Source organism: Mustela putorius, unplaced genomic scaffold (genome assembly GCF_011764305.1).
Source record: "Mustela putorius furo isolate JIRA1106 unplaced genomic scaffold, ASM1176430v1.1 tig00537341_pilon_pilon_pilon, whole genome shotgun sequence".
Classification (NCBI taxonomy): Eukaryota; Metazoa; Chordata; class Mammalia; order Carnivora; family Mustelidae; genus Mustela; species Mustela putorius.
The window spans coordinates 1-51,670 of NW_025422463.1; the positions used below are offsets into that span (position 1 = coordinate 1).

General features: G+C 37.8%; 1 protein-coding gene across 1 annotated transcript; it reads left to right on the plus strand.

The window, feature by feature from the left end:
• The first annotated feature begins 13,899 nt into the window (after positions 1-13,899).
• Positions 13,900-39,075, plus strand: LOC123390394 (gamma-taxilin-like). Its single transcript, XM_045074378.1, has 4 exons — positions 13,900-14,177; positions 24,754-25,057; positions 27,731-27,822; positions 39,043-39,075. Exons 2-4 carry the CDS (start codon positions 24,769-24,771, stop codon positions 39,073-39,075), a joined length of 414 nt encoding a protein of 137 aa, XP_044930313.1. The 5' UTR covers positions 13,900-14,177; positions 24,754-24,768.
• The last annotated feature ends 12,595 nt before the right edge of the window (positions 39,076-51,670 follow it).

Consider the following 51,670-nt stretch of genomic DNA (forward strand, 5'->3'; position numbering starts at 1 on the left):
TTCCCAGGTATCTTGTGGTTCTTGGTGCTAGAGTAAATGGAATCAATTCTCTAATTTCCCTTTCTTTATTTTCATTGTTAGTGTATAAGAAAGCCACTGATTTCTGTATATTTACTTTGTATCCTGCCACGTTGCTGAATTGCTGTATGAGTTCTAGTAGTTTGGGGGTGGAGTCTTTTGGGTTTTCCACATAAAGAATCATGTCATCTTTGAAGAGAGAGAGGTTGACTTCTTCCTTGCCAATTTGGATACGTTTTATTTCTCTTTGTTGTGTGATTGCTGTTGTTAGGACTTCTAATACTATGTTGAACAAGAGTGGTGAGAGTGGGCATCCTTGTCATGTTCCTGATCTCAATGGGAAGGCTGCAAGCTCTTTCACATTGAGGATGGTATTTGCTGTGGGTCTTTCATAGATAGATTTGATGAAGTTGAGGAATGTTCCCTCTATCCCTCTAGTTTGAAGCGTTTTAATCAGGAATGGATGCTGGATTTTGTCAAATGCTTTTTTTGCATCAATTGGGAGGACCATGTGGTTCTTCTCTCTTCTCATATTAATTTGTTCTATCACATTGATTGACTTGCGAATGTTGAACCATCCTTGTAGCCCAGGGATGAATCCCACCTGGTCATGGTGCATAATCTTTTTAATGTGCTGCTGGATCCTGTTTTCTAGGATCTTGTAGAGAATCTTAGTATCCATATTCATCAGTGATATTGGTCTGAAATTCTCCTTTTTGGTAGGGTCTTTGCCTTGTTTGGGGATTAGGGTAATTTTGGTTTCATAGAAAGAGTTTGGAAATTTTCCTTCTGCTTCAATGTTTTGAAACAGCTTCAGGAGAGTAGGTGTTATTTCTTTTTGAAAGTTTGGTAGAATTCCCCAGAGAACCCGTCAAATCCTGGGCTGTTGTTTTTTGGGAGGTTTTTGATCACTGCTTCAATCTCTTTACTAGATATTAGTTTATTCAGGTTGTCAATTTCTTCCTGGTTCAATTTTGGGAGTGTATAGTTTTCCAGGAATGCATCCATTTCATCTAGGTTGCTTAGCTTATTGGCATGTAACTATTGACAATAACTTTTGATGATTGTTTCTACCACCTTGGTGTTAGCTGTGATCTCTCCCTTCTCATTCATAATTTTATGAATTTGGGCTTTCTCTCTTTTCTTTTGGATTAGTGTGGTCAACGGTTTATCAACTGCATTCTTTCAAAAAAACACTTCTATTTTTATTGATATTTTCTACTGTATCTCTGGTTTCTACCTCATTGATCTCGGCTCTAATCTTGATTTTTTCCTTCTTATGTGTGGAGTTGGTTTGATTTGTTGTTGATTCTCAAGTTCTTTAAGGTGTAGAGACAGCTGGTGTGTTCTGGATTTTTCCATTTTTTTAAGGGAGGTGTGGATGGCTATGTATTTCTCTTTATGTACTTTTAAAATATGACTATGTCATTACTTAATACATATAAGAAGTCATACCTAATTTTATATTTGTGTAAAACACAATAAAAATATGTTAAGTCAAAACAAACCCCTGTAGAACAGTTATGACATAAATTGAATTGGACACAAGGAAATAGAAAAGCATTCCATGCTCATGGGATGGAAAAATAAACATTATTACAACCAAAGCATACACATTCAAATACCATCACTATACCATCAGCATTTTTCACAGAGTTAGAACAAATAATTCCAAGTTTTGCATGGAACCACAAAACACTCTGAAGAGCAAAGCAATTATCAGAAAGTAAAGAAAATCTTGAGTCATCATGATTCTGGACTTCAGGCTATCTTACTAATCTGTCAACATTAGTCAGTATAGTTAATTAATTAATTAATCAGTTGGTCCAGACACTCTAATGGGAAAAGTTCATAGGCCTGGCTTTGCCTCCACCTTTATTGTGAATATTATCATTACAAGGGAATAAGAAAAACATGAACATAAAAACATAAAAACAGAGACATAGAGCAATGGAACAGAATAGAGAACCCAGAAATGCACCCTCAACTATATGACCAAGTAATCTTTAACAAAGCAGGAAATAGTATCCAAAGTAGGGAGGAAAAAAAAAAAAAAACCAGTGTCTTCAACACAAGGTGTTTGGGAGAGCAACATGTGAAAGGATGACACTGGACCATACAGGAAAAAATAAATTGAAAATGGTTGAAATACCTTGATAGGAGACAGGAAACCATCAAAACCCTAGAGAAAAAACAAATGGAATTCTCTTTCACTTTGGCCACAGTAACTTCTTACTTGACATATCACCAGAGGCAAGGGAAATAAAAGCAAAAATAAAATACTTGAGACTTCAACAAGATAAAAACCTTCTGCACAGCAAAGGAAACAAGAACAAAACTAAAAGACAGCCTATGTAAGGGAGAAGATATTTCCAAACATATTTGATAGAGGGTTAGAATCCAAAATCTATAAGGAAGTTATCAAACTGAATACCTTCAAAGCAAACAATCTACTTAAGAAATGTGTAGAAAACATAGACACCTTTACAAAGAAGAAATCTAGATGGCTAGTAGACGCTTGAAGAAATGCTCAACATCACTCATCACCAGGAAAATACAAGTGAAAACCACTATTGGCTTTGGCCAGCAAACCCTGAGGTGACAAATGAAAAGATTACTCCATTCACCTTAGAAGAAGGGAGAGGGCCCAAGGACTACATACTCTAATGGCAAAAGTTCTAAGCCTGGCTTTGCCTCCACCTTTATTGTGAATGTTATCAATACAAGAGAATAAGAAAAACATGAAGGAATGTGAAGCTGTAATAAGACAATGGTATAGGGAGTATCGTGAATAGAACAAGCTGTGCTCGTGACGCATGTGCAGCAGGGAGTACATAGAGTGTGTGACCTCCAAAGATAAATGTTTCTCTTTATTCAAGCATTTACTCCCCAGATGAGTGTACTGAGCTGCAACAGGGATCTGGTTGTTACAGCCCAGAAAATCTAAAGGAGGCCTAGATTTCCAGACACTCCCTTTTTGCTTTTTAACTAGTCTCATCTAGGGAGGTATGTGTTTTTAAAATCAAACCCAGCCAGGCATTATGAATTACAATAACCACAATTAAATCCAACCTCATGCATATCAGAATAGCTCAAATTAACAACATGGAACAATAGGTTCTGGAGAGGATGTGGAGAAAGGGGGATCCTCTTACATTGTTTGAAGGCAAACTTGTGTGGCCACTGTGGAAAGCTGTATGGAGTTTCCTCTGAAAGTTAAAAATGGAACTACTCTAAGACCCAGCAATTGCATTACTACATAGTTACCCAAATTCACATTTGAAGAAGAACATACCCCAGTGTTTATATCAGTAGTAGCAGCAGTAGCAACATTAGCCAAACTATGGAAAGAGCCCAAATGTCCATTGACTGGTGAATGGATAAAGATGTGGTATACAGATATACAATAAAACACTACTCAGCCATAAAAAATAAAATCTTATGATGTGCAATGACATGGATGAAGCTAGAGTATGTAATACTAAGGGAAATAAGACAGAAAAAGAGAAAACCATATGATCTCAGTCATTTTTGGAATTTAAGAAAGAAAATACATAAACATATAGCAATGTGGAAAGGAAAAGAAAAGGGAAACAAACCACAAGGTACTCTAAACAATAGAGAACCTCCTAGCCCCCAGGAAGGGATAGGCTAGATCAGTGATGAGTATTAAAGAGGAAACTTGTGATAAGCATTGGGATGTTGTTTTACATAAGTGATGAATTACTGAATTCTATTCCCCACAATATTGAACTGTATGTTAAGTAACTAAAATTTAAATAAAGAAAAAATGCCTTAATATATAATTTCAGGTTGCTAGTCTATGAAGAAGGCAGGCATTAACTTTACCTGTGTTGTTTCTTAGGAGAGTGGCAAGTTGTTTCTCTTTGATGGTTTTCTAAAACTATCTGGAGAGGTAGGTTGCCTGGGTGGCTCAGTAGGTTAAGCCTCTGACTTCTGCTCAGATCATGGACTCAGGGTCCTGGTATCAAGCCCCATATTAGGCTCTCTGCTCAGCAGGCTGCCTACTTCACGTACCCCTCTCTGCGTGCCTCCCTGCTTACTTGTGATCTCTCTCTCTGTGTCAGAAAAAAAAACACACTTAAAAAATTAAAAAAAAAATAAAAGCTATTTGGAAACAAATGACTACAGGGTTTTGTCTGTGCCTCATCTACAGTTCTTCCCTTTTTCTCTGTTACTGATGTAGAAAGTGGCTGGGTTTGGCGCTGATGTTCAGGAAAGAATTCTTGAAATGTCTTTGGTGTAAAAGGTGATTTTATTAAAACTCAGTACATATAAGGGCTCTCTACTCTGTTACACTCGTCTATGTGTCTGTTTTTATGCCAGTACCATGCTGTCTTGGTGATAAAAGCTTTGTAGTAAAGCTTGAAATCAAGCAACGTGATGCCACCAGTTTTATTTTTGTTTTTCAACATTTCCTTAGCAATTTGTGGCCTCTTCTGATTTCACACAAATTTTAAAATCATTGCTCCAGCTCTTTGAAAAATACTGGTGGAATTTTGATTGGAATGGCATGAAAATTATAGATTTCTCTAAGAAGTATAGACATTTAAACAATGTTTATTCTTCTGATCTAAGAGCATGGAATGGTCTTCCATCTTTTTTGTGTCTTCTTCAATTTCTTTCATGAGTGTTCTGTGGTTCCTGAAGTACAGATCCTTTTCCCCTTTGGTTAGGTTTATTCCCAGGTATCTTATTGTTCTTGGTACTATAGTGAATGGAATCAATTCTTTAGTTTCCCTTTCTGTATTTTCATTGTTAGTGTATAAGAAAGCAACTGATTTCTGTACATTGACTTTGTATCCTCCCACGTTACTGAATTGCTGTGACTTCTAGTAGTTTGGGGTGGAGTCTTTTGGGTTTTCCATATAAAGTATCATGTCATCTGTGAAGAGGGAGAGTTTGACTTCTTCATTACCAATCTGAATATCTTTTAATTCTCTTTATTGTCTGATAACTGTTGCTAGGACTTCTAATACTATGTTGAACAAGAGTGGTGAGAGTGGGCATCCTTGTCATGTTCTTGATCTCAACAGGAAGGCTGTGAGCTTTTTACCATTAAGGATGACATTTGCTGTGGGTCTTTCATAGATAGATTTTATGAAGTTCAGGAATGTTCCCTCTATTCCTATACTTTGAAGTATTTTAATCAGAAACGGATGCTGGATTTTGTTCAATGCTTTTTCTTCATAAGTTGAGAGGACCATGTGGTTCTTCTCTCTTCTCTTATTGATTTGTTCTACCACATTGATTTGAGAATGTTGAACCATCCTTGTAACCCTGGGATGAATCCCATCTGGTTATGATGAATAATCTTTTTTTTCTTTCACTTTTTAAAAAAATTCTTTTCAGTGTAACAGTTTTCATTGTTATTGCACCACACCCAGTGCTCCATGCAATCCGTGCCCTCTCTAATACCCCCCACCTGGTTCCCCCAACCTCCCACCTCCCACCCTTCCAAACCCTCAGATTGTTTTTTAGAGTCCATAGACTCTCATGGTTCACTTCCCTTCCAATTACCCCCAACTCCGTTCCCTCTCCATCTTCCCTTGTCCTCCACTATTTGTTATGCTCCACAAATAAGTGAAAACCATATGATACTTGACTCTCTCTGATAGACTTATTTCACTCAGCATAATCTCTTCCAGTCCTGTCCATGTCCTACAAAAGTTGGGTATTCGTCCTTTTTGATGGAGGCATATTACTCTATCATGTATATGGACCACATCTTCCTTATTCATTTGTCTGTTGAAGGGTATCTTGGTTCTTTCCACAGTTTGGCGACCATGGCCATTGCTGCTATAAACATTGAGGTACAGATGGCCCTCTTTTCACTACATCTGTGTCTTTGGGGTAAATCCCCAGTCATGCAATTGCAGGGACATAGGGAAGCTCTATTTTTAATTTCTTGAGGAATCTCCACACTGTTTTCCAAAGTGGCTGCACAAACTTGCATCCCCACCAACTGTGTGAGAGGGTTCCCTTTTCTCCACATTCTCTCCAACACATGTTGTTTCCTGTCTTGCTAATTTTGGCCATTCTAACTGGTGTAAGGTGATATCTCAATGTGGTTTTAATTTAAATCTCCCTGATGGCTAATGATGATGAACATTTTTCCATGTGTCAGATATCTATTTATATGTCTTCATTGGAAAAGTTTCTGTTCATATCTTCTGCCCATTTTTTATATGATTACCTGTTTTGTGTGTGTTGAGTTTCAGGAGTTCTTTATAGATCCTGGATATCAACCTTTTGTCTGTCCTGTCATTTGCAAATACCTTCTCCCATTCCGTGGGTAGCCTCTTAGTTTGGTTGACTGTTCCTTTGCTGTGCAGAAGCTTTTGATCTTGATGAAGTACCAAAAGTTCATTTTCAGTTTTTTTTCTTTGCCTTTGGAGACCTATCTTGAAAGAAGTTGCTGTGGCTGATATCGAATAGGTTACTGCCTATGTTCTTCTCTAGGGTTCTGATGGATTCCTGTCTCATGTTGAGGTCTTTTATCCATTTTGAGTTTATCTTTTATACATTGTAAAAGAATGGTGGAGTTTCATTCTTCTACATATAGCTGGGTAGATAATCTTTTAAATGTGCTGAGTTTTCTAGGATCTTGTTGAGAATCTTAGCATCCATATTCATCAGTGATATTGGTCTGAAATTCTCTTTTTTGGTAGGGTCTTTGCCTGTTTGGGGGATCAAGGTAATGCTCTCTTCATAAAAAGTGTGGAAATTTCCCTTCTGCTCCTTTATTTGAATCAGCTTCAGGAGAATCAGTGTTAGTTCTCCTTCAAAGTTTGGTAGAACTCCCTAGGAATCCATCAGGTCCTGGGCTCTTGTTTTTTGGGAGGTTTTTGATCACTGCTTCAATTTCCTTACTAGATATTGGTCTATGCAGGTTGTCAATTTCTTCCTTGTTCAATTTTTGGAGCTAAACTCTATGGTCAAATAATCTTTGACAAAGCAGGAAAAACTATACAGTGGAAAAATGACAGTCTCTTCAATATATGGTGCTGGGAAAATTGGACAACTATATGTAGAGGAATGAACCTCGACTATTCTCTTACACCATACACAAAGATAAACTCAAATGGATAAAAGACCTCAACATGAGACAGGAAACCATCATAACTCTAGAGAAGAACATAGGCAGTAACCTATTCAATATCAGCCACAGCAACTTCTTTCAAGATAGGTCTCCAAAGGCAAAGAAAACAAAAGCGAAAATAAACTTTTGGGACTTCATCAAAATCAAAAGCTTCTACACAGCAAAAGAAACAAACTAAGAGTCAACCCATGGAACGGGAGAAGGTATTTGCAAATGACAGGACAGACAAAAGGTTGATATCCAGGATCTATAAAGAACTCCTGAAACTCAACACACACAAAACAGATAATCATATAAAAAAATGGGCAGAAGATATGAACAGAAACTTTTCCAATGAAGACATATAAATAGATATCTGACACATGGAAAAATGTTCATCATCATTAGCCATCAGGGAGATTTAAATTAAAACCACATTGAGATATCACCTTACACCAGTTAGAATGGCCAAAATTAGCAAGACAGGAAACAACATGTGTTGGAGAGGATGTGGAGAAAGGGGAACCCTCTTACACAGTTGGTGGGGATGCAAGTTGGTGCAGCCATTTGGAAAACAGTGTGGAGATTCCTCAAGAAATTAAAAATAGAGCTTCCCTATGTCCCTGCAATTGCATGACTGGGGATTTACCCCAAAGACACAGATGTAGTGAAAAGAAGGGCCATCTGTATACCCCAATGTTTATAGCAACAATGGCCAAGTTCACCAAACTGGAAAGAACCAAGATGCCCTTCAACGGACAAATGGATAAGGAAGATGTGGTCCATATACACTATGGAGTATTATGCCTCCATGATTAGGATGAATACCTAACTTTTGTGTCAACATGGATGGGAACTTGAAGAGTCTATGCTGAATGAAATAAGTCAAGCAGAGGGAGTCAATTATCATATGGATTTACTTATTTGTGGAGCATAACAAAAAGCATGGAGGACAAGCAGAGATGGAGAGAAGAAGGGAGTTGGGGGAAACTGGAAGGGGAGGTGAACCATCAGAGACTATGGACTCTGAAAAACAATCTGTGGGAGGTATGGGGAGCCAGGTGATGGTTATTAAGGAGGGCACGGATTGCATGAAGCACTCAGTGTGGTGCAAAAACAATGAATTCTGGGCTCTCTACTGTGTTCCACGGTTTATGTGTCTGTTTTTATGCCAGTGCCATGCTGTCTTGGTGATCACAGCTTTGTAGTAAAGCTTGAAATCAGGTATTGGGATGCCCCCAGTTTTATTTTTGTTTTCGACATTTCCTTAGCGATTTGGGGTCTCTTCTAATTCCATGCAAATTTCTGGATCATTTGCTCCAGCTTTTTTTTTTTAAATTTATTTTTTATTTATTTTCAGCATAACAGTATTCATTGTTTTTGCACCACACCCAGTGCTCCATGCAATCCATGCCCTCTCTAATACCCACCACCTGGTACCCCAACCTCCCATTCCCCACCCCTTCAAAACCTTCAGATTGTTTTTCAGAGTTCATAGTCTCTCGTGTTTCACCTCCCCTTCCAATTTCCTCCAACTCCCTTCTCCTCTCTAACTCCCCATGTCCTCGATGCTATCTGTCATGCTCCACAAATAAGTGAAACCATATGATACTTGACTCTCTCTGCTTGACTTATTCCACTCAGCATAATCTCTTCGAGTCCCATCCATGTTGCTACAAAAGTTGGGTATTCATCCTTTCTGATGGAGGCATAATACTCCATAGTGTATATGGACCACATCTTCCTTATCTATTCATCCATTGAAGGGCATCTTGGTTCTTTCCACAGTTTGGCGACCGTGGCCATTGCTGCTATAAACATTGGGGTACAGTTGGACCTTCTTTTCACTGCATCTGTGTCTTTGGGTAAATACCCAGTAGTGCAATTGTTGGGTCTAGCTCTTTTAAAAATACCAGTGGAGTTATGATCGGAATGGCATTAAACGTATAGATTGCTCTAGGCAGTATAGACATTTTAACAATGTTTATTCTTTGGATCCAAGAGCATGGAATGGTCTCCCCATTTTTTTGTGTCTTCTTCAATTTCTTTCATCAGTGTTCTGCAGTTCCTTGAGTACAGATCCTTTACCTCTTTGGTTAGGTTTATTCCCAGGTATCTTATAGTTCTTAGTGCTATAGTAAATGGAATTGATTGTCTAATTTCCCTTTTTGTCTTTTCATTATTAGTGTATAAGAAAGCAACTGATTTCTGTACATTGACTTTGTATCCTGCCACGTTACTGATGCTGTATTTGTATCAACATGGACGGGTCTGGAAGAGATTATGCTGAGTGAAATCAGTCAAGCAGAGAGAGTCAATTATCATATGGTTTCACTTATTTGTGGAGCATAGTAAATAGCATGGAGAACAAGGGGAGTTAGAGAGGAGAAGGGAGTTGTGGGAAAATGGAAGGGGACGTAAACCATGAGAGACTATGGACTCTGAAAACAGTCTGAGGGGTTTGAAGTGGCAAGGGGTGGGAGGTTGGGGAAACCAGGTGATGGGTATTAAAGAGGGCATGGATTGCATGGAGCACCCAGTGTGGTGCAAAAAAGGAATATTATTATGCTGAAAATAAAATAAAAAACGGTTTCCTTTGCTGTGCAAAAGCTTTTGATGAAATCCCAATAGTTCTTTTTTGCCCTTGCTTCCCTTACCTTTGGCGTTGTTCCTAGGAAGATGTTGCTGCGGCTGAGGTCAAAGAGGTTGCTGCCTGTGTTCTCCTCAAGGATATTGATGGATTCCTTTCTCACATTGAGGTCCTTCATCCATTTTGAGTCTATGTTTGTGTGTGGTGTAAGGAAATGGTCCAATTTCATTTTTCGCATGTGGTTGTCCAATTTTCCCAGCACCATTTATTGAAGAGGCTGTCTTTTTTCCATTGGACATTCTTTCCTGCTTTGTCGAAGATTAGTTGACTGTAGAGTTGAGGGTCTATTTCTGGGCTCTCTATTCTGTTCCATTGATCTATGTGTCTGTTTTTGTGCCAGTACCATGCTGTCTTGATGATGACAGCTTTGTAATAGAGCCTGAAGTCCGGAATTGTGATGCCACCAACGTTGGCTTTCTTTTTCAATATCCCTTTGGCTATTCGAGGTCTTTTCTGGTTCCATATAAATTTTAGAATTATTTGTTCCATTTCTTTGAAAAAGATGGATGTTACTTTGATAGGAATTGCATTAAATGTGTAGATTGCTTTAGGTAGCATAGGGATTTTCACAATATTTATTCTTCCAATCCAGGAGCATGGAACATTTTTCCATTTCTTTGTGTCTTCCTCAATTTCTTTCATGAGTACTTTATAGTTTTCTGAGTATAGATTCTGTGCCTCTTTGGTTAGGTTTATTCCTAGATATCTTATGGTTTTGGGTGTGGGAGAAGATATTTGCAAACGACATATCAGACAAAGGATTACTAGTGTCCAGAATCTATAAAGAACTTAGCAAACTCAACACCCAAAGAACAAATAATCCAATGAAGAAATGGACAGAGGACATGACATTTCTGCAAAGAAGACATCCAGGTGGCCAACAGACACATGAAAAAGTGCTCCATATCACTCGGCATCAGGGAAATACAAATCAAAACCACAATGAGATATCACCTCACACCAGTCAGAATGGCTAAAATCAACAAGTCAGGAAATGACAGATGCTGGCAAAGATGTGGAGAAAGGGGAACCCTCCTACACTGTTGGTGGGAATGCAAGCTGATGCAACCACCCCGGAAAACAGCATGGAGGTTCCTCAAAATGTTGAAAATAGAACTGCCCTATGACCCAGCAATTGCACTACTGGGTATTTACCCTAAAGATACAAACGTAGTGACCCAAAGGGGCACGTGCACCCGAATGTTTATAGCAGCAATGTCCACCATAGCCAAACTATGGAAAGAACCTAGATATCCATCAACAGATGAATGGATTAAGAAGGTGTGGTATATATACACAATGGAATACTATGCAGCCATCAAAAGAAATGAAATCTTGCCATTTGCGACAACATGGATGGAACTAGAGCGTATCATGCTTAGTGAAATAAGTCAAGCAGAGAAAGACAACTATCATATGATCTTCCTGATATGAGGAAGTGGTGATGCAACATGGGGGCTTAAGTGGGTAGGAGAAGAATCAATGAAACAAGATGGGATTGGGAGGGAGACAAACCATAAGTGACTCTTAATCTCACAAAACAAACTGAGGGTTGCCTGGGGGGAGGGGGTTTGGGGGACAGGGGTGGGATTATGGACCTTGGGGAGGGTATGTGCTTTGGTGAGTGCTGTGACGTGTGAAAACCTGGTGATTCACAGACCTGTATCCCTGGGGATAAAAATATATGTTTATAAAAAATGAAAAATTAATTAAAAAAATGAACTATAAAGTATATATAGTATGGCAAAGGCATGAGAATAAACATACAGATTTTTTTAGAAAGATAATTTAAAGTAAAAATTTGAAAGATATTTTAGAATAAACATAGTATTTATTTTAGAATATTTAGAATTTATTTAGAATATTTATGTTAGAATAAACATAGTAAACATAATAAATACAAAATAAGTAAGAAAATAAACAGTCACATGTATGATCACTTGATTTGCAAAAAGAGTGTCAAAATCATTTAATGGGGGAAGAGAGTCTCTTGCATAAATGGTGCTGGGATAACAAGTCACCAACAAATAAAAGAATGCAACTGGACTCTACAATACATCATGTACAAAAAGCTATTCAAAATTGTTTTAAGAATATTTAGGAATTCAAAATTCTTATAAATATAAGAATTAAAGCTATATGTTTTAGGAGAAAACATAGCTACAAATCATGTTCTAGGATTAGGCAACAGCTTCTAAGATATGACATCAAAAGTACACATGTAAAATAAACTGAGTTTTATCAATATTAAAAACCTTTGTGTGGCAAGAGAAATGAAGAAAGTAAAAACTTAACTCCAAAATGGAAGAAGTATTTATAAATCATATGTGATCCAGATTTATATCCAGAATGTGTGAAAACTGTTACATCCTAGTAACAATAGATAGCCCAAATTTTAAAAGGGCTAATGATCTAATTAGACATTTCTCCAAAAAGATATACAAATGGCCAATAAGCACAGGAAAAGATGCTAAATATTATTAATCAAGGGGGCAGTACAAATCAAAACTATGATATCTGATTCATACCTATTTGGTGGCTATAATCAAAAGAATGAATAATAGGAAGCATTGTTGAGAATATGGATAAATATGTTGCTACTGGGAATATAAAATTGTGCAGCTCAAGACAAAACACTGTTGTCAGTTTTGCGATAAATTAAGCATAGAATTACCATATGATCCAGCAATTAGAAAATTAGTAAATACCCAAAGAACTCAAACCAGATTCTCAAATATTTGTTAAGAAAAGTTGATGGCACAATGGTGTTCATAATAGTGAAAAGGTGAAAACTATGCAAATGTTCATTCGCAGATGATTGGATAAAGAAAATGTGCTAAGACCGGGGTTTATACGGAGCCCTAGAGTGATCTGAAAAACTAATGGATACGACCATCATTATTATAAGTGAAAGAAACCAATTGCTAGGCTTAGGGAGAATGTGAAGTGATTGTTAGTATAGTTTTTTTGTGGTTAGATGACGAAAATATTCTGGACTTATATAGTAGTGAATGAACCTCTTTTTTTTTTTTTTAAGATTTTATTTATTTATTTGACAGAGAGAGATCACAAGTAGGCAGAGAGGCAGGCAGAGAGAGAGAGAGAGAAGGAAGCAGGTTACCCGCTGAGCAGAGAGCCCGATGTGGGACTGGATCCCAGGACCCTGAGATCATGACCTGATCGGAAGGCAGTGGTTTGACCCACTGAGCCACCCAGGCGCCCATGAATGAGCATCTTTATAGATACTGTAAAAATTATTCAATTGTACACTTAAAACATGGAGAATTGTATGGAGTGAATTACACCTTTAAAAAAAGTCTTAAGTCTTGATTTTATCAACTGGAAACAGAATGTTCAGGAATCCTCAGAGCAACCTCAGAGCATTTCATATTACTACAACAACCAAAATGGAACAGCAAAGGAAATGTATTGTAAACCTAATAAGAAAGCAGTGGCTCACGCAGTAGAATCTATTCAACAAGTATTAAACGCCAACTATTTGTGGAGCTATGTTTTTAAAGCCCGAGAGGGGCAGTCAGCACTTAACAAAACATGATTGTCATCCCACAGTAATCTGAAACTGGTGAAGGACAATCAAGGTTATGATGGTTTGGTGGGTGAGGGGCGCTTTGTGCAGATATCTGAGAGGCAAATAATAATAGCCAATACACTTTTCCTAGGTGTGAGGCCGCCGTATAGCTTAATGCAATAGGGAAAACAGAAGCATATAATTACTCTATACGACCATGACGAATTAACTTCCCAAACACTAAATACTTATACTATTTCGAGTATTTTCCACATTCTGAACATTAGATCCCCTTGAAAACTACAAATCCCAATAGGCTATGCGTGCAGAGGAGCGATTACTTTTCCTTTCTCAAAATCCTGAATTACGCTGTAAACACTATTTAGGCTCGGTGAGATGGGAACACGCCGTTTGCAAGGCGTGTCGGTTTTTCCCAAAGTCTTCATCCGGGAATTTGCAAACTCGCGCGGCCAGTACAGCACAGAGGCGGAAAAGCCGAGCCCAATATTCCCCACACCCATCCCCAGCCTCTCTTCTGGAGCCAACCTCTTCCGATCACGTGAAAGGCCTCGTGTGCGCGATTGGTTTCGGGGGTGCAGAAGCCGGGATGTATGTTTTACGAGCTTCCGTGCTGCTGGTTAAACTGCGGTTTTGGTTGCTTCGGTCAACCCTCAGCGACTCAGGTCAGAAGGGCCGTGCGGGAGGAGGCGGCCGGTATTCCTAGCAGGTCCGTCGGATAGATTCCCTGATCTCCACTGGCTGCCGCATTAGAGGGTGAGGGAGAATACGGTTTTTTATAAGCTGGTTTTTAACTCTTGTTTACTTTACCCGTCGGACGAATATCGGCCTTCTTCCCTCCTGGGGGGAGCACTGTTGGAGTAAGTATTTGTTTTTAATCCCTGGTCCGATTGAATGAGGAGGAAGAAACTGCTAGGGTTTAGGGACGTGCTCCTGAGAGAGAAGGAAAGGCGAAGCAGCGGTGAGCCAGGTGTGACAGCCACGTGCGGACGGCGCCGCGGGGCCCCGGGAGCCTGGTGTCCTCTCTCCCAGCCCCCGCCGTCCCCGTGCTCCCCGCGCTGGGCACCACCGTCGGGAGACTAATTGAGGTCAACAGCTAGCCCTCAGGTTTCGGCGGGTGCACGAGGAATTGCGCAGGATGCTCCTTGGTAGAGCTCTTGCGTAGTTTCATAATGGCGGGGGAGCTGTCGCTACGCTGCATTTTTCCTTTCCAGGTCTTTTCCTTTACTTTTCGCGGGCGCTGGATTGTAGGCTGCTGTGAAGTACCTTGTTATGGCCGCGTGGTTACTGAGACCTTGGCTCTTGGCGTCACCGATTTGTCGACACTGAGGTGGTGCCAGAAGACCTCAGTCCAGTGAACTTGGCAAACGTTGTCTTGTAGAAACTTCTTTCTAATTGATGTTTTTTCTTACCTTTCTTGTTCCTGACCTTTGAATGCCTCTTCTATACACTTTAGTCTCTCAATCTGTGATATATCCTAAAAATATTTCCTTATTTTATTTACGTCAGGGATTTTCATTGTCTCTCTGAATACAGAAAGATGGAGCCCTCCTTAAGATTGGGAAAATTTGACTTGTTCTGGCTCAGTGTGTAGGGTTCGGAAAAGTTCGCACAATGGATGAACTGCCCTACACTATCCTGTTTTCATAGCCCTGGAATGGAGAATTGCAGGGAAGATTCTGGAAGATGAAAACCCCGTTTCTTTTTCCCTTCACTTGGACGTATTGAGACATTCACTCCTATATGAAATTACGGAATAATAATCTTCTAACAAGTTTAATGAATTTAAAAAGTCAAGTTTATGTTTAATCTAAGTGTCAAGAATTAGCTTTTGAGGGTCTGTTTCAAATGTCAGGTATTTTCGTGTGTCACTACAAGATGTTGCTAACTTCTCACTTGTCTTTTCTGCCCGCTTATTACTCTTCATGCATTTGAAAGAAAGGTCCAGTAGATACCTGCAGAATTGAAAGGGAAGCCATGTATTCAACATGCTCCAGGGATTCAGAATTGTCACTAATATGACAGTGATGTTGAGGGTCTTTCCCTCAGGAACAAGTCTGATTTAAACTCAAAAACAAATTGCTATTATGGACTAAGTTCTGGTTTATGCTGCTTAGGATGAGAGTAGAGATGGGTTGAATTAGGAACAAAGTTTTACTCAATTAGCATTTTATTTACTTTAAAGATTTTATATATTTGTTTGACAGACAGAATACAAGTAGGCAGAAAGGCAGGCACAGAGAGGAGGAAGCAGGCTCCTGTATGAGTGAGCAGGGAGCCTCATGCGGGGGTTCAGTTCCAGGATCCTGGGACCATGACCCAAGCCAAAGAAAGGCTTTAACCCACTGAGCCACCCAGATGCCCCTCAATTAGCATTTAAATTTAAAAGGTCAGGCTAATGACATTTTGTGTTAATAGTTGGTCATGAATAATCTGAATCTAATAGTGCCTTAACTGTCTCATTTCATCTACCAAATTAGAGTCCTCTGCCAAACCTTTTCTGAGCATTTTTTTAGTTTTGTTATTTAACAACATGGAATTGAAAAATATGATAAAATATTAGTTTTTCAGTTTTTATTTTAAAATTGAATATCTGCTATCTGTATGTATCACTTTTACATAGGTACTTTAAAACTCTTTAATTTTTAAGTATTCTCACTAACTTGAAAAAATACTTAACACTAGGCTAAGTGTTCCTTTGTTCTTTCTTAGGAATCCGAAATAATTATTATTGTTTTTAACATTGGGGAAATTAAATAAAAACAAATAAATCTTGTTCCTCTTTACCCAAGAAGATGGACTTTATTGGGTTCTTATTTTAGAAATACCTATTTTTCCTTTCACTTAGTTTGTTATTGCTTATATCCTTTGGGGTTCTCTTAGATGTATGTAAATTTGTGATTGTTAATTTTCCTGGATTGACATTTTAGTCAATATATAACACATTTGTCTCTTAAAACAGTTTTTGCCAGAACATCTTTTTATCTAGTTTTAGATTGCTACTCTACTTTTCCTTTTTTTTTAAATGGAATATCTTGTTCCGTCTTTTAAAAGTCCTACAATTTGTGTTCTTGTATCTGAGGTGAGTCTCTCCTAGAAGGCATGTAGTTGGATTATTCATTTTCCTTTTTTTTAATACTTTATTTCAGAGAGAGCAAAAGAGAGCATGAGTGGGAGTCCAGAGGTGAAACTCTATGCTGAGTAGGCAGGTCATTGCAGGGCTCAATCCCAGGATCCCTGGAATCATGACCAAAGCCAACGTAGATGCTTAATCTACTGAACCACCAAGGCACCCTGGATTATTCATTTTAAAATCCAAGTGTCATGCTTGCTTAATTAATTAATTAATTAATTTAAAGCTTATTTGTCAGAGAGAGAGAGCGCACACAAGCAGGGGGAGGAGCAAAGGCAGAGGGAGAAGCAGGCTCCCCACTGAGCAAAGATCCCTATACTGAACTCTGATTCCAGAATCCTGGAATCATTACCTGGGCCTAAGTAACTGACCGAGCCACTCAGGCATCCTATATACTTTGTTTTATTAATTGTAAAGTTTACTCCATTTACATTAAGAATAATTACTAACAGAGACAAATTCACTTGTGTTAATTTGTTTTTCTAGGTCTTTTTTCCATCTATCGCTGCCTTCTTTTGTGTTTGTGTTTTTGTAATGTAACATTTTAATTCTCATTTCTTTTTCTGTATCTTGTTTAGTTTTCTTATTTTTTAGGAATTATATTTGATAGCTTCAGCTTATAACATGAATCTGAATTAACATCAATTTATTTTGAGTGGTCTACTTCTGTATAGTTCTGCCCTCTTCCTTTCTTTCATTGCAGTGTCTTAAGAATATATCTTTATGGATTAGAATAGTTGTATTAATATTTGTAATTTTTGTTTTAATCATGGACGGAAAAAAAAGATAAAAGCCAAAATGTAATAATATTGGCTTTCTTATGTAGCTGCCTTTGCTATTGTTTATTTCTTTGAATTGTTTATTGGCTTTTGAATTGTTTATTGGCTTTGAATTGTTTATTGTTTATTGGCTTTGAATTGATGAGTGATACCTTTTCACTTTTGTCACAGGATCACCATTTTCATTTCTTGTAGTGGGGGATCTGCTCTTTTGCTTTAAATTTATTTTATTTATTTTTTTAATTGAACTGTGGTTGACATACTGTATTATATTGTTTTGAGGGGTACAACATAGTTCAACATTTTAATATGTTATGAAGTGATCAACACGCTTAACCTGCTTACCATTTGTTACCATCTTCAGCTTTTGGTTATCTGGAAATGTTTTAATGCCCTTTTTTATTGTGAAGGCTAGATTTGGAGTTTTCATACCTAAAGTTTGTTTAGTTCATTGAATGTGTAGATTAATAGTTTTCATCAACTGTGAAAGATCTTGGGGCTGCTATTCAAAACAAAAAAGGTGTTTTTTTGGTAGGGGGCTCTTTCTCTTTCACTTCCCCTTTAACTTTCATTCTGTGTATGCTGGTTTGCTTCATGGTATATTACAAGTCTCTTATGCACTACTAATTGTGTTTATTCTTCTTTCTGTTTCTCAGACTATTTCAGTTGACCTAACTTCTGGTTTGCTGATTCCCCTGCCTGCTGAACTCTGCTATTGAGCCTCTCTCTTTAATGGATTTTCCTTTCATTATTGTACTTTTTGCTCTGGAATTTCTATTCGGTTCTTTAAAAATCCTTCTTTACTGATGCTGTTATTTTGTTCATATATCATTTTCCTGGATTTAGCACTTTGTGTAAGTTTCATTTTTTAACTTTTTGAGCATAGTTACAAAGCTTTGTTCAAAATATATGTAATGCTACAGTTTCCTCAAGGACCTTTTCTGTTCATTTATCTTATTATTCCTGTGATTTGCGCATCATTCCATTTTTCTTTGCGTAATTTGTAATTTTTCTGTTGACAAATAAATGTTGTGAATATTATGTTATTGTCAAACAAAAACAAATTGTGATTTGATAAGATACCTTATTCAAAGACTTTACTGCAATAGGGAGAACATACTGATTTTAGAAATCTGAAAGTATTTCAGAAGCAGAGAATGATTTTTCCTTTATTGGAAGGGATAAGCAGGGTTAGTAGAAACTTTTCAAGGGTAAATGAAGCAAGGAAAGAATGAGCAGACAGCATGATGAAAAATATGTCACAACTCTTCTGTGGATGACCTACTTAAGGGGGCGTAATCTTTGTTTTTGTGCTTACTCAGGAGTAAGTCAAATTCAGGGGCATGAGGAAGGAGAGAAACTTGTCTAAAGTTTGGTTAAGAGAAGGCAGTGAGTAAGATATGTGCTGTGGTGAACATTGAACTCTGGAAGCCAGATTCTTCCCCTACGCTTTGTTCCTTGTTGGTGCTTGTTGGGGGTGTAGTTGTTTAGTAACTTTTTATGCTTTGGATGATAAGAGCTGTTTTGTAAAAGTAATAAATGTTTTGTATGGCTTTAGCTAGAGGTCAGCCAATGATTTGAAACAGATTTCTTTGAAAACAGGGAACTAAAAATAAACCCAGTCTTTGCAAATGGGCTCCATTTGGGGAACTCCTTAATACTTATCCAGGACATTTAGAACTTGCCTTAGCTTGTACTACCACCTTGAAAATAGCAAGATGTAAAAGTGTAGGGTCTTTGAAGTCTCTTCTGAGCGTGTATTCTTCACTTTCATATGTCTGGTCTTCTAGAGTCCCTGGTATACTTGGAGACTTTTCAAAGCTCTCTTCCATGTATCTTCTTTTTCAAATTTCTCATTTCCATGCTGTTTGCCTTATGTTTTCTTTTTAGCCCAGAATAGGGGTTGCAGCTGTTACTTCAGATTTTATACTAGGAGGCTATACTAGTCTGAGAGATTCTAAGGCGGGGAAAACAAAGGCTCCTTGGGAGCTGCCTTGTAGGTCAAAATCCATCATCAGAGAGCTTAAGAACAAGGTTTCTGTTACCCACTCTGCCAACAGCCAAGTCACACCAGGAAGGCTAGCTACCTCCAGGCTATGGTTAGGGTCTGTTAGGCAGATAATTAGAAAGCCTCAGTATCCCTTTACTAAAATGTAGTTAGCAGTAGCTTTTTTCTTCATTTAGCCTTTCTGTGGTGATTGTAAGTTTTGATTATATTTCAGAGTTTCAGAAAATTAAATTTGGATTTTTATGGGAGCGTAATCATTGCTTAGTATAGGAATGGGTTTTTGGAAGCCCTGCTTCATTGTTTTTAGTCATGTGTTTCTCTCTAGTGTAACCTTAATTTTGTAAAGTAGTGGTATCTGGATAATATATCCAGTTAACAAACAAAACAAAACAGAAAAAACACAGCAAACCTTTCTTAGGTGGCATAGCTCCTAATTATGTTGCAGATGGTTTAAGCTAGAGCAATGAAGATACAAGGGAAAATGCTTTATTTCACCTCCTATTTGGATTATCCTGGCTTAATAATACCAATCACTTCACAAATGGAGATCTTATTTATAAGTTATAGTTGATCAAAAAGGAAGTGGTTGGAACTCCTCTCCCTGTTTTCCTACCCAGTTCCAGGGCATGTTCCCTAAAGTTGGGTTTGCCTGATAATAATTTAAGGTATCCTTATTTACCCCCCAAAGGCAACAGTTCTCTAATTTTTTGGCTTAAGAAGTAACTTAACTGTTACTTAATTTCACTTTTAAGATAACTTAAAAAGCATTGATGACTCCCATATAGAATCTTAAGCCCTATCAGAACTTTTTCTAATGAGCTCTTTTAAAATCTAAAGCTCTGTTTTATGCTTTCGATTCATCCTGTCCATTGAGTCGTTTTGTAATGCATTGTCTTGTGGAAAATATTGAGTCACTGAGTTGTATAGCTCTTTCACATGTTCTATAATATTAGACTATCATAGTTGTTGATACCATGATCAATCTCATCGGTAAAGTCTTTATGTACCTGGAGTCTGCCAGTCATGGTGGCTGAATGAAATTTTCCAAAATTCTAATTTTCATTTGAATTTTCCCATTGGAACAGATATTGTCTATTGTTTATTCTTGTGAGCTTGTTTAATTCATTTTCTGCAAAATGCCTTGCAAATAACCAAATTTGAATAATCACAGTAACTAGAAACTACATAGGGTCAGATAAATAATTTCACTTACAAACTAATTTTTTTGCAATAGTTTATGACTTTTATCTTGAGACAGAAGACAGTTTTTTACAATAACACATAACCAAGAGTTTTCACATTCACACCTATTTCCTGAACCTCAGTTCCTTCAGGGTGATGTAAAGAGAACCAGGTGATGTTTGGATTTCGTAAGAGGAATCCTAAGCTTAGGGAACCTGACTTTTATAATGTGACAGAATGGTGGCTGCTCAAAGATGCCCATGTCTTAAACAGCGACCTGTAAATTATCTTATTGGCCAAAGGGACTTGGTGTAGATGTGTTTACAAAGATGGGGATTTTGAGGGATTATCAGGATGGGCCCAGAGAAATTGCAAGCATCTTTATAACAGAGGGAGGATGACAAGAGTCAGAGTGAGAGTGAGGGCATTGTGCATAAGACTTGGTTTGCTGTTACTGGCTTTGAAGATGGAAAGAAGGGCCAGGAGCTAGCCTCCATTAAAGTCAAGGAAATGGATTCTCCCATAGACTTTTGATGTAAAATAATAAATAAGCCACAAGGCAATTTATTATAGCAGCAATTGGCAACATGTCAATAGACAAATATGTCTGCTGCTTTAGAGTAGACATGATTTCTGTTTTTTCACCCAAGGCTGTTTGTTGTATAGAGATCCTTGTAAAGATAGCCTGAAACAAAGACAGCAGTGTCTCTGTCCACAGGAGAAGCAGAAACACTGTCATGGGTTCTAGTGAATTTTCCCTTGGGTACACAACTCCATTGGCCACACTGTTCTATCTGATTAGTATCTGGCTAGGACCATATTTTTTCAGTTTATCTGATGGATACTGTCAACATGACTCCCAAGCATCAGAAAGAGCCCAAGTGGCAGGATTAACTTCAGATCTACTGCAGAAAGTTGGATGGCTTTCTTCCATGAGGCTCAGTGTTGACCTTTCCGCTGGTGTGGAGTGTGGATCATTGAATGGTCTACAAGTACTGGTTGTGTTTCCTTAAAGAATTGATCATTTTTTGACCACCGCTAAGGTAGAAGACACAGTTTTTTGAGGGTTTCAAGTTAATGCACAACTTCTGTGAAAGAAGAGGCACATCTTGTACCTCTGTAAAGAAAGTGTTTATGATTTGGGGGCTTCCAAAGTAGTACTTAAATCATGTGTTCCCAAGTGGGCAAAATTTTAGAGTGCTTTACAGCCTAGCTCCCTAGAGAAACTTGTAAATCTTATAATTTAAGTAATTGAATTGTATCCTCTTCGCCTTTTTGAAAGGCCTCCCTGAGACCACTCTGTCCTATTTGCCCTGTCAGTTGTGTCAGCTGGATTCCATTTGTTGGAATGGAATAATGGAACCCTTCTTGGAACTCTGGAATAACTTGGTGATGACTAGAGGAATGAGGGCAGGAAAGACATTCAGTCACTTACCAACATAAGTGTATTATTTGGGGGATGCAGGAGCTGGAGCATCCATTACTGCTTCCTTTTAAAAGATAATAATCTTATCGTCTGAGCTATCTGGTTGGAAGTTACTTTCATCAGTGTGTCAGACCCAAAGAGATTTTAACACTTTGAGAAGGCCACACCAGAGTATATTTTTAATGAGAAACAGTTTTGGAAGACATAGGATAGTATTACTTTGCCTCCTCAATGCTCCTCAGTCTAACCTGTTACTCAGTGCCTCGATTTTATAACTGCCACAAAATGGGCATATCTAGTAGATTTAGCTTCACGTTTTGTCCAGTCATCCCCTACTTGTAGAAGTCCTTTTGTCCAGAAAGGTTAGGTACTTGAGGGATGAGGAAAGTTTTACAAACTGCAGAGATCCATTCTGACTTCTTTGACCTGTGTGGGCGATCATCTTAGGGACACCCCATCGGCTGTAGACAACTGGTCATTTTCCTTGCAGTATAGGACCATGTCAGTCCACAGAAGTATCCAAGTAGCTGAGCCAAAGTTTGATTCCTTTAGGCCCCATTTTGTACCTGAAGAATATACCACATGGATTGATTTGGTTTTGGTGTTAGGGGAATGAAAGAAGCATCAGCTTATGAAAGGTCAGGATGCTTTGAATTTCATTTAATGGTGTTCACATTGCCATGATCAGTGCAGTGACTATAATTCAGCTAGCAATGGTGGCAGTCTGAGTAGTGCAGGCTTGATCAATGGCTTCATTTTAGTTGCCTTGGGTATTTGTATGAATAGCTCAGATGATTTATTTAGTAGGTGTGATTGATTTTCATCTACCACTGTGTTCATCTGTGTTCATTGGTAGTTTTCTAAGCTAAACACCAAATAGTGAGGCTATAGTAAGGCTTTTCAGGGAATATAGGTCAAAGCAATGAGAGTTACCTTGAATTCTCTCCACCAGCAGAATGTTTATACCCATTCTTGGTCCTTCATAATTTGCAATAAAACAGCCACCACAGCCAGCTACATACGGTTTAGTTTCATTGTAACTGAATCACCTCGTAAATGGGACCATGAGTTTGGAGAGCCTCTGTGAATCCTATTAGGGCAGTGTCTTTGCTTTAGGCAATGAATCTGCAAAATAATGCCTTCCACTTCTTTGTGTAATACTGAGATGAGACTTTGCTGGCTAAATTCTTGATACTACCATTTAAATTTAAGAAATAAAGTTTGTTGGGCCTTTCCCACGTGGTAAGTCTGATATACTGAGCTCACCCACCCCAAAAGAAAAATATTAGGCCAGAGACTCAGGAGAATTTCATTCACTAGGTATTCACTGTTTGCAAGAGCCTCGAGGTAAGATAATTGGTGCTTTTCAAAAAGGATACGCCTGGTGTGTGAGGAGGGCTGTTCTTTGCTTGCCTTATCATAGAGACTTGTAACATAAAGGAGTCTTTAGAGTTTGTGGGCCCCCAATGTACTTATTTGTGTGTTTCCTAAATGAGAGAATCCCTACTGGCAGCACTTCATACACTTCATATATTTCATTATACTTCATATCTAATATATATGTATGTATTTGTATAGTAATTTGTACTATACATTTAACTTTGGGGGCAGCACTAACAGTACATCGAATAAGGCCAAATCAAGTTTGTCTGACTTCCTAGGTATATTGTGGTGTGTGCCCCAGATGCCATTAGTGAAACAGAATCAGGTGGGTCAGTGACTTGGATAGCTGTTGTTAAGCAGAGACCTAAAAATTTGACTCTGTCTATTCCTCACAGTATGCGAGCATACTAGGATGCATGTGTGTGGACTTTGGTTCCATTTGGGGATGGGGGATTCTTGGTCTCAGCCCTAACCATCTCTCTCCTTAAGGTGGCTAAAGTCAGGGTGCACAGGAAGAAATTAGAGGAAATGAAGAAGGAGAGAGTAGGTCTACATCATACGTAAGAAGAAACATATATAAGAAGTATTTCTTCTTGCTTCTGAGCAGCATAACCAGGGTCTTTATAACTTTGCTTTCAAATGAAATGCCTTCACTTCTATTTAAAGGCCAGAGTGAGGGCCAGGAAGAGATGAAAGATAAGTTTAATGTGAGAGCTTCTAAAAGCATATTATCATTTCTTTTTCCAGTTTCTCTCTTCTTAGTTTTTCTCTCTGTTGCTTGCTTTTTCCTGGTTTTGTCCCTTACCCCAGGCTGCTGAAAGGCAGTATTTGTGCCTACAATGTTTTTATCCAGAGCTTCCTGGGAAGCTACTCCAGGCTTGGGACAGCTCTCATATAACAAAGGCATACTCATATACAGGTTTCTCAGGGGGCTGCCAGAAAGGTTGAATGATCCTTTAAATGATCTCCATATTGTTCTCTCTGGCACTAAGAGTATGGGCTCCCATCTTTATAGCCACTAGAGTGTGAAGTACGGTAGGTGGGAAGTTTAAAATCCCATGGTGCTTTCCTTCTGCAAAACAGCTGCTTTTCTATCACTAAAGTCTTCCATTTGGGTTGAAGTTTTAAATTTAAAAATTTGAGAAAATTTTTTTCTTTTTAGAAAATTTGAGAAAAAGTTGTTTCTGCAAAAGTTGTTTCTGATGGATTTTGGCAGCATATTACTTATTGGAAGAACAGTGCCTTGGAGCTTCCTATTCTACCATTATGGTAGTTCTTTTTAACTCTTTGCCTCCTTTAATTTAAAATTGCACTATTATTTTGTAAACAACCATGAAAGGGCGAAAAACTGCCCATGATGATGTGCCTATTGATTGTACCACATACAAAAAGTAAAAAGTACATTTAGACATCAGCAATGTAGGATGGAAAAACTGTATTTTTATGTACTGTATAAATTCCTTCCTGTGATTACATTTGATTTAGCCTCCCTTCCATGATCTTTTTTTCTCTTCATTCTTTCTAGCGTGTGATTGGCATAATGGAAGAATCTAGAATTTGCAGGCTAGGAGTGAAAGCAGATATATTGTGTAACTCTCAATCAAATGATATTCCTCAACACCAAGACTCAGATTGTTCTGGCACAAGTAATAAGAATTCCTTGCAAGAGGATGAAGGCAGTAACTTTATAACAAAGAACAGGATTTTGGTGAACCCAGTGCACTACATGCAAGAGTCAAGAATGGATCCTCCTGGACCAGATGCTGGCAAGGATCCTTCTGATAGTCAAGAAGATTCGGAGTGCAACAGGAACAAAGGAAAAACCTTAGGTAATATTCTCTGCACAGTGGTTGGACATTTTTATGTGCTGCTTATTTTACCTAGCTTTTCTGTGGCACAGGTAACTATAGAACCTGTCCAGTTTTCAGGTATTTGTGGTTTTGGTTTAAAAAAAAACCAGCTCTGTTATTTTTGAACAGATCAGTCAGTTCTACGCAGGAGGGAAAAGTGGCAAGAGAGGGCCTTAGTTACAGGGTCCAAGGTATTTTACCTAAATAATCAAGAACTGTTTTTATGTTTTTTGTTTCTGTTTTTGTTTTCTTTTTGTGAAAAAGTCTGTAGCCATATGGCAGAAGCACTATTCTTGTGTCTGTTGTTTGGTTCTTTAATCGACCAATTACTACGAAGATTGTTTTTGCTCAGTTTATTTAAAGAATATTTACTAAAATTTGGCATGATATGTTATCCCTGGCTTAGAAAGCAGGCTAATAAGTCTGAATTTCAGGGTGTTTTTTCTCCCTTCTGGTATGTTAGTTTGACATTTTAGGGCTAAGAATGTAGTATGTTAAATTTCAAAAATAAAATTTAAAACCCTGACTTTGCCTTAGGAGCTGCTTCTCATTTTAAAAAATGATTGTTAGAACTGGCATTTACCTGGTTTGAATTGAGTGATTTCTGTACCTAACACTAACTTGGAATTTTTAAAATCTCTTTTCTGCCATCCTTTATGACTTTAAAATTTATAGGAATGTGAGTAGTATTTAAAATTCCTTGAAACAAGATAGGTATCTTTTATATTGGCAGCCTCAGTGATACATGTAAAATATAGCTTTAGGTTTTTTTTAGTAGTTTAATGGTTGTAAATGGTTAAATCGTTGTAAATGGTTATAGTTTAAAATCTTCATAAAATTACAGTTTACATATATTATTTCATTCCCTCTTTATTTGTTCTAACCCAATAAGAAACAGTTTCAAAATGAAAATTTTGTGTGCAAAGAATTTTATTTAAATTCACTTAAATAAAATGTTAGTTTCAGAGGTAGAGTTCAGTAATTCATCAGTCGTATGTAACACCCGGTGCTCCTTCCATTATGAGCACTCATTACTGCCCATCACCCAGTTGCCCCACTCTGCCTCCCCTGCCTTGCCCTCGAGTAATCCTCAGTTTGTTTCCTAGAGTTAAGGATCTCTCATCTCTCAAACCCTCAGTTTGTTTCGTAGAGATCAGCATCTTTCAAATAGGCTCCATCTGTTTTTGTCTTATTTGTCCTTCCCTTCGATCCTCTGTTTTGTTATTTAAATTCCACATATGAGTGAAATCACATGACAGTTCTCTTTCTCTGACTTATTTCACTTAGCCTAATACCCTCCAGTTCCATCCATGTCCTTGGAAATGGTAAGATTTCATTCTTTTTGATGGCAGAGTAATATTCCTTTACACACACACACACACACCATTACCCATTCATCTGTTGATAGACATCTGGGCTCTTTCCATAGTTGGGCTATTGTAGAAATTCCTGTTATAAACATTGGGGTACGGGTGCCCCTTTGGATCACTGTGTTTATATTCTTTGGTAAATAATTAGTAGTTCAATTGCTAGCTTATAGGGTAGCTCTATTTTTAATTTCTTCAGAATCTCCACACTTTTTCTAAAGTGGCTGCACCACTTTGCATTCCTACCAATAGTGTAAGAGGGTTCCCCTTTCTCTGTATCCTCGGCAACATCTCTTGTTTCCTGGATTGTTCATTTGAGCCATTCTGACCGTGGAGGTATTATCTCATTGTTTTGATTTGCCCAGTGATGTCGCGCATTTTCGCCTGTGTCTGCTGTCCATTTTTAAGTCTTCTTGGGAAATGCTTGTTTGCATCTTCTGCCCATTTCTTGCCTGGGTTGATTGTTTTTTGGGTGTTGAGTTTGATGAGTTCTTTATAGATGTTAGATACCAGTCTTTTATCTGAAATGTCTTTTGCAAACATCTTCTCTCATTCCATGAGTTGCCTCTCAGTTTTGTTGAGTGTTTTCCTCACGTGCAGAAGCTTTTTATATTAAGTCCCAAAAGTAATTTTCCCTATTGTTTCCCTTGTTTTTGGAGCATGTCTAGCAAGAAGTTGCTATGGGTGAGGTCACACAGGTGGCTGCCTGTGTTTTCCTCTAGGATTTTGATGGATTCCTGTCTCACATTGAGGTCTTTCATGCCTTTTGAGTTTATCGTTTTGTATGGTAGAAGACTCTAAATACCCAGAATATGCTTGGTAAATCACCAGAAAACAATCATAGCTCAAATTGGTCATTGGAAAAGTTGTTAGTCACAGTGGATTATGTGCATTTTAGATAGGCAGAGTGTGCTAGATGAGCAGTCTTAAACGTCTCTCAGTATTTGTATTTGGCCAGTGGAAAGGTTTTGAAAACATTCCTACCGTTTGTAAAATGTTGTACCTTAGAATCAGCAGTTAAGTAAGAGTTTTTAAACTTTGAAGAAGTGGTGTGCTTACTGTCCAAGTACCAAATAGTAAATTGCTAATAATGTTAGTAAACTGAAGAAATTTGTTGGGGGTAGGGGATTCCTCCTAATCGTTACCCTGATTTATTGGTGAATCTGTGTCTGACTTACACCCTTACATCATAACATGGATATTTGAACATAAAATTTATGTAGAATTTACAGATTGGATTAATTTTCTCCTTCTGGTACTTTTTTCCCCTTTTATTGGCCTTCAGGAAAAGAAGTGTTATTATTGATGCACGCTTTAAACACTCTTTCAACTCCAGAGGAGAAGCTGGCAGCTCTCTGTAAGAAATACGCTGATCTTGTGAGTATTAAGGGTGCAAAACTTATGTAAAATATAGCAAAATTTGTGTGTGTGTGCTTGATAAATTTTTAACATAGAATTTTGGTATGGCTTTAAAAGTAAAGTTGTACAAAATTGAAGGGAAGAGGCTTAGGTTGATTGTATGGGCCCATTTAATGGTGTGACACACAACATTTTATTGCTTTTTGAGTTTTAGAATAGATTTTGTAAAACTCAGTTTCAGCATGTGTTTTTAAAGATCTTATTTATTTATCAGAGAGAGCGAGCGAACATGGGGGTGAGGAGGGAAGTAAGGGAGAGGGAGCCTGCAGAGAGACTGGATCCCAGGACCCTGGGATCATGACTTGAGCTGAAGGCAGATGCTTACCTGACTGAGCCACCAAGGAGCCCTAGTTTTAGCATTTCTAAGTTTGCATTTTCCTTGTATGTTTACATGCCTGACATTGTGAGGGAATAATTTCATATGTAAATTGAGGGATTTTAGACATGAAAGCAGATTAAATTTGAAAGCTTTAAGGAATTTGACTGAAGTTGTGAATTACATGAAGTAGTCTAGTAGTTTCTTAGAAAAATATTTCCTTAGCACCCAATATATGGCAGGCATCATATTTTTCCTCCATCTTCCAAAGAAGTTGACTCATAGAAAATAATTTGTTCTGAGAGTGGCCTATGTTATTTCAAGTAACATTAATCCTTTTTTGGCGTATGTGGAATTACTCTTCAACATGGAAACCCTGCCCTGATTTTAAAAGTGAAGAATAGGAAAGTCATAAGATCTTTTGAAGAATAGTGGGATTTTTTTAGAGTTATTGGTTCTATTGTAAATGCCAAAATTCTTGTGTTTTGTGAAATATTTATGTAAATTATTTTAGTGAATTTTATGCATTCACACGTGTTATTAAAGCAACAACTCTATATCATGCTCTATATCTTGGATACTTCACAGTATCAAAACATACTATGGTTCATGAATAATGGACTTTTACGTATAGAACTGAAAGAATAATAGTTACTATTCCTTCAGGTAGTATGCATATACTCCACTGGCATCTTCTAAAAATTGTAAGAGGTGGGAACCACTGAGCATCAATGAAAAGGCCTATCCTCAAATTGTCCAGATGCAAAAACATGGCAGTAATCAGAGTGTTGGATTGCTGGCCTCAGGAAAGGAAATGTCTGCTTCCACTGGGTAGTGAAGTCAGTGTGTAATGATACACTCACATGATGAAAATCAAAAATAAGAAGTGGTTAAAAAAAAAAAAAAGATGGAGAAAGGAGTGAAATGTGAATTTGCATAGAAAAGTGACAGAATGATGAACGGTTGGGTAGTTAGCCTGGTGTTAGGATATCAGCAGGCAGCATGAAAGGATTAGGCAGGAGAGAGCAAATTGACTAGCATAGTGGGCTAGGGGCAATCCTTAAACTCCTACAAATCATTGGTGAATTTTGATTGTAATAGATTCTGATTCAGTAGATGTAAAATTCACTCTATACTGGATTTGAGGCAGGGGTGGGGGAGCATGGCTAAAATACCATATTCTATCAAGTTCTTAGGTAACGACCCCAAAGCTGTTGGCCCAGGGATTAGATTTAGAGAAACCAAAAATCAAGTGGGCTTTTACTTAGGAGGAGGACATCAGTAAAAATTACAGCATATGTTTAGCAAGTGACACATTAGAGACTTATGCTAGTGAGTAACCTATCTTTCATCTTATTCAGATCAGTAGTTCTTATGAGTAATAAAACAGGTATATTTTGTTTTGAAAAAAAAAAAAGTTCTAATACTTTGTTTCTTGGAAAACTAATTTCCTAAAAAAGTAGAGTAGTAGACTTAGGATATGTAACAGTGAGACCATTTTGAGAGTATGTCACTATCAAAAAAGCTAAGGGTAACATCACAGTGGACAGGAGAGACTAAGACACAAATTCTGTCTCCGACATGGCTGTCAACAATCTGGAGGGAACTCACAAATCCAGACCTTTTCTGTGATGAACAAAGGGTTGTAGTTTACATTACACATCCCAGCTTTTAAGATCTGCCACTGAGAGACAGACTCCCACAATAATCTGGCTTTGAATACTGGTAGGATTTCTATTGGCAAGACTCAAAGGGTAGTATAAACTGAGGTACTGCTATGTAAGGGCTTGTGAATACATTACACTTGACCTAAGGCCCACCACAGAAGAACCGCTGTTTTGAAAAGCAACTGGACTTAATGTGAAAGACGCTCATTTGATTCTTTTAGTCTGGACCTGAGGGACAGGGGCATGTTGGAATGCTCTTCAGGGACTGCGGTGATAGCAGGTATCATTTTTATACCCTTCTCCTATCCTTAAAGACCATCAGTGCCCTTTTTTCACTTAACTCTGCACTTTTTGTTTCCCCCTTTAGTGGATGCCATCTTTGCATTCTCCATGTGTGCTGCTACAATCAGTGGGAACCATTCTTTTATTGTTTTTTCCTTGGTAGGTAGCATCTTTGACCTCTCCCTCTGCATGTTCCACAATTCCCAGGGGGAAGCTTTTACACAGTCTGCTGACCATTTTGTGGTTGCCTTCCCAAAGGGACAACTCTTTGTTGTCTGGCTCTTTAGGCTGAGGAAATTGATCTGTCTGGATACTCCCCACCAGGGCTGTAACAAGCAGAGACAGTTCTTCACTGACTACCATCCCCAGGGCAAACTAAAACATATCTTCAGTCTTTCTGAGAAACTTTATCATCACAGCTGCAGTCTGAGGGGCAGTCTTCTAATAGACACGCCTATATAGGCAGACTGTAAACATTTCTAGAGACCTTGAAAGAGCCACTCCAGAGCACTAGTCTCTCTCAGAGAAGAGCTCTTAAATGTGTCCTGTTGCCTTAGGACATCTCTTGAATGCCTTGTCAAGTGAGAGTGTTGTACTCCTTGATCAGATACAGTCGTTGGCTAGAACTGAAACATAGCATCAAGTCCTGTAGTGCAAAAAATGTTCAGCTTGTTTGCTTGTCCTGAAACATTGGCTCAAGGGGCAGGCTTACCTGTTTCTAGGGCCCTATGTAGTTTCTCCTCTTAGAGGCCAGAGTATGCCATTGTTGTTCTCTTCCACTGCTTCACTGTAGCTAACAGTATCTCTCAGAAAGGAGCTTGTTTGCTCATCTAGAATCTTGATTTTTATGACTTTCACCCAGGAGCACCTCCAGATCTCCTGTTCTGGCAGGCAGCCTGCCTTATGCTTCTGATCCTACAGAACTCCATATATTTGCATATTTTAAGATGTGTTATTGGGGCCTGGCTTCCAGTCAGCACAAACCTTAGTGATCTTTGAGATCTGTGTACTTTGGGACACTGGCAGGTCTTGGTACACTGAACAACCTTGAGTTTATGAAGGGACAAGTAGGCCATTGGACAATCAGGAAGGTCTGACAGACAACCAAGTTGTAGGGCATTGCTGAATTCTGCTGTTCATGCTACACAAAACATTCCTTCAAGACTGGGAGGGGTGGCCACTTCATCTACTGCATAGACACTGTGAAAGAGAGTCAAGAAAAATGAAACTGAGGAATATGTTCCAAAGGAAAGAGCAAGATAAGAAACCATAATGTAACAGAATAAGCAGTTTATCTGATAAAGAGTTCAAAGTGATGACTGTCAGGAAGATGCTCACTGAACCTGGGAAATGAGTGGTTGAAAACAGTGAGAACCTCAACAAAGAGATAGAATATATAAGAAAGAGCCAAAGAGAAAAAGAATACATAACTGAACTGAAAAGTACACTACAGGGGCTTAACAGCAGACTAGGTAAGATAGAAGAGTCCATGAACTCTGCAGCAAGAACAGTGATCTCACACAATCAGAGCAGAAAAAGCAGCAAAAAAGAAAAACTAGAAAAAAAAATTAAAAAAAGATGAAGACAAGCTGAGGGGACTTAGGGGGACAACATGAAGGGGATTAATATTTTGCGTTATAAGGCTCTGTCTTTTGGAGAACAAAGGACGACGAAGAAAATTTGTTTAGAAAAGGATAGGTGAAACTTCCTGAACTGGAGAAGGAACAGACCTTGAGATCCAGGCAGCACAGTTGCAAAGAAGATGCACCCAAAGACATCCACACCAAGACCATGTTGTACTAAAAATGTTAAAAGCTAAAGACTGGGATTATTAAAAGAGCAAGAGAAAACAAACAAAAAGCCAAAACCCTTATATACATAGGTATCCTATCAATACCATATCAGATTTTTTAGAAGAAACTTTTGCAAGCCAGAAGGGGAGTAACACGATATATTATTCAAAGTTCTGAAAGGAAACAAAAAACAAAAACAAAACTTCTAACTAACCAAGAACACCTACCTGATAAGGATGTTACTCAGAATTGAAGGAAACGTAAAGAATCCTCCAGATAGGCAAAGCGCTTAAGGAGTTTATCATGACCTAAACTAGCTTTATGTGAAATGTTAAAGGGACTTCTTCAAGCTGAAAAAGAAAGTGGGAATTTCACAGATGTGTGGAGGTTTAAATAATGGTGCTAAAGTGCCCATCATTAAAAGAATTAATTTAATTAATTGAAGGACTTTTTTTTTTTTTTAAATGTTGAGACAAATAATGATGGGAATACCATCATACCTAACTCGGTTGCAAGAGCATTTCTCAGAGGGAGGTTCATAGCAATTTGTACCTTCCTCCGAAAACATGAAATCTCAACCTAAATTTTACATTTCAGTGTACTAGAAAAAGACCAAAGCCCCAAGTTAATACTAGGAAGGAATACATAAAGATAATAATAAAGATCAGAGTTGAAACAATGAAAAGACCAAAACCATTAGAAAAGATCAGTGAAACTAAGCTGCTTCTTTGCAAAGATTAACAAAACTGACAAAGTTTCAGCTGCAATTAGCAAGAAAAAAATAGAGAGGGCTCCAATAAATAAAAAATAATGGATAGATGAGGAGACTTTTGCAAGTGATAGCACAAAAATACAGTTTAAAGCTGCAGATTCCAGTTGTCTGTGAGAAACCCAATTCCGAGGGCCCCCCCATCTTCGAGCCAAACTACCAGAATAATCTTGCCTCCTGGCCATAAGTGAAAGCCATAGTGCCTAGGACTAGGGAAATTAGGTCCTAAGAGATGGATAATGTCTTTCCTTCTTCCTTCTGACCCCCAACCAAACAACATGGTTTTCTTTGATTCTTACTCTGTACCAAATGAAATGCAAATTTCAGAATTTATAGCTGTATCTAAAATCAGTACCTCAACTTACATTGCTGAAAGATGTTTTTCCTCTAAGGAAATTACTCCCTTTTGGTCTTCTCTCAGTGCCCAAATATCTTGAGGCTAGGAGGTGCACCCTTTAATTTCTTTCTGTTCCTCTGTCTTTTTAAAACCTGGGTTTCCAAAGGTGTGAGACAAATGTAGCTGTCATGCTGTTTTTTCTCTTGTTGTCATGAACCATCTTTTCTGGTTACCCAACTCTCACTCACTGAAGACTTGCACTGACCCACAGTTGTCCACAGAAGCCTGATTCCTGTTCTCAGTCTTCGTGGTTCCTTATTGTAGATGGCCCATATGAAACTTCAGCCCTGGTCTTGTGTTTCTATGTTTTGTTTTGTTTTTTAATTCATTGTGGTAAAATACACATATCATTAAATGTACCATATTAACCACTGTTAGGTAATGCATTTCAGGGGTATCAAATACATTTATTTATGTTGTTGTGAACCATCACCACTATCCACATCTAGAAACAAACCAAGCCTCTATGTTACTAACCAGTAACTCCTTCTCTCCCTCAGCCTCTAGTAACCACAATTCTACTTCCCATCTCTGTGCTTTTTGACTACTCTGGGTGCCTCATTTAAGTGGTAGCCTGCATGCATAAATACTTGCACCTGTTTTATATCATGTAGCATATCTCAGTTCATTTAGCATGTATCTTTGTAGCAGAATAATAATGCATTGCATGTATACAAAAAGTGCATAACACATTTTGTTCATGTATTCATCCTTTGGACATTTTTTTATATCTTTTGGCTGTTTTGAATGATGTTTCTCTGAATATGGGTGTACAAATAATCTGTTCATATACCTAGTTTCTGTTATATCATGTCATACCCAGAAGTTGAATTTATGGATTATATAGTAATTCTTTGTATCCCCCAGTGTCTGTAGCCAGCTAGCAGTGCTCAGTGATTCCCGTTTCTCCACATCTTTGCCAATATTTGTTGTTTTCTGTTTCTGTTGAAAGCCTTTCTGATGGGTGTGAAATGGTATCTCACTGCAGTTTCATGTGCATTTCTGTAATGATTAGTAATATTGTGTATCTTTTATGTGCTTACTGGTAGTGTATATGTCTTCTTCAGAGAAATGTTTGTGTAAGTCTTCTGCCCATTTTATAACTGTGTTGTTTTGTTCTTATGTTCTTAAGTTAATTTATGTTTATAACTTATGAATATTAATCTCTTCTGATATGGAACTTAAACATGACATTTTTTCCTTGCTGTGTGTTGTCTTTTCGCTTCTTTGATAGTGCCTCTGATGTACAACAGTTTCTTAATTTTGATGGAGTCCAGTTGTTTTGTTTGTTTTTTTTTTTGTTTGTTTGCTTGTTTTATCTTTTCTTGCCTGTGTCTTTGGTATCAAGTCCAGGAATCATTGTCAGACGTGGTGTCATGAACTTTTACCCCAAGTTTTCTGTTAAGAGTTTTACAGTTTTGGGCGCCTGGGTGGCTCAGTGGGTTAAGCTGCTGCCTTCGGCTCAAGTCATGATCTCAGGGTCCTGGGATCGAGTCTCACATCGGGCTCTCTGCTCAGCAGGGAGCCTGCTTCCTCCTCTCTCTCTGCCTGCTGCTCTGCCTACTTGTGATCTCTCTCTGTCAAATATATAAATAAAATCTTAAAAAAAAAAAGTTTTACAGTTTTATGTCTCAAGTATGTCTTTGATCCATTATTTTTTCTTTGTAGGAGACATTTGGGATACAGTATTTTGTTTTTGTTTTTAAAGTTTTCTTTTTTGGGGGGTTGTTGTAACAGTTGTTACATTAGTTTCAGATGTATAGCATGGTGATTAGACAAGTTTAAACACTATGCTGTGCTCACTACAAGTATAGCCACCATCTGTCCCTTTATATCCCTATTACAATATCAGGGACTGTACCTTTTTTTCTTGAAACTTACTTATTCCATAATTGGAAACCCATTACCTCCCATTCCCCTTCACCCATTTTGCCCATCCTCATACTCCTCTGGCAACTGTCAATTTGTTTTCTGTGCTAATAGGTCTAGTTCTGCTTTTTGTTTATTCATTTTTTTCCTTAGATTTTTTTTTCCCTTAGATTCCTTAGATTAACAGTGGTTAATCATGTGGTATTTGTCTTTCTCAGTCTACTCATTTCAGTTGGCATTGTACCCGCTAGGTCCAATTGTGTTGGTGCAGATGACATGATCTCATCCTTCTCTACAGCTGCATCATATTCCATTGTGCATTATACCATGTTTTTCGAACCTACTTCTCTTAGGTTGCTTCTAGTCCTGGCTGATACAAGTAATGCTGCAATAAACTTTGAGACACACAATTTTCAGAATTTATATTTCATTTTCTTTTTGGTAAAATACGTAGTCATTGAATTACCAGCTCATGTGGGAATTCTGTTTTTAATTTTCTGAGAAACTTCCATCCTAATCACCATAGTGGTTCTGTGCCTCTTGTAGGATTGTTCTTTTTTTGTGCAAAATGCCATTAAAATTTGGATAGAGATTGCATCAGTTGGTAGATTGCCTTGGGTAGTATGAACATCTTAAAATGTTAATTCTTCCAGCCCATGAGCATGGAATTGCTTTACATTTATTTGTATCTTACTCATTTTTTTTTTCATCAGTGTCTCACAGCTTTCAATATAGGTCTTTCATTTCATCTTCTTGGCTAAATTTTATTTTGAGGGATTTTATTATTTGTGTAATTGTAAAAGGGATTATTCTCCTAATTCTCTTTCTGATATTCTCATTGTTGCTATATAGGAAAAAAACACAGTTGATTTCTGCATATTAATTTTATAATCTTTAACTTTACTGAGTCTTGTATCCATACTAATAATTTCTTGGTTGAGTTGTAAGGGTTTTCTAGATATATATAATACCATGTCATCTCCATTTACTTTTTTCCTTTCCAATTTGGATTATTTTATTAATATTTTTTTCTTGTTGAATGTGCTTTGCTTTACTAGGATTTCTTTTTCTTTTTAAGATTTTATTTATTTATTTGATAGATCGAGAGAGCATGACTGGGGAAATAGCAGAGGTAGATGGAGAAGTAGGCTCCCTTTCCGACACAGGGCTTGATCCCAGGATCCCTGGATCATGACTTGAAAGCAGGAAGTCAGGCTCTTAACCAACTGAGCCACTGAGGCACCCCATGGCTAAGATTTCTGATACTGTGTTGAATTAAAGTGGACATCTTTGTCTTTTTCCTGATCTTAGATCAGGAAAGCACTGATTTTTTTTTTCTTTAAATTTTATTTATTCATTTAGAGGGACGAGGAGAATGAGAGAGTATCAGCAGGGAGAGGAGCAGAGGGAGATGGAGAGAAAGGAACTCCAGTATACTCCATGTTGTGTGCAGAGCCCATCACCGGGTTCCATCTCAAGACCCTGAGATCATGACCCAAACCAAAATCAAGAGTTGGATGCTTTTACTGAGCTACACAGGCGCCCCCTCATCTTTTCCCCATGGACTGTGATGTTGAATGTGGGCTTATCACATATGGCTTTATTGTGATGAAGTGTGATTCCTCACAATCCACTTTATCAGAAGTTTTTATCATAAATGGATATTGATTTTTCTGCATGTACTATGATGATCCTGTAAATTTTATCCTTTATTTTTTGTTGTTGTTGTAGTGTATCATATTGATTGGTTTGTGAAGATGGAACCATCCTTGTATCCCTGAAAAATCCCACTTGATCATGGTATCTGGTCATTTTATTGTATTGTTGAATTTGATTTGCTAATATATTGTTGAAGACTTTTGCATCTGTGCTACTTAGGAATATTGTCCTATAATTTACTTCCCTGTCATGTCCTTGTCTGGTTTTCACTGGCAGGGTAATGTTGGCCTCTTGAAAATGAGATCAGAAGTGTTCCCTCCTCTTCAGTTTTTCTTGGAAGAGACTGAGGGGTGGTGTTGATTCTAGCTTGGTAGAATTCACTAGTAAAGCCCTTGGTTCCTAAACCTTCGTTTGTGGGAAAGTTAACTGAGTTAATCTCCTTATTTGCAATTTGAGTGTTCGTATTTTCTGTATTTTCTGAATTCTGCTCATAGGTTATCTGTTTCCAGGAATTCATTCATTTCTTCTAGTTCGTCCAATTTTTGTTGCTCTGTAGTTGTGTGTGATGGGCTCTTATGATCCTTTATATTTCTGTGGTATTTGTTTTTATGTCAACTCCCTCATTTCTGGTTTTGAGTCCTACTGTTTTCTTGTTAACTGTAGCTAAAGGTTTGTCAATTTTTTAATTATTTTTTTCAATCACTTCTTAGTCACAGATGTTTTTTATTGCCTTTTTAGTCTGTAGTCTTTTTATTTCACCCTAACCTGTGCTGTTTCCTTCCTTCTATTAATTTGGGGCTTTATTTCTTCCCTTTTTTGCAGTTCCTTGAGGTATAAAGTTAGTTAGGGTGGTTCATGTGGGCTCTGTGTCTTGACGTGGGCATTTATTACTAAGAACTTTGCTATGAGAAATGTTTGTGCTGCATCCCATATTGGTATGTTGTTTTATCCACTTTGAATTTGTCAGAAGATTTTTTAAAAATTTCTTTTGATTTCTTCATTGAGCTTCATTGAGCCATTTGGTTTTTCAGTGTGCGATGTTTAATCTCCACAGATTTGTGAGTTTTCCTTTTTTTGCCCCTTGTTACTGATTTTCTTGTTTCATACCATATTGTTTTGAAAATGATCCTTGATATGATTTCAGTCTTCTCTTTGTATGGAGCCTTTTTGTATGGAGCCTATCATAAGACCTATCCTGAAGAATGTTGCATGTGCACTTTGAAGAGGGTACATTCTGCTTTTCGGTGGGATGTCTCTCCCTTTTTGTTTGTTTGTTTGTTCTTTTTTTTTTTTTTTTATTGTGTTATGTTATTCTAACCTTTTTAAAAATCCACAGATTGATAATCTGTTTGGATGATCTTCTTGTCTCAATGGAGTTTGCTCTAAAGTCCATTTTGTTGGAAATAATATATAGTTACCCCAGTTTTTTCTTGGTTTCCATTTTCATGTACTGTATTTTTCTATCTCATTTCCAGTCTTATGCATTCTTATTGCTGAAGTGGTGCTCTTGTAGGCAGTGAATAACTACTTATGTCTGTGTTTTTTTAAATCCATTCAGCCACTCTTTGTCTTTTGATTAGCGAATTTAGTCCAGTTACATTTAAAGTAATTGTTTTTTCCCTGTACTTACTGCTGTTTTGTTAATTGTATACTGACTGTTAATGAATTACCAGTTTAAATGTGCTTTACTTCCAGACAGTAGTATGACTCAAAAGCAAAATTACTCTTTTCCAGCAGGAATTTCAATGAAATCAGAAGCATTTTTAGTAGCTGTAAACATATTGCCTCCAGGAGTGTTTGTTTGCTTAAGATGTGTTTATTAGAGAGAGAGAGTAATCGCGTGCGTGAATGAGTTACCTGAGCATGTTGGGGGAGGGGCAAAGGGAGAGAGAATCTCAAGCAGTCTCTCTGCTGAGCACTGAGCAGGACTAGGCTGGATCCCATGACCCATGAGATTAGACCTGAGCCTAAACCCAGTCAGAGGCTTAACTGACTGAGCCACGCAGGTGCCCCACCTCTAGGAGTGTTCAATAAATCCACATTTGTCAATATTTTTTTCCTCATGAAAGTGTCATTGAAATGTCAGCAAGACTCACATAATTTGCTCTAAGTCTAGAATTGTTTTCTTCTCACTCACAAAGAGTTGCTTATTTTTTCAGTAAAGTAGTTTTTGTATGTTCTTGTAGAAAAGCAAAACCACATGACATGCATTCAAAAGAAGTTTTCCTAAAAGATGTTTTTCTTTTTAATTAAAAAAATGGACATTGAGGTTGATTTTCTTCATTCCCTAAATTATGTGCATACTTTTTTATGTCTCAACTGATTAAGAGAGTACTGGAAAGAGTCCATGGTGGTACTTCCAGTTCTGTCAAGTGTAAGTCAGGGGTTCTTACTTTGTAAATGTATAAAGTTCTTGTTAATTTTAGCTGGAGGAGAGCAGGATGTTCAGAAGCAAATGAAGATTCTTCAGAAGAAACAAGCCCAAATCGTGAAAGAGAGAAAGTTCAGTTTGCAGAGTGAACACAGCAAGGCTGTCTTGGCAAGGAGCAAACTAGAGTCTCTTTGCAGGGAAACTTCAGCGTCACAATAGAACATTAAAGGTTAGTTTGTTGTTCATTTTTTTTGTTTTTCAGATTGTTAGAGTGATTTTATAATCCCTATATGTACATTTGAAGTAAATCTTTGCTTTTACTTGCTGTAATGGGAGTGTGGTTTTAATAATGGTTGCTTGTTCCTTAATCTTACGTACAACTGGTCTTATAGATTAGGTTCCTGAGCAGATGACATTGTGGGGTCCTCAGGGATGTACTACCTTGCTTACTTGTTTATTCATTTTTTGCCTGGGTTTGTCCATTATAATGGTTTGTCCATTATAAATATAAGACTCACTCTGTCTATCCAGATGGTGGTTTCAGAGCTTCGAGGAAGAGCTTTATAGTTTGTAGTATGTGTACCTTATACTTAAGCACAGGGAATGTAGGTGGTATTGATGTTTATGGCCATAGCTTTTCCTGCTTATTAAGGAAGCTTAGGTGACCAGATAGTATGCGGATCATTAATGTAGTTGATTATCACATTCTTAGATAAGAAATGAAATGCTTAGCTGAAATGAAGAGACTGGTAGGTATAGACTTGAATCAAAATGAGTTTAAGAAAGAAAAAAACAGGTTGTATAGAGAGAGGTACTGTGGATGCTGAGTGTCTAGTGTGGCCTGAGTATTCTCTGCCAATCTTGAGCTATTCGGTTGTTTAAATACGTATGTTGCGTTTTATGTTAAAAAGTGTTTGTGTATGTGTGTGTATGTATACATATAGATATAGTCTTATAAATAACCAAATAATCATATAAGGAATTGGAAGGTGTGACTCAGAAAGTAGGCTGCTAGGTGGGACATCTCTCTTCAGACTGATACAGAATGATATCAGTCATTCTGTCTGTCAAACCAGTAAGGAGAATATTGGGAAAATAATGAGGAAGAGTAAGACTGTGGAGAAGGTCTTTACTTGTGTGCTTGGGGGGTAGTAAGGTCTTGCATAGTCAGCAAATACTTATTTAGTAGCAGGACAGTTGTTTCTCTCTCTGCTTATCTACTTAGGAAATATGTTTGCTTTTATTTTTTATTTTTTTTAAGATTTTTTATTGTATTTATTTGACAGAGGACAGAGATCACAAGTAGGCCGAGAGGCAGGCAGAGAGAGAGAGAGAAGCAGGCTCTCTGCTGAGCAGAGAGAGCCCAACTTGGGGCTCGATCCCAGGACCCTGGGATCATGACCTGAGCCGAAGGCAGAGGCTTTAACCGAGCCCCCCAGGCCGCCCCAATATGTTTGCTTTTAAATGAGAGTTTTCTCATCATAGATAAGGAGAAGGGCTTGTAGGTGAGAAACAATACTTGGGGGCAGGATTACATGAAATGACATAGCAGTAACATGAGCAGTTTATGTATAAATTTATACTATACCAGTAACAGAAATTATTTTGAATAATAAGGAGGAAAAATATGCAGCAGGGCACAAGAAGAGGAAGAGAATCGTAAAGAAGCAACTGCACGTTTCCAGTTGACTTTAAATGAGATCCAAGCACAATTGGAACAACATGACATACACAATGCCAGACTCCGCCAGGAAAACACCGAACTGGGAGAGAAACTGAAGAGACTTGTTGAACAGTATGCACTGAGAGAGGAGGGGGTAAACATGTTTTGTGTTTTTTAGATAACGTCTTGTTATTTTGAATAACTTTCCACCTTTCATTAAAAAAGACTATGGTCACAGGACAGTATTTTAAAACTTGTGTACACATGGTAGTGGTAGTCAGGCATTCATTAGATAATTCATTAGGAAATTGTTAGGCACACTCTGAACTGAATGACTAATTGGGGATCATCACTGATGACCTAGGGTCTTTAGATTTGGATATGTGCGGTATCTTCTGCAAGACCTGCTGAGTGGTATTTGTTTTCCATGTGTTACTTGAATATTGTAATTTTAACATATAAATTGTTCTTTCCCATATCCAATGTGAGGGTAAATAAATACATAGCCCACCAGTATCCAGTATCTCAGACTTCCATGGTAATCCATCATAAAGCTATGATACTAAAATGTATAGTACCATTGCATTCTACCTTCCATACTTTTGGGGAGTAAAAAAGAAACTTTTAACAGCATACCCAATCTTCTTGGTTATCACACACAGTAAATTTACAGGAATGATTAATAGCTCACAGTTGCAGTTATTTTGCAGACTAGTCTGGAAGTACTGTGATACCTAGCTTAAGAGGAAATTGGTGATAATATGCTCGTTAAATTTTGTTACTTTCAGAAAAAATAATGAATACTGTTATGCTGAAAATAAATAAATTTAATTAAAAAAAATAAAACATTACAGGGGAAAAATTACTTTTCAGAGTTTAAAAAATTACTTTCAGAGTTCAAATGTACAGGGTGAGAGCCTTTGGGTTTTCTAATGGGTACATTTCTCTGTCTTTATTATGCTTTAAGGGTAGTAAAAGGTATGGTAACTGACAGTAATAATTTTATAAAAGTATAATATTTTAAAAAAAGGGGGGTAGTAAAATGTGGCATTATGTGTGTTGAACTCCTAACAAAGCAGATTAAAATTACTAATTTAAAAATATTCTGACCAATTTAAAATGGTAAATTTTAAAATGGTGTATTTTATTCCCCCAAACAAACCTAAAAAACAATTTTCTATGGCATTTATCCAATTTGGACTTCAAATTTTTAGATTGTTTTAACTTAACAGTGTTACTTACAGCCTTTAGAAACATATATAGGATTTGAGTATTTTCCTAACCATTCTCATTTATCTTTTGACAGCAAATCTGTGTGTAAGCATATCCAGGGTGTCATATTACTTCACTCAGCACTATTTGAATGCAGATCTTGAAATGGAAAGATTCTCCTGAAGCAGAAACACAGTTGCTATTTCACACCAAAATATTTAGTCATAATAATTTTAACTGACTACCTTGTCACTTGGCCCACATTTTTCTCCTCCCCAGTCCCCTACAGAGGAACCCCCCTAAGATTGTTTGAATCAGATCCAGGACAAGTTTTATACATTTTCATTGGTTATGTCTCAAGTCTTTTTTCAATACAAGTTTCCCATCTCTGTGTTTTTCTCTGTGCAGTTTGTTTATTGAAGAAACTCCTTTTCAGGCCTACAGAGTGGGATGATCTTTTCAGTACATTTATAAAGTCCTCATTTTCTTAAAATTTTCTTTCAGGGCGGCCTGGTGGCTCAGTGGGTTAAAGCCTCTGCCTTCCACCCAGGTCATGATCTCAGGGTCCTGGGATCCAGCCCCGCATCATGCAGGCTCTCTGCTCAGCAGGGAGCCTGCTTCATCTCTCTCTCTCTGCCTGCCTCTTCTGCCTACTTGTTGATCTCTGTCTGTCGAATAAATAAATAAAATCTTTAAAAAAATTTTTTTCTTTCATATTTTTTTTGTTGAAACAAATGACTGCCTACTTTGTTATTACAGTGGCATATTTTTGAAAGTGTATGTTTCAAATCATATTACACATAAGTCTTGTTTTAGGTATTAGTAGTATTTTTTCTCCTCACCTGTCCCTTTTTTGGAGATGGGGTCAGAATATAATTTAATAAATTTAAACAAATTATTTGTAGTCAGAAGACAAATCTAGTGCATCCCTTAAAACTTAATTAGATGACTCATTATTAACTAATATTTCTTCCTATCACATAGAATATTGAAACAAAAGTTTTTGTAATGTTTCTGCATCTGAAAAGGATGTTCTGATGACTTTTTATTAATTAGTAAATACTTCTTCACAACCTAGCTTGGGTATAACCTCTACTGACCTGTTTCTCAGTTTACTAAGTGGTTTTATGTGGTCAGGCACCAAGCAATTACAAATACGGATTTTTTAGAGTATAACAAATTTTGGAAATAAAAGAACCGAGGTATAGGGCAATGTGGCGGTCATCAGAATGGTTGGATGCCTACTCCACAAGATAATTGTGATGGGAGCTGAGCATTCGGTAGCACCATCAAGGTATTCGGGTGTCGATGGTGGTTGGGCGATTAGAAAAGAGCTGGCTTTGGACATGCAAAAGGTGGCAAGGCACCAGGTAACTACATTTTTAAGTAACTTTGTAGTATGGTTGCCTCCCTGAGATTCACAGGATTTGTCCAGGCCATTTGAGCCAAGTTTCAACTAGGCCAATTATATTATCGGTATTCTAGCTAATACTAAGAAATTTTGGGGGGAAAGTATTTAATGCGAAAAGTATCCATTAATAATGTGTGTGATGAATGCTTCAGTAGGTTTGATTGCTCCTTAATCGACTGGGTGGTTTTTTTGTGTTGTTGTTTATTGTTTGTGTGGTGGTTGTGTTGGATTTGTTTTTTAATAGCTGGAGCCCTGATTTTTATTCATGGTTCATTGTGTTGAGCATAAACAGGTAAATAACTAAAGCCATTGATGTGGTGAGACCCCAACACACAAAGATGATCTCACAGGTTGGTATCAGAAGGAAGTCATTTCAGCAGTTGCATAGTGGCTTGCAAGTTGCAATAGAATTTTGCTTCTGTCTGCAAATTACAAGGGTAGAAAGACCCAGTTGTTACTACTTGATTACGGTAGTAGAGAGCAGGAAGACAACCGGAAAGTGGAATTATTGGTTTTTAACTTGTTGTTGTATTCCGTCCCCCCATGTGTATAGCCATTTTTTTATCGAGTGATGGAAGGAAAATTCTTTAGTTTCTCATGTAGCATATTGATAAAGTGTTTCAAACATAAGGACCATGTTGCAGCAACAGTCATTGTGTGATGCCAGGCTTCAGCAAACAACACAAGCTCATAGAGGAAGCTGATGAGGAAACACCAAAGGGATAAAAGAATTTTGTAAGTACTGTTTCCCTAGCAACATTACCAATCGTAAACAATCAATTTAAAATACATAACCTTCATTCAGTATTTCTATATAGACCGCCTGGGATGCAATGTCGTATTTTTTTTGACTGTAAAGATGTGAGAATGTTTGGAATATTTCCCGAACATTCCGCTTTTATTTTTAATTATTTCTTGATAAAATATTCTTTGGTTTACTGGAAAATAGACTGATTAGAACTATTAGACCAATTTAGTGTGGAAATACCTGTAGATTGGTGACTCTTGTTTCCCTTGTAGATATGGTGTAAAAGTTTATGCGTCAGAGTGGGTTTTTTAATGCATGCTGCGGCAATTTTCCCCTTAATTAATAATAATATTATTTTGTTGTGTGTCCAGTAATTGTGGAACATAGGTTTAATCTCATGTTTAACATAAATCAAACTATATATGTCTTTTTAATTGTAGGTTTTTATAATAAATTGTAGAACTGTTTTGACATCTATGCACATTGGCATGTTTGACCTTGTTCAGGTCAGTAGATTCTAGTATTGCCGAGTTAATTATAAGTTATTGAAAGCATGCTTCAGTGTCCCCTATAGTCTTTCTCAGGAAGGTGGACAAAACCCCCTAGGTAATTCCTGAGTTTGAGAGATGAGATGGAATTTTTTTCAGAAGCATGGCCCCCTTATGTGTCAATGTCATGCATGTGAGACATGCAGTGTACAACTCGAAGTATTCTTTAACCAATTGTGCCAACCTGGTATTAAAGAGATTTGTGTGTTTTGTATACCTATATACTTTATGTATGCTATGTATCCATACACTTACATTGTATAACTTCTGGTGTTGGATTACAGAACCTTTAATGGCTTTAGTTGTGTAGTATATGTGATCATCTCGTTTTGACTTGCATGAAAGTCAACCGTGGAGCAGACTGAATGATCACAACTGTCTACCATTACAACGGACCTATATAATTTTCATAATAAAACCGCGGTACGTCTGTAAATTAGACCCTCCGTCTTTCTTGGCTTTTAAATAAATATAACCATGAGGGGGAGGGAGTCAAGATGTTCGGAGAAGTAGCAAGTCTGGGACTGACTGCTTCATCTGCTATGCCATGGGAGATAGATCAGCTAGTTATAGCTTATCGTTAAAGATTGCAACAGCACCCTGAAAATCCATCTGGCATGATCGAAGAGAAGAAGAACATGGCAATTTCTGGAAACAGAAAACTCGACGCCACTTGCTCGGGAAAGGTAGGACCAGCGGAGAAGTGACTCCAAAGCGCGGGAAGAAGTGACCCCGGTGGAGGGGCCGCTCCCCGCAAGCGGCGGAGCAACCGCGGCACAAATCAGGACGTTTAAAGTCTGTTCGCTGAGGGACATCGCCCCAGAGCTAAACCGGGCGAAGGGCCTGTTCTCCCCTCTTGTTGCTTCGGGGTCAGTCGTGGCTCATGTCCGCAGTCACAGAGGAGCGGGGTGTCTGAGTGTCGCATAGCTGCGGGTATGGAACGGGAAAGCCGGCTCAGAGACAGAGCCGACAGTAATCTCGCAGCCTCCGGGTTACACTTGAACCCGTCGCAGGCTCTTGAGCTCGGAGCGCGGCCGAGAGGCCTCTCTCTTATCGGGAGTGAATTGTGTAACTTGTTCTCGGAGGGGCGTGTCACGCGTGCTCTGTAGTTGGGCCCTGGGCTCTCGGCTCCTCCGGGGCCGGAGACCCAGGAGGGCCGCATTTGTATTCCCTTCCTCGATGGAACTCTACTTAAAGCGCTCAGGGAACAAAAGCTCCTGAAAGCAAACCCGAGCGGATTACTCACCCCGGCCCCCGGGTAAGGGCGGTGTAATTCCGCCTGGGGCAAAGACACTTGAGAATCACTACAACAGGCCCCTCCCCCAGAAGAATCAACAAGAAATCCAGCCGAGACCAAGTTCACCTACCAAGGAGTGCGGTTTCAATACCAAGGAGAGCAGCAGAATTCCAGAGGAGGAGAAAGCCAAGCACGGAACTCATGGCTTTTTTCCTGTGATTTTTTTTTAGTCTTGCAGTTAATTTAATTTTTTCTTTTTCATTTTTTTTTTTTTTTTCTCGCCTTCGGGTAAAATTTTTTTTTTTTTAACTGTTACCTTTTTATTTTTTAACGATTTTTTACTAGTTTATCTAATATATATATATATATATTTTTTTTATTTTTTTCTTAGGTGTTTTCTTTTTTTTAAAATTCTTTTCTTTTCTTTTTTTTTTTTTTTTTTTTTTTTTTTTTTTTTTTTTTTTTTTTTTTTTTTTTTTTCTCTTCCTTTTTGAACCTCTTTTTATCCCCTTTCTCCCCTCACGATTTTGGATCTCTTCTAATTTTGGTTAAAGCATATTTTCCTGGGGTTGTTGCCACCCTTTTAGTATTTTACTTGCCCCTTCATTTACTCTTATCTGGACAAAATGACAAGACGTAAAAATTCAACACAAAAAAAAAGAACAAGAGGCAGTACCGAAGGCTAGGGACCTAATCAATACAGACATCGGTAATATGTCAGATCTAGAGTTCAGAATGACAATTCTCAAGGTTCTAGCCGGGCTCGAAAAAGGCATGGAAGATATTAGAGAAACCCTCTCGAGAGATATAAAAGCCCTTTCTGGAGAAATAAAAGAACTAAAATCTAACCAAGGTGAAATCAAAAAAGCTATTAATGAGGTGCAATCAAAAATGGAGGCTCTCACTGCTAGGATAAATGAGGCAGAAGAAAGAATTAGTGATATAGAAGACCAAATGACAGAGAATAAAGAAGCTGATCAAAAGAGGGACAAACAGCTACTGGACCACGAGGGGAGAATTCGAGAGATAAGTGACACCATAAGACGAAACAACATTAGAATAATTGGGATTCCAGAAGAAGAAGAAAGTGAGAGAGGGGAGCAGAAGGTATACTGGAGAGAATTATTGGGGAGAATTTCCCCAATATGGCAAAGGGAACGAGCATCAAAATTCAGGAGGTTCAGAGAATGCCCCTCAAAATCAATAAGAATAGGCCCACACCCCGTCACCTAATAGTAAAATTTACAAGTCTCAATGACAAAGAGAAAATCCTGAAAGCAGCCCGGGAAAAGAAGTCTGTAACATACAATGGTAAAAATATTAGATTGGCAGCTGACTTATCCACAGAGACCTGGCAGGCCAGAAAGAGCTGGCATGATATTTTCAGAGCACTAAACGAGAAAAACATGCAGCCAAGAATACTATATCCAGCTAGGCTATCATTGAAAATAGAAGGAGAGATTAAAAGCTTCCAGGACAAACAACAACTGAAAGAATTTGCAAATACCAAACCAGCTCTACAGGAAATCTTGAAAGGGGTCCTCTAAGCAAAGAGAGAGCCTACAAGTGGTAGATCAGAAAGGAACAGAGACCATATACAGTAACAGTCACCTTACAGGCAATACAATGGCACTAAATTCATATCTCTCAATAGTTACCCTGAATGTGAATGGGCTAAATGCCCCTGTCAAAAGACACAGGGTATCAGAATGGATAAAAAAACAAAACCCATCTATATGTTGCCTCCAAGAAACACATTTTAAGCCCGAAGACACCTCCAGATTTAAAGTGAGGGGGTGGAAAAGAATTTACCATGCTAATGGACATCAGAAGAAAGCAGGAGTGGCAATCCTTATATCAGATCAATTAGATTTTAAGCCAAAGACTATAATAAGAGATGAGGAAGGACACTATATCATACTCAAAGGGTCTGTCCAACAAGAAGATTTAACAATTTTAAATATATATGCCCCCAATGTGGGAGCAGCCAACTATATAAACCAATTAATAACAAAATCAAAGAAACACATCAACAATAATACAATGATAGTAGGGGACTTTAACACTCCCCTCACTGAAATGGACAGGTCATCCAAGCAAAAGATCAGCAAGGATATAAAGGCCTTAAATGACACACTGGACCAGATGGACATCACAGATATATTCAGAATATTTCATCCCAAAGCAACAGAATACACATTCTTCTCTAGTGCACATGGAACATTCTCCAGAATAGATCACATCCTCGGTCCTAAATCAGGACTCAACCGGTATCAAAAGATTGGGATCATTCCCTGCATATTTTCAGACCACAATGCTCTAAAGCTAGAACTCAACCACAAAAGGAAGTTTGGAAAGAACCCAAATACATGGAGACTAAACAGTATCCTTCTAAAGAATGAATGGGTCAACCGGGAAATTAAAGAAGAATTGAAAAAAAATCATGGAAACAAATGATAATGAAAACAACAACGGTTCAAAATCTGTGGGACACAACAAAGGCAGTCCTGAGAGGAAAATATATAGCGGTACAAGCCTTTCTCAAGAAACAAGAAAGGTCTCAGGTACACAACCTAACCCTACACCTAAAGGAGCTGGAGAAAGAACAAGAAAGAAACCCTAAGCCCAGCAGGAGAAGAGAAATCATAAAGATCAGAGCAGAAATCAATGAAATAGAAACCAAAAAAACAATAGAACAAATCAACGAAACTAGGAGCTGGTTCTTTGAAAGAATTAATAAAATTGATAAACCCCTGGCCCGACTTATCAAAAAGAAAAAGAGAAAGGACCCAAATAAATAAAATCATGAATGAAAGAGAGGAGAGATCACAACTAACACCAAAGAAATACAAACTATTATAAGAACATACTATGAGCAACTCTACGGCAATAAATTTGACAATCTGGAAGAAATGGATGCATTCCTAGAAACATATAAACTACCACAACTGAACCAGGAAGAAATAGAAAGCCTGAACAGACCCATAACCAGTAAGGAGATTGAAACAGTCATTAAAAATCTCCAAACAAACAAAAGCCCAGGGCCAGACGGCTTCCCGGGGGAATTCTACCAAACATTTAAAGAAGAACTAATTCCTATTCTCCTGAAACTGTTCCAAAAAATAGAAATGGAAGGAAAACTTCCAAACTCATTTTATGAGGCCAGCATCACCTTGATCCCAAAACCAGACAAGGATCCCACCAAAAAAGAGAGCTATAGACCGATATCCTTGATGAACACAGATGCGAAAATACTCAACAAAATACTAGCCAATAGGATTCAACAGTACATTAAAAAGATTATTCACCACGACCAAGTGGGATTTATTCCAGGGCTGCAAGGTTGGTTCAACATCCGCAAATCAGTCAATGTGATACAACACATCAATAAAAGAAAGAACAAGAACCATATGATACTCTCAATAGATGCTGAAAAAGCATTTGACAAAGTACAACATCCCTTCCTGATCAAAACTCTTCAAAGTGTAGGGATAGAGGGCACATACCTCAATATCATCAAAGCCATCTATGAAAAACCCACCGCAAATATCATTCTCAATGGAGAAAAACTGAAAGCTTTTCCGCTAAGGTCAGGAACACGGCAGGGATGTCCATTATCACCACTGCTATTCAACATCGTACTAGAGGTCCTAGCCTCAGCAATCAGACAACAAAAGGAAATTAAAGGCATCCAAATCGGCAAAGAAGAAGTCAAATTATCACTCTTCGCAGATGATATGATACTATATGTGGAAAACCCAAAAGAATGCACTCCAAAACTGCTAGAACTTATACAGGAATTCAGTAAAGTGTCAGGATATAAAATCAATGCACAGAAATCAGTTGCATTTCTCTACACCAACAGCAAGACAGAAGAAAGAGATATTAAGGAGTCAATCCCATTTACAATTGCATCCAAAACCATAAGATACCTAGGAATAAACCTAACCAAAGAGACACAGAATCTATACTCAGAAAACTATAAAGTACTCATGAAAAGAAATTGAGGAAGACACAAAGAAATGGAAAAATGTTCCATGCTCCTGGATTGGAAGAATAAATATTGTGAAAATGTCTATGCTACCTAAAGCAATCTACACATTTAATGCAATTCCTATCAAAGTACCATCCATCTTTTTCAAAGAAATGGAACAAATAATTCTAAAATTTATATGGAACCAGAAAAGACCTCGAATAGCCAAAGGGATATTGAAAAAGAGAAAGCCAACGTTGGTGGCATCACAATTCCGGACTTCAAGCTCTATTACAAAGCTGTCATCATCAAGACAGCATGGTACTGGCACAAAAACAGACACATAGATCAATGGAACAGAATAGAGAGCCCAGAAATAGACCCTCAAATCTATGGTCAACTAATCTTCGACAAAGCAGGAAAGAATGTCCAATGGGAAAAAAGACAGCCTTTTCAATAAATGGTGCTGGGAAAATTGGACAGCCACATGCAGAAAAATGAAATTGGACCATTTCCTTACACCACACACAAAAATAGACTCAAAATGGATGATGAGGACCTCAATGTACGAAAGGAATCCATCAAAATCCTTGAGAACACACGGGCAGCAACCTCTTCGACCTCTGCCGCAGCAACACATCCTCCTAGGAACAACGCAAAAGGCAAGGGAAGCAAGGGAAAAAATGAACTACTGGGATTTCATCAAGATCAAAAGCTTTTGCACAGCAAAGGAAACAGTTAACAAAATCAAAAGACAACTGACAGAATGGGAGAAGATATTTGCAAACGACATATCAGATAAAGGACTAGTGTCCAGAATCTATAAAGAACTTAGCAAACTCAACACCCAAAGAACAAATAATCCAATCAAGAAATGGGCAGAAGACATGAACAGACATTTCTGCAAAGAAGACATCCAGATGGCCAACAGACACATGAAAAAGTGCTCCATATCACTCGGCATCAGGGAAATACAAATCAAAACCACAATGAGATATCACCTCACACCAGTCAGAATGGCTAAAATCAACAAGTCAGGAAATGACAGATGCTGGCGAGGATGCGGAGAAAGGGGAACCCTCCTCCACTGTTGGTGGGAATGCAAGCTGGTCCAGCCACTCTGGAAGTTCCTCAAAATGTTGAAAATAGAACTGCCCTATGACCCAGCAATTGCACTAGATTGGGGTTATTTCCCTAAAGATACAAATGTAGTGATCCAAAGGGACACATGCACCCGAATGTTTTATAGCAGCAATGTCCACAATAGCCAAACATATGAAAAGAAACCTAGATGTTCCATCAACAATGAATTGATCAAGAAGATGTGGTATATCTACAACAATGGAATACTATGCAGCCATCAAAAGAAAAACAAAAAAAAATTAAATCTTTGCCATTTTGCAACAAACCATGGATGGAACTAGAAGCGTACAAGGTATGTGATTTGGTGAGTGCTGTGAAGTGTGTAAACCTGGTGATTCACAGACCTGTACCCCTGGGGATAAAAATATATGTTTATAAAAATAAAAATTAAAAAAAAAAAAAAAAAAAAAAAGAAAAGGACTGCCCCAAAAAAAAAAAAAAATATAACCAGAAACCTGATGTCTGTTTGAACTATTTTTGCTCTGTGTACCTTTCTGCCTGCCTCATCTTGCCTGTCTCATGGAGTAGAAGGGTTTCTAAACCACCTAGAGAACATCAAGATTTTTGTGTTTGGTGCTTTGCTTTACATAAGATTTTGTGTTTTTGTGCAGCACTGTTTTAGGCTTCTAAGTGTAAATGGCTGATTTTGTTCACCTAAGCATGATTATTTAACTCAGTTTATAAACCTTATTGTGCTTCCAAGGTACTTTTTCTCCTTAGGTGGTTTTAAAGATATTTCCCACATTTC

Excerpts from the sequence above, each read along its gene's own strand:
- LOC123390394 (XM_045074378.1), top strand. The coding sequence starts at position 24,769 with ATGGAAGAATCTAGAATTTGCAGGCTAGGAGTGAAAGCAGATATATTG. Across the intron at positions 25,058-27,730 it reads GAACAAAGGAAAAACCTTAG|GAAAAGAAGTGTTATTATTG; the intron begins GTAATATTCTCT and ends ATTGGCCTTCAG. Across the intron at positions 27,823-39,042 it reads GTAAGAAATACGCTGATCTT|CTGGAGGAGAGCAGGATGTT; the intron begins GTGAGTATTAAG and ends TGTTAATTTTAG.